Raw genomic sequence first — 72,089 nt, 5'->3', positions numbered from 1 at the left:
AATTTATTTCAGGGAGAATGTTATAACAATACTTGCTAGTCAGAGCAAACTTATTCTTGCTCTTGATATTTGTTCAGTGTGTCCACTAAATCTAAATGAAATGAAACACATTTGGCAGAAAGTCTACCTGTCTTTTAGAAGAGGTTTTCAGTAGTGAATGAAAATTGATGAGGTAGTAGTTATATTTTAGTTTAAAATTCTTGTGCTGTTTTGAATGTCAGTAGCAAGTTCAGGAAGAAACAAACTTGTTCAAATGTAATGTAGTATACTTGTATCACTCATTAGTGTATTCATTTTTGCTTACTCAAGGAAATACCTCAAAAATGCCCTCAGCATGGCCTCTTGCCTCTGGAGGAAAAAATGCTACACCTCATATTTGATAGGCACAGACTGAATTACCTCTATGCTCAACTATTCAGACAAACATAGAACACACCCAAAATAAGCTAAGGATCCCAGATCAGGCAACACTGAGTAACATGTTCAAAACCGAAAATGTCTAACATCTATAGGCTTTGGGGAGGAAAAAAAAAAAAGGAGAGAAGAGCTCAGATCTATCACACACAAAATTATTTGGAATCAAGCTGTGTAATGATACAATGTAGAAAGTGCCATCACACTAGAAAAATCATGTGTAATGGAATAGATCCATACCAAATCCTTTCCCAGGTTTGCAGAGCTATAAGGATTGTCCAGCAAACATCAGGCACAGCACACTGTAGTGAGCAGTGCCATCAGTCAGTGTGTGCAGCAGTGAAAATTCCATGCAGTAACATGTGCAAAACATTCGCTCTCCTCCCAGTGTTCCAATTCAATGAGACATGAAACTCACTGCTGTGGCCATTGTTAGACGTGCAGTGTTTATAATCCAGTCGATAGGCTAGTGAAATTATTTTTCAGATCAATGTTAGTTTCAAAGAGAAACCGTATGGGTTAATGATCTCTGAATACAAGTTCACAATGCACACACTGGGACACTCCCAAATATTATTCCCTATATCTCCCAGAATTATCCTTACATTCCTAAACATTTCTTCCAACAAGATGACAATCACATAGGGCAAAATACTGACAACAGTGATGCAACTCTATTAACTTTGGCTGAGTGAAGAAATTAGGTCACCTTTTGTATTACCAAACCACCCACACTCGTCAAACTCTCTTTGATGTCACAGTGGTCTGACAGAATGAATACAATTGATGGCCCAGGTCACTGAACATCACTGTCCAGTATGCTCATCACCACCATGTACATGCCTAACATATCCCTTGTGGTATTAGATTCCTATTCTATCATGTTTTGTAGTCATGGAATTTAGATCCTCTTTCAGCTCATTCATTGGCTCCAACAAATAAAAATGTTGAGCATCAATAAGTTGAAGAATCCTAGATAAGAGGACACGGAGGAAATATTTTTCAGACTAAAAATGTCTCAAATATCTATTAGTTCTGAAAGACTGATGGAAATATGCCCAGATATTTCAGCCAACAGCAATGACACTGGTTAATGAGCTCTGGGACAATTATATTGGTTAATGAGCTATCATCCAAAGAATTCCTAATGGAGAAGTTCAGCATGCGCACAACTCTAGATACCCAGTGTCTTCCCATCAATAATGGCCTTTAAGGTATTTGAAGCATTATCTCCTCCAGAGAAGAGACCATGAACTGAGCACATTCATAGAAGCAGGTGCTCTTCATAGTGCTTTGCACTATAGAATACTGTCAGAAGAATGGATTGTGATTAATACTTAAGCAACTAACAGAATGATACCCCACTGTGCTCACCAATCACTCAGCTATTCCCACTGCCACAACCCTGGTCTGAGCTGCTGGTGTTCCTTTCAATGAATCTGCAAAACACACCTTTTTCTCTTTAATTTATTTTTTCTTACACTATAATATATATGAAAAATAGAAAAACATGGAGGTTTAGCTGTTCTTCATGATTAAATGCAATAGGTACACAGGACCTAAATGTTACATTAACTTTTCTAGAAACATATTGCTCCATGCTATCTTAATCCTCTCTAGTGAATCCTGCTGTTTCCTGCTTTGGGAAGGCATTTCTGTAACCAACTTTTGTGCCTCAAGTAATTTTCATTTTTCTCACATACCGCTAATATTTCTCCTGCGCCAGGTATCACTAAATACTATAATTAATAGAGCCCAACTGTAGTGATTCTGGCAAACTGTAACTTAACTATGTTGTTGCAATGGGATTTGGGTCTATAAAGAACCTGCTGAAGGTCTTAGTAGAATAGGCCAAATTGCTCAAAATAATAATGCTGTAGATTTAGAACAAAATCCTACCACAGTAAAACCAAGCCATTGGGGAAAAAAATCTGTAGTAAACGTAAGTAAAATTATATCATGATCATTACTCTAACTTGTTTATGAATATTGATTTACATTGCTTAGCAGAGAAAAAAGATGGACCACTGGAAAAAAGAGATTGCAGATAATTGGCCTAAATTCAACAACAGAGTTAGCAATTTCTGGACTTGATTAGACCTTCAACAATAAGCCACTAACTATTGCAGTAAAAAGATACTACATTTTATCATATGGGGTAATATTGGTTGGAAAAGTCATACTAAACATGCTTCAAAGAAGAAACAATATATATAAAAATAGCTGGGTAACAAATTCTCTTTTTCAGAAAGGCATTTTTGTTTAGATGATATTTTTAGCAGACTTTAGACTGTTTCATTAAACAAATGCATGTGGCATTATTTCCCAAAGCTCTTGCACGTGTAATAAGAGGATGAGTATGGCACTGTAGATCAAGTTCAGAAATATATAGTACTATCTTACCTGGATACATGTTGGCCTGTACATATAAATTTGACATAGGGAAAATGAAGCCTTTTGCCCCACATATATAAATGTTGCTCACTTATTCATAGTCAGAATATAGTTGCTTGTTTACTCAGGAAAGCAGAAGTAAGTGCTTTACAGTGGCATTGGAACAAAATTTATAGTGGGGGTGCTGAAAGCCATTGAACAAAATTGTAAACCCTGCATACGATAGAAACCACTTCAAACCAGTGGGTGCTACTGAACCCCCAGCACCCCTGCTTCTTTATGCTTTATTCCCACAGCAGTAAAAATCTTGAGGCTGCAGTATACTTGGAAAGATAGCTGCTGTTTTACTACGACTAATGCATCAGTTAAAAATTAAGGGATGAAAATTGCAGGGATTTTTTTTAAGAAAGTTGCAAGGATCTGTAATATATTTTACAACATGCTGAAATGGGCACTCACCTGCTGTGGAATTAACAATTTAATGCAAAATCATGACCCCCTTTTTTCCCCACTTAGTGTATGAGTTGTTAATAAAAATGAAATAAAAAATAAAGCACCTCTGATAACTCAAACACTTAAAGGAATGCAATGTTTTTCACATTAGCTCATGCCCAAAGTAGTAACTCAATTGATCTAACCAAGCTGATTGAAAGAGTGTTTCTTTTTATTTGTTCTAAGTTACTTTTAGACTAAGTTCTATTGGCAAGGACTGTTATTTGTACAGTCCTTAGCACAAAGGGTGTCCAATCTGAACTCTATAGGTATTACTGCAATTTAGTAATAAATAATAATAAGCCACTAACTCTTTTTCTTGTACTGTGTAACAAGGGGGGAGGTGTGTGTTATTTGCTCAGGTAGGTTTATTTAACTTTCTAGCAAATTTCTGTACTGCAGCATAAGCATACCATTCACTTGGAGATTTTGAAAGACCAGAAGGGTAATTATATTACTCTTGAATATTCAACAAAAATCTGAAGTGTCTTGGAAGTGATGTTGGTCCAAATGGCTACACTATGAAAACAAAAGATCTAGAGGTCTGTCATGGAATATGGTCTTCATATGTATAAAAATCTGCCTACTACACATATTATACCATTGTTTCACCAGTGCTATAGTTAAGCCTGTGATGGTCATTTCAATTTAAATCCCTCCTTTCAATCACTTGGAACTTTCTCAGACATTTTTCATTTGCCCTGAAATTGTACCTGATCGGTTTCAGGTAAATAGTCCAAAACTGCTGGAGGCAATTAAGATATACAGTTCATTTACCTGATTCCCCTTATGCTCTGAGTTTAAGTGGGTTCAGATAAATATTTCTGGTTTTGGCCTAAGTCTAATACAAATAATTTCTGCGGTGAATTATACATGATCAGTCTCTGGCCATTTAATCTGCAACAGATGGATCTGTCCCTGTGCAATACTCATTTGCCATAAATATACTGCAGACAACTCATGTCCACTCTCCTTGATTGGAATGGAAGATGCCCATGTCATTTTTTCAGTTATATTGAAAGTTCCCCTCACTCCCATCCAGAAGGTGAAGGTGAAAAACAGGGAGACCAAAGTTATCTTTCTCCTTCTCCCCATATGCTCCTGAAAATATTTATTTTTAATGGAGAAGTATAGCTGGAGAGGAGGCTTTTGGTGTGGAAGTGTCCTTCTTTATCAGGAAGTTCTTTGTACTCTCCAAGGTGTAGCCTCATGCATTGAAGATAAAAGATAACCCTTATTTGTGATGGACAGAAAAATGCGTTTACCGATCTGCTGAATTCAGCGGAGACTACTCGCCCAGAATGCAACACTCCATCTGAATTTACACAGGCTGCTACACAAAGATGAGGATGACTGCAGGCCACAGTGTAGAACATTGTAGGAAATATTTTCCTCTGAGTTGCAGTTCAACCACCCTTTGTATAAAGGGAGGCAGGATAATTGTGTGGGAGTGGCACAGAGGTGGGGCTCAGGAGATCTGGGGTCTCTTCTTATCTCTGCTACAGAATTCCTGTGAGGCCACAGGCAAGTCACTTAATCTCTCTGTGCCTGGCTATGTGCCACTTTCCTTAGCTGTAAAATCATAGACTTATAGAAATGTAGGGCTGGAAGGGACTTCAAGAGGTCATCAAGACCAGCCCCTTCTGGTGGGGCAGGACCAAGTAAACCTACCCGCCCCGGCAAGTGTTTTTCCAACCTGTTCTTAACCTCCAAGGATGAGAATTCCAACCACTTACCCTGGAAGCCTATTCCAGAGCTTAACTATCCTTATAGTTAGAAAGTCTTTCATAACATCTAACCTAAACCTCCCTTGCTGCATATTAAGCCCATTACTTTTTAATCCTACATCCAGTGAACATGGAGAACAATTGATCACAGTCCTCTCTATAATGGCCCTTAACATATTTGAAGTATGTTATCAGATCCCTCCTCAGTTTTCTTTTCTCAAAAGTAAACACATTCACTTCTTTCAACCTTTCCTAATAGGTCAGGTTTTCTAAATCTTTCATCATTTTTGTTGCTCATCTCTGGGATCTCTTCAATTTGTTCACATCTTTTCTGAAGTGTGAAGCCCAAAAATGGACACAGTACACTAGCTGAGGCCTCACCAGTGCCAAGCACTGTGGGACAATTACCTCCTACATCTTATATATATATTATATATATATATATCACCCATGTTAATACACCCCAAAATGATGTTAGCCTTTTTCAGAACTGCATCACATTGTTGACTCATATTCTATTTGTGATACACTATAACTCCCAGATCTTTTTCAGCAGTACTACCGCCTAGCCAGTTATTCCCCATTTTCCACTTGTGCATTTTATTTTTCCTTTCTCTAAGTGAAGTACTTTGCACTTGTCTTTCTTGAATTTCATCTTGTTGATTTCAGGTCACTTTGAATTTTAATCCTTCCCTCTAGGATGCTTGCACCGCTCCCAGTTTGGTGTCAACTGCAAATTTTATAAGCATACTCTCCACTTCATTATCCAAGTCATGAATGAAAATATTGACTAGTTCCAGACCCAGGACAGATCCCTGTGTGACCCCACTAAATACACCCTCCCAGTTTGACCAAAAAACATTGATAACTAGGCTTTCAACCAACTGTGCACTCACCGTATAGTAATTTCATCTAGACCACATTTCCCTAGTTTGCTTATGAGAATGTCATGTGGGAATGTGTCAACAGCCTTACTTAAATCAAGATATATCATGTTAACTGTTTCCACCCTATCCAGTTGGCCAGTAACCCTGTCAAAGAAGGAAATTAGGTTGGTTTGAGATGATTTGTTCTTGACAACTCCATGCTGGCTATTCCTTATAACCCTATCATCCTTTCTGTGCTTACAAATTGATTGTTTAATAATTAGTTCCAATATCTTTCCACATATTGAAGTTAGACTGACAGGTCTTTAGTTTCCCAGGTCCTCTTTGTTTCCCTTTTTAAAGATAGTTACTATATTTGCCCTTATCCAGTCTTCTGGGACCTCCTCCATCCTCCTGGAGATCTCAAAGATCATTGTGAACAGTTATGAGATTGCTTCAGCTATTTCCTTAAGTACCCTCTGATGAAATTCATCAGGCCCTGCCAACTTGAATACATATAACTTACCTAACTATTCTTTAAAATGTTTGTCCTTACTCTTGCTTGTGTTCCTTCCCCCTGGTTGTTAATATTAATTGTGTTAAGTATCTGGTCACCATTAACCTTTTTAGTGAAGTCTGAAGCAAAATAGGAATTAAACACCTTATGGGTTTCATGGGGATAATAATAATTTTTCCCTACCTCACAGGAGTGTTGTAAGGATTAATTCATTCATGTTTGTTAGGCATTCAGAAACCACTGTAAAGAGTACCATAAAAATACCCATGAATTTAAAATAAATGATATGAGTGTTCATTTCCAACACTGCCCAGGAGTAACATATCTGTTTCATTTAATTAAATTATGTTATTGCATCTTTAGCAATTGTCTTATGCCTTCAAAACAAATCAGAATACATATTGCACCAAGTCTTTACTTTGTTTATTTAGTAATAAATACAGTATATTGGTATTAATTGCAATTCTGTGACTACTCTAATTCCCAGTCATTTGTATTTTGTCCAACATATCAGCACAGTGTGGAAAGTTTCTTGACCCAAGTGACTAACTAATTCAGCAAAAAAACCACGAGATCTTGCATGATCTAAAAAATAAAAAGGAGTCATATAAAAAATGGAAACTAGGACAAATTACAAAGGATGAATATAGGCAAACAACACAGGAATGCAGGGGCAAGATTAGAAAGGCAAAGGCACAAAATGAGCTCAAACTAGCTAAAGAAATAAAGGGAAACATGAAGACTTTTTATCAATACATTAGAAGCAAGAGGAAGACCAAGGACAGAAGTAGGCCCACTGCTCAGTGAGGAAGGAGAAACAGTAACAGGAAACTTGGAAATGGCAGAGATGCTTAATGACTTCTTTGTTTCGGTCTTCACCAAGAAGTCTCAAGGAATGCCTAACATAGTGAATGCTAATGGGAAGGGGATAGGTTTAGAAGATAAAATAAAGAAAGAACAAGTTAAAAATTACTTAGAAAAGTTAGATGCCTGCAAGTCACCAGGGCCTGATGAAATGCATCCTAGAATACTCAAGGAGCTAATAGAGGAGGTATCTGAGCCTCTAGCTATTATCTTTGGAAAATCATGGGAGACAGGAGAGATTCAAAAGACTGGAAAAGGGCAAATATAGTGCTCAGCTATAAAAAGGGAAATAAAAACAACCCAGGAAACTACAGACCAGTTAGTTTAACTTCTGTGCCAGGGATGATAATGGAGCAAGTAATGAAGGAAATCATTTGCAAACACTTGGAAGGTGGTAAGGTGATAGGGAATTTGTAAAGAACAAATCATGTCAAACCAATCTGATAGCTTTCTTTGATAGGATAACGAGTCTTGTGGCTAAGGGAGAAGCGGTGGATGTGGTATACCTAGACTTTAGTAAGGCATTTGATACAGTCTCGCATGATATTCTTATCAATAAACTAGGCAAATACAATTTAGATGGGGCTACTATAAGGTGGGTGCATAACTGGCTTGATAACCATACTCAGAGAGTAGTTATTAATGGTTCCCAATCCTGCTGGAAAGGTATAACAAGTGGGGTTCCACAGGGGTCTGTTTTGGGACCGGCTCTGTTCAATATCTCCAACAACTTAGATATTGGCATAGAAAGTACGCTTATTAAGTTTGCAGATGATACCAAACTGGGAGGGATTGCAACTGCTTTGGAAGATAGGGTCATAATTCAAAATGATCTGGACAAATTGGAGAAATGGTCTGAGGTAAACAGGATGAAGTTTAATAAAGACAAATGCAAAGTGCTCCGCTTAAGAAGGAACAATCAGTTTCACACATACTGAATGGGAAGAGACTGTCTAGGAAGGAGTACGGCAGAAAGGGATCTAGGGGTTATCGTGGACCACAAGCTAAATATGAATCAACAGTGTGATGCTGTTGCAAAAAAAGCAAACATGATTCTGGGATGCAGTAACAGGTGTGTTGTGAGCAAGACACAAAAAGCCATTCTTCCGCTCTACTCTGTGCTGGTTAGGCCTCAACTGGAGTATTGTGTCCAGTTCTGGGCACCGCATTTCAAGAAAGATGTGGAGAAATTGGAGAGGGTCCAGAGAAGAGCAACAAGAATGATTAAAGGTCTAGAGAACATGACCTATGAAGGAAGGCTGAAAGAATTGGGTTTGTTTAGTTTGGAAAAGAGAAGACTGAGAGGGGATATGATAGCAGTTTTCAGGTATCTAAAAGGGTGTCATAAGGAGGAGGGAGAAAAGTTCTTCATCTTAGCCTCTAAGGATAGAACAAGAAGCAATGGGCTTAAACTGCAGCAAGGGAGGTTTAGGTTGGACATTAGGAAAAAGTTCCTAACTGTCAGGGTGGTTAAACACTGGAATAAATTGCCTAGGGAGGTTGTGGAATCTCTATCTCTGGAAATATTTAAGAGTAGGTTAGATAAATATCTATCAGGGATGGTCTAGACAGTATTTGGTCCTGCAATGAGGGCAGGGGACTGGACTTGATGACCTCTCAAGGTCCCTTCCAGTCCTAGAATCTATGAATCTATGAAATGTAAAAGTGACATCAATACAGTTTTAAGCCAAATTAAAAGGTAGTGATGGATGAGCTACAGAAACTTTGGAAGCTGATTTCAAATGAACTTGGATGAACAAATCTCAATACACATAACACATAGTAATTGGATGCTTACCTGGAAATATCACTAAATAAAAATGGAGAGTTCTTCCCTCCAGACCTACATGAACCTCCCCATTTTTCAGCTGCTAAAGCTACAAACCAGCAGGCCAAACAGATTTTCCCTCGCCTTTCACACCCAGACCTGTACTGAATCTTCTCTTCCCTTCCAAGTCCCCTTGACACCAACAGACCAATCTTATCACCTTTCCCTTTCAGGAACAGTGTATCATCTTCCTAGAGCTGGCTGAAACTCAGGGATTTCAGGTTGCCCGAAGTTTCAATATTTTCTAATATGCTTTCATTCTCAGTGAGATGGTAATCCCTGAAAATTTTGTTTCAGAAACACTGAAATAAGGTTATCCTGAAAAAAGGTGAAATTGACATTCATTGAACAGGAGCCTGAAACTGAGAATGTCAGTTTCACTTAGTTTCTTTCCAGCTCTCAGGCTGCTAGGTTCCCTGCTTCAGCAAGGGCTCCAGGGATTGGCAAGAGCCCTTCTCAGAAGCAGGGAGTCTACCAGGCTCTAGAGATCTGGCGCCAGCCATTGCTCTTCCTGTGGAGCAGAACCCTGCTGTGACATCGTGGTCAGGACACCCAGAATTCATTCTTTGCCTCAGCAACTGAGCTCCCTGACACACCAGCCTGTCTGCCTTGCCAGCAAACTCTTCTGAACTCTAAAGCTTGCCTTACAGGTTGTTATACTGCCTGGTGTGAATCACACAGAGAGCCAATTTCAAGTCAGACTGACAAAAACTGGGCAGACACTCCCACACCTGTGGTTTGTTCTATAATCAGATTTAACCAAACCAGTCACTAACTAGACTAGCTTAACACAGAGCCACAGGCAGTCTCCTTAGACCCTCCAGCCCATATTACCATCCAGACTAACTGAACTTTATGATGAAAGGTTATTAAAACCAAACACATTAGGTTCTTCCAGTCCCAAAAGACCAGTCACTTACCCCAGGTCAAAATATACTTCATATCTCACCAAAGACAACGCTGTAGTCAGTCCTTTATAAACTAACTAAAGGTTTATTAACTAAGAAAAAGAAATTAGTGTTATTAAATCGTTAAAGCAGATAAAATACATTACAGTTAGATCAGAGCATATAGTCCAAAATAATAACAGGGATGTTAAATCTGCTAGTTTTCTATAAGTTTCTCTGGGTTGTTCAAATAGTTTGGGGACCTCAGTCATTTTGTTCATAATCTCCCCTTGTTAGAATTCACCAGTCCAGAGATGCGTAGGAAAGAGGTGGCCAGGAGCCTTTGCTCTTCCCTTTTATATTGTGACCCTCCCCCACTCCCCACCCCCGCCCTTCCTGGCATGCTCAGAGTTGGCCCCTGTCCCCAGAAGCTGAGCCTGGGCAAGGAACGGTGGCAGTGGCAGCCCGCTCCTTGCCCAGGCTCAGCTGTGGGGGACCAGAGCCGACTCTGAGCATGCCAGAGGGGCGGGCAGGGGGAGGGCTCCAGCTTGTTTGGCCACTGTTCCCAGAAGCTGAGCAAGGGCGGGGGACAACCTGCTGCTCTCTCAGTCAGCCACTGCGCTCACCGAGCTGCATCCCAGGCAGCGTGGCTGAAAGAGGAGAGGTTCTGGCCCCACCTCTTCCCTTCTGGCTCTGGCTCCGCCCCTTCGTCTCCCTGCCCAGGCCAGCTGCTAGGGGCACTTGACCCTGCTGGAGCTGCATTTGGCCCTTCGTGCAGCTCCCATGAGTCGCCCCTTGCAAATCTTTACTTGCACCCATCTGCGACTTGCCATCTGAAGTGTCTTCACCCTTGTTTACCATTTGTGATCTCTAAAGAGTTAACCTGTGGGCATTCCTCAACCTCACAACATTTTTGAGATACGAAACACATAGCGAAGTTTCATAACTTCATATAAAATGATGATCCACACATTCAAACAGCATACTACTACTTAGCAGATTACAACCTTTCCAGTGATACTTCACAAGGTATACTTTGTACAAGGTTTCACAATTTTGTAACAATGGTGACAATATTAGTGAAGACAGTCACCTTCCCCTTTAGTCTGCATCACACAGGTAAAAATTGGTGAACACCAATTCCCTAGTTCCCCAGAGATGTCTCTCTGCAGTGTCCAGTCTCTCTCACTGACACACAGAAACAATCAAGATCGGTGCCTCCAAAGAGAGAGAACACACACAAGCCTGTTGGTTTAGCGGAGGACTCTCACTCCACTTAAATACATAGCACCGAGATGGTTTGTAAATAAAACCAGAATAAGTTTACTAACAAAGAACAGAGATTTGAGTGATACTAAGCAAGAATAAGAACGACAGGTATGCTTACAAACAAAACAAAACAAAACATGCTTTTAGGTGACTAAAACTTAATTTTTAAGCTAGTTACAATCTTTATTTAAGCAGGTTTCTCACTTCCATCAAGTTCCCGACAGCTCTTGCCTTTCTGGCCAATAGACTCCAGGTTTCATAGGTTCAAAGGATGCTGTACTCTCTTGTGACCACAGTGATGGATAACTACAAAGTCTTTTTGCTCCCCTTTTATCACTCAAAGTTCATTGTCTCTGCCTCAAGAGCCAGGGAGGCTTCTTGGGGTGCAGATTCTGTTCCCTGTTAAACAGTTATCTCCACCGCTCGTTTAGCTTTGTGGCTTAGTTTACCTTAAATGTAAGGATACAATTTAGTCACAGAGGTCACTGATTCTGTGACTTTAACAAACCTCTGTGACTTCTTCAACTTCAGCCCCCACCGCAGCAGCAGAGTCAGGCACTGGAGATGGAGCTGTCAGCCCCCATGGTGGCAGGGTCTAGAGCCCCCCACTGCAGTGCTCAGGCTTCGGTTTCCCCTCCCCCAGCAATCAGCAGCCCTCACCCCATTATTTTCAGTAAAAGTTAGGGACAGATCATGGGCTTCTATGAATTTTTGTTTATTGCCCGCGACCTGTCCGTGACTTTTACTAAAAATAACCATGACAAAATCTTAACCTTACTTATACGTAAATGTACTTCCATTGTATTCTGCCAGTGACCAAAGTGCTCAAACAGGTACATGGACATTCCTTTGTCTTGGGCAGATTGGGTTTTATGCTCTGCCTTCCAAACACATTTTAAGAACATATTTCCCGCATACATCTGTATCTCTCTGTACATAACTCGGACATACATCATGCAATGATTTTTGATACCAGTGTGTCACCAGTTTACATATGATACTTTACATGATATCTCTGAGATATATATTATAACAACAGTGCGTTGGGGCAATGAGTGGGTCAGGCCTGATGTGAGTTACAGTATGGGGGGCCCCTCTGCCAGTTGGCCTGAAGAGGCTTTTGGGGTCACAACTGCCTGTTCCAGCCAGGGATCCAGGAGCTGGCAGGCTGCCACGGAGGCTAGCAGCCCCTATAGTCCCAGCTCCAACCAGGGATCTCAGTGCTCGTGTCACAGAATGGGGAGTCTGCCAGCCATCAGTCCTGGCTCAGCTGTGGGTCCGGAGGCTGGAAAGCTTCCTGCCTGAGCCATGGACCACCTGTGTTTTGGGGAAAGTTTTATTAAATCTGCAATAGTTCAGCTAGACAAGGTGGGTGAGGTAATATCTTTTATTGGACCAACTACTGTTGGTGAGAGAGACAAGCTTTCGAGCTTATACAGAACTCTTCTGAGAAACATACTCAGAAGGTATGTCTACACTTGAGTAAAAGACTTGCAGCACAGCCACAGCTGGCCCAGCTCCGCTGATTTGGGTTTGGGCTGCGGGGCTAAAAATTGCTCCCTAGATGCTCAGGCTTAGGCTGGTGTCTGGGTTCTGTGATCCTCCCCTTCGCGTGGTCCCAGAACCCAGGCTTCAGCTCCAACCCCAGCCCAAATGTCTACACTGCAATTGAACAGCCCCGTAGCCTGAGCCTTGCAAGCCTGAGTCAGCTAACACAGGCCAGCCACAGGTGTTTAATTGCAGTGTAGACATACCCAGAGAGTCACAGCTAAATACAAGGTGGAGCTGGTTGTTTAGCATAAGTAGTTAACACATATTTCAAGGGACCATTCAAGGTGAAATGGACCTTTTACACTTCTCCAGTCCTAGGGGAGAAAGGAAAGTAGAGGGGAAGGCAGCTGGGAGATGGGGTTGTTAGTTGGTTATGGATTGTTGGAATAAGCTATACATCTCTATTCAGTCCACGATTTTTGGTGTCTAGCAAAGTTGTCCAATAAAAGATATTACCTCACCCACCTTTTTTCTCTAGTACCCTGAGAACCAACAAGGCTACATAACAACACTGTATACATAGATTCAACTAAACATTTAGTTGGTAACACACCATTACAAAGGGTACGACTATAGCCATGTGAGATTTTTTTAAGGAGAAGCCGGTCTACCTAACTATCAGCTTTTATACTGCTCTTATCCCCAAGGCACCAGAGTACCTCAAGATCCATGCTAAACAACCAGTTTCCATTAGTTCTGATGGACTTACTCTGGATTTTCACTGGGGTAACAGAGCCAAATCTAGACCATAGTCCCTGCCCAGAAGAGCTTACAAATAAACACAGCTGACTTAAAGGTCAAATTTGGAAATGAAACTGATTGATAATGTCTCTTTAAACACTAGGCCATATTTTCAAAGTGATCTCAATTTGGCCTCTCTTTATACATGGCAATTTTACTTATGCAAATCATTGTGAGTTCAAATTTTCCCACACGATTATTGCACATAAATGACCAAATGTGCATGTGCAATCCCACTCTGTGAAAAAACTATGCTGTTTGTGCAAAAAGATTGGTCTTTATATTTGTATGGCCTATCATTTGTGTGCACAAGTGACAGTGTACAGACAATGTAGGTGTAATTTTGGAGAGCCATCAAAATTTAGTAAATTATCTGGCTAGGTACTCCTTTACATGTTTATAAATCAGTTTAAAATCAGTGTTACTGTACTTCGTAAAGTCTGAGTGCCAGAACTTTAAATTCAAGGAAAGGCTAATGCATTTAGAACTGTAAAGTTAAATTAAAGTGCTTTATGATACATTTTAAATAAAATACTATATAATCATATCACTTTTTGTACTATTAAAACTGTAATTTAGTTTCTAATACAGCCAAAGTCAGTATTATAAGGAACACATTTTAAATGTTAAAAAATAGGCTGAGAAAAATGGTTCAAGAACAGATTAAGCATATATTATACACCACAGAAGCCTAAAAAAAAGGTGTTTTGCAGCCTATTTTTAATTGAATAATACTGTGATATCTAATTAGCATGAGTAAGCATGTGTTCCTAATTTAATAGCCATTACTAGCAAAAATTGTCACCAAATATGTTTTATATGTGCTTTACCTATTTTGTTTTCAGTTCTGCAGTACCCACTTCCAATGCTAACATTAGTAAATATTTTTGTAAGTTTGTAGGAAAAACAGAGTGTGAATGGTATTGCATTAAATAAGCTTCAATAACATCATGATATTATTTCATAAATATTAAAAGTAGGTCCTGTGCTCCCTTGCTATGTATTGTAGCAAATTTCCTTCTTGTGCTGTCTAACCAGTTTCTGGGTTCAATCCATCTGACACTGAATCCAACAGAAGCTGGATCAGACCAAAATTAGCATTTTTATCAACCTGTAAATTAACAGTTGCATAAAAGCCAGTCTTCTTGCATTCAATCTAAAACTACAGTACAAATTATATAATGATTGCACACTTAGTATGTTGTATCCCATAAATTTATTCAAGGGAGAACAATGTGGTAAATTAAATTGTGTTTACGCTTATTAAGCCTCCCAGTCTCCATCCTTATTTATGCACATCAATTCTTAACCAACACTGTAGATTTTGAAATAACATAAATATTAAGAGTTGACAAACACAATATTGAGTTTAAGGATCAGCCTAATTAGCGTGATGTTACTTTGTGCTTTAAACTGAAAGACAACAAAAGATATAATATTTCTCCCTGACTGGCATTGCAGATATTATTGATGAACCAGTAGGACAACTTTGTTGCTACTTTTATCAGGCCCACTTTTTTATTAGACAAGAAAAAAAACTGTATTAAATGGATAACTTTTGCAGGCACAGAGTAGATATTTATCTCCTTTAATGTTTAACAGAGACATTATTCTGTATCCTGAGCATGTTATGTTACTCATAGTCTACCAAACAATGGGATTCATTTGCCCTCTTTGAATATTTCAGATATGCCTATGGTTGAGAAAATCAACAAACTAGGGCTGTCGATTAATCACAGTTTTAATCGCACTGTTAAACAACAGAATACCAATTGAAATGTATTAAATATTTTGAATGTTTTTCTACATTTTCATATTATTATATTCTGTGTGGTAATTGAAATCAAAGTGTATATTATTTTTGTTTATCATTTTACAGTGCAAATATTTGTAAACAAAATAAATAGTATTTTTCAATTCACCTTCTACAAGTACTGTAGTACAATCTCTTTGTGTGAAAGTGCAACTTACAAATATAGATTTTTTTGTTACATAACTGCACACAAAAACAAAACAATGTAAAACTTCAGAGCCTACAAGTCCACTCAGTCCTACTTCTTGTTAAGCCAATCTCTAAGACAAACAAGTTTGTTTACATTTACAGGAGATAATGCTGCCCTCTTCTTATTTACAATGTCACCAGAAAGTGAGAACAGGCATTTGCATGGCACTTTTGTAGCCGGCTGTCAAGGCTGAATCCCCACTCTGTCACTACCCACAAGGATTTTAAAAATTAATACTTGCCACTCCAGGCTTGTATTAAACTCCCAAGGTTACAGCTTTTCTCTGACCTTGACCTGGTAAACACTGCCACCACCCAAACGCAAAAAAAACCCTTTGGACCGAGGAAGGAGCACTTGGGAATTATTCCCTGTGAGGTACCCTCAAGCCCTTTCACCCTCCCTCCAGGGATGAGCTGAGAAAGAAAACAAAGGAAATTAGCTGCGACTATCAGCTAATCAAACAACAAGCACAAACCTCTTAGGACACCAAAAACCCAATCCTGTTTTTAAAAAGGTAAATTTTATTAAAAACAAAAAGGAAGAAAATACATCTCAAACTTAGGTTTTTTGCTAGATTTTAAAAGAGCAATTCCAAAAATTAAGCACCCAAAATAGCTTTCTTGGGGTTTCAGTTTAAGGGTTATAAGCAAGCAAAACCATCTGGGGTTAGCACTGAGGAGATTCACAAGCCAAAATAAGAAATAAACCTGATTGTATCTAATTAAACATTCCCTATCCAAATAATTTTTTCTAGGTATGGAAGATACTTTTTCATACCTGGTTCAAATCTTACACTGCATTCCTACTTATAGCATTGCTGCTCCGTGTCCCTGCAGCCCAGAGAACAACAGACAAAGGGAAAGTTTCTTTCCCCATTTTAAAAAGTTCTACCTTCCCATTGGCTCTTTTGGTCAGATGTCCACTCCTTTTCTTTTACCTGTGGGCTTGTTAACCCTTTACAGGTAAAGCAAGCAAAGCACAGACACCAAGAGGGATTTTACAGCTAACTGGCTGGCTGGGTGTCCATAAGGTATTTATGTGCTAGATATGCTAAACATTTGTATATCGCTTCATGCTTCAGCCACCATGCCAGAGGACATGCTTCCATGCTGATGACATTCGTTAAAAAAATAATACATTAAGGGTGGGGGGGGGAATTGCATGTTCCCTTCTCTGTATTATCCACGTTCTGCCATATATTTCATGTTATAGCAGTCTCAGATGATGACCCAGCACACGTTGTTCATTTTAAGAACACTTTCACTACAGATTTCACAAAAGGCAAAGATGGTATCAATGTGAGATTTCTAAAGATAGCTACAGCACTCGACCCAAGGTTTAAGAATCTGAAGTGCTTTCCAAAATCTGAGGGATGAGGTTTGAAGCATGCTTTCAGAAGTCTTAAAAGAGCAACATTCTGATGCGGAAATTACAGAACCCAAACCACCAAAACAGAATATCAACCTTCTGCTGGTAGCATCTAACTCAGATAATGAAAAGGAACATACATCGCTCCGCACTGCTTCGGATTGTTATCGAACAGAACCCATCATCAGCATGGAACCATGTCCCCTGGAATGGTGGTTGAAGCATGAAGGAACATATGAATCTTTAGTGCATCTGGCAGGTAAATATCTTGCGACGCCAACTACAACAGTGCCATGAGAATGCCTGTTCTCACTTTCATGTGACATTAGAAACAAGAAATGGGTAGCATTATCTCCTGCAAATGCAAACAAACTTGTTTGCCTGAGCGATTGGCTTAACAAGAAGTAGGACTGAGTGGTCTTTGTTTTATTTTTGAATGCAGTATTTTTTGTACATGATTGTACATTTGTAAGTTCAATTCATGATATAGAGATTGCACTACAGTACTTGTCTTAGGTGAATTGAAAAATACTTTTTGGTTTTTTACAGTGCATATACTTGTAATCAAAAATAAATATAAAGTGAGCACTGTACACTGTATTCTGTGTTGTAATTGAAATCAATATATTTGAAAATGTAGAAAACATCCAAAATATTTAAATAAATGGTATTCTATTATTGTTTAACGGTGCAATTAATCGCATGATTAATCGCAATTAATTTTTTTAATCGCTTGACAACCCTACAATAAACCAATAATAGCTTTGCTTTGGTTAATTTGTTACCAGTTGAATATGGTGTGTGCAGTTGATGAGTTTATACCATTTTATAACTGAGGAATTAGAAACACACAAGCAATGAGAAGTATGACTGAATGGTTTTGAATCTCAGTACTCTGTCATTTAGTCCATTGTAAATTACATTTTAGGTATCAATTTCTCTCCTTAAATGCAAGTAATTTATAAACATATTTCATTCAGAAACATTCACTCACACTTTTCATTCCTTGTCTGTTTCTAATTCCTTGGTTGTAACGTGGTATGAACCCATCAACTGCACACACCATATTCAATGGGTGGCAAATTAACTAAAGCAAAGCTATTATTGGTTCATTGGTTTTCTCAACCATAGGCATATACGGAATGTTCATATCAAGACTATGATATATGCACAAGTTAAGATCTGGCCCAGGCCATGTGAATTTGGTGCACTCTATCCTAATCCTAGTGGACCAAAATTCATATCACTAATGCCACCTTCTCTGTTGGCACCCTTGCTAGCAATTTTAGCAGGGAGACCAAGAAACGAACGTGTGCAGAGACTGAGCTACCCGCTTATCTCTTGAGTTGGCATTTCCAAGCCAAGAATGAGGCACACTGGTTGACAGTGTGGGAACTTGCAGAGCTTTAATACTTCCACTGCTGCTGCTTGTGCTGTACAATATCCATTTTATGGATAAAAAGAGAACTTTGCTCTCCAGAGGTGTGAATACAGTGACTTTCATAAACCCTAACTTCATTTTAAAAAAACTATAAGAGAAAATGTAATTTGCTTTCTGGCTTTATCAGTACTCTATATCTGTGTTCATACTGCAGATAGCAAAAACATCTGTGAGATCAATAACAAACATCCTACTTGTGGTTCATATTTAGACTCCATTTAAAGAGAACGTCCTCCAGCATATGCCTATTTTACCTTACAATTTCCAGTTTGGGTGAAATGTTAGAGTGAAAAAATAGCATGTTCCTAAAAGATAGACAGGGCACCGAAGGTTTGTTCTTATATGACAATGAACAAGCAGCCTCATTTGTACATTTTGGTCTAAAATCTACATTAAAAGAATGTTAAGATGGCAAAATCAAACACTCAAAAGTTAGGAAATACCAGAATTTAGTTTACTTGTGCATCCCTCCTCATCCCAATCTCCCCCTTCTGCACCAGGCTCCTAGTTCCAATCCGAGCCTCCTGGCCTAACCAGTCCCAGTCTCCAGCCCCATCAAGGCTTCTCAGCCCAGCCCAGCCACTCCCAGTTTTTCCCCCACAACCTGCTCCACCAGCTCCCAGGCTGCCCCCCAAAGCTTTCTTCTCCCAATCTGTCACTCATCCTAGGTCTGGCTCTTGTCCCCTCTGCGAGTGAGTGAGAGGTTCCTCTCCCATGCTGCATGAGTGGCAAAGGCGGGAGAATTGAGAGCATAGATCAGTCTCATTGCTCAGCACCCGCACCCCCTGGATAAAGCATGATCAATAAAGATTAAATCTTTGGAGTCTTATAGCACAAAGTGTGAGGCAACCGTAACTAAGGGGGGCACTACCAATTCCACATCAAATACGCATTGATTTATTAGACTTGTTTGATTCAAAGAAAAAAAAAAGCCTTTAAAATAACATTTTAAATATAAAAAATTAGAAAACTATTTCCAAGCAGTTACAGCAGTTAGCTACATAATTTCTAAAAACAAATTAATTTCACACATTTGAAAATGTATACCTCACCTCTTCTCAAATCAGTTTGCTATTGTAGATTGACAGCTCAGAGACATATTCCATGCAACACTGCAGCAACTAGTAAACTAGCAAACAAAAGCCTCTATACTACTACTATATCACTTTAATAACAGTTAAGGTTGAGTCAGGTCACACAGCATCCACCCAATATCTGAAAAGCAGAGAAATAAGTAAAGGGGAAAGACTTGTGCGCTCTCTTCCATTTTCATATCACCTACAACGCTTTTAATAATGTTCTTCAATCCTCCATAAGGCTTTTGCTTCCATTTCCAGCAATACATACCCCAATTTCATCAATCGTGCACTTTGTTGCAAATCCTTAACAGTTCTCATGTGCTTAAATTAATTATATCAGATCAGCACATTTGTTAGACATTCCATGCATTTGGGAAGTTCTTCTGTTTTAACACTGCTGAAGTCACTTAACCTTCCCCCAGGCTACAAGGGTATTTGGCTAGAGTCCACCTCTCTCTCTTATTGTGAGTTCATCTTGGTGCCCAACCTTGCAATTATAGCTAAAAGGTCATAAAATACTCTATAGACAAAGAATCCCTACATATACCTGATATTTGAGCAATCAGCACACAAGAAGTAACAATGTGGACAAAGCACAGATCCTAGAGTGTTTTAGGTTTCTTCCAAAGGGGTTACAAAAAAATAAAATAAATAAAATAAAATAAAATAAAAATAAAAGAGACAATCCCATTAAAAATTGCAAAATGGGGGGATTTTGTAACTCTTATTAGTATCTCTCTATCTTTTCATTTTTCATTAAATTTGTTTTTAAAAAACTGATTATTCTGGTTGTAGTAAGGCTAGCCAGCAAGGGTTTGTGCAGCTTTGAATCCCAAATTGGATAAACAACTAAGGTGAAAGAGAAATGAAGATGTTAAGTCAGATGCCTGATCCTTGTTTCTTGAATGTTGCATAGCTTTCTATGGCAAATGAGAAGACTGTGATCCTCTGTAAAACAATTACTAATAAACACTGTTTAAACACAGATTCAGTAATAACTTTATATGGATATTTGCTATTCACGTATTTTGTAATTCCCTGCTCTTTACCATGTTACCAACTCTCTTAAGGTTATCACAAGTCTTGTGATTTTGGGAGTTTGCTGGAATTAGCTTAACTGGGAATCTCACCTTTCATTAAAATAAATAAGCCCTCTTGCTTGCAGAGAAAAGATTGAAAAAGTAAACCCTAAATGCTCCAACACTAGATAAAATAGCACATTGTCACAGACCTCCTGCAGAATCCCATCTTGATATGGATTATTAATATTTACTTTGTGTATTAATTTTAAAGTAATACTGTCTATCCATATTTCCCTGTGACAGTGTTTCTAGCTATCTTGTTTTGCTTTTTTGTGACTAAGGTCATTCTTCTAAGCAGGTATTTATTTGTTGTTTTGTTTGTTTTAGGATGCTGTATCCTCAAATGTATGTGCTCATTTGTTTGCCTTTTGGTACCTTCATTAAACTGCTTTTCAAAGTTTTTGTTGCTTTATTGTTTTGTTTCATGTAATAGCAGAGAAGTCTGATGCTCTCTGAACAGCTAATTACATCTTGTGACTTTTGTAAAAACAGCCTCATGTTGGTGATCTATTATCTGTAATAGAATCCTCTGCCCCTCTTCAATGTATTCAGATCTCAACGGGGGGACAAAATCTTGTTAATAATAACAAAATACTGCTTTAACTTTCCTGAAAAACAGCTGTCCTGTAGCACCTTTGAGACTAACAGAAGTATTGGGAGCATAAGCTTTCGTGGGTAAGAACCTCACTTCTTCAGATGCAAGTAATGGAAATCTCCAGAGGAAGGTATAAATCAGTATGGAGATAACGAGGTTAGTTCAATCAGGGAGGGTGAGGTTCTCTGCTAGCAGTTGAGGTCAACTGCTTTTTACAGATTCAGACTAACACAGCTACCCCTCTGATAGCTGAGCCTGTGACAGTTTGGTAGTAAGTAACTTAACATTTTTCCTCATCCTCACCTTCAAAGCTCTGTAGGAGTCTCAGAGCTATTATTTATTTCTGGTGGCATCCACAGCATATTTACACACAGTAAGACAAGACCCAGTCTCACCATCAGGAGCTCACTGTTTAAAGCCAGGCAAATAGAGGAAAAGAGGCACAAGATGAAATCACAAGATGACTAGCTATTTTAGTGATAAATGATGTTATGTTAACACAACTTTTCAATCAGGAGATATAATCTATTCCCCATTAGCTTAAAAAGCCACCACTGAGGCTTCTTTCCTCCTCCAACACCTCTCAGCTAATGAGCCTGGCTGTCTTGACTTTTTTTTTTCTATGTTGTTGTAGCCATGTTGATCTCGGGATATGAGAGAGACAAGGTGGATGAGATAATATCTTTATTGGGTTAACGTCTGTTGGTGACCTGAAGAGCTCCGGGGAGCTTGAAAGCTTGTCTTTGACTAGTAAGAAGATGGTCCAATAAAGCTTGAAAGCTTGTCTTTGACTAGTAAGAAGATGGTCCAATAAAAGATATTAAGTATCAGAGGGGTAGCCGTGTTGGTCTGAATCTGTAAAAAGCAACAGAGGGTCCTGTGGCACCTTTGAGGGTCCTGTGGCACTCACTTCAAGATGAAGAAGTGAGGTTCTTACCCACGAAAGCTTATGCTCCCAATACTTCTGTTAGTCTCAAAGGTGCCACAGGACCCTCTGTTGCTTTTTAAAAGATATTACTTCACCCACCTTTTCTTTCTAGGAAAAGTAGCTAAATTTAGGTAGGTCTTAGCTAAAGTGCTAGCGAAATCTGAGCTTAAACTAGACATTTTTTCTACCATAGTTGCAGGGTTAACACCTGCTTATCTTGTATGCTAGAACTGATCTGAAGATGTTACTCTGCACCTATGCTAGGGGTATGTCTTTGCCAGAAAAGGGAGGTTTTACACTAGCTATAGTCAAATCCTAGTCTAGAGAAGGAAACATGGATGTAATGGTAGTTTTACAGCAGACCCTCTATTTCAAGGGCTCTCAAACTGGGGTCGGGACCCCTCAGGGGATCGTGAGGTTATTGCATAGGGGGTCACAAGCTATCAGTCTCCACTCCAAACCCCGCTTTGCCTCCAGCATGTATAATGGTGTTAAATATATAAACAAGTATTTTTAATTTATAAGGGGGGGGTCACACTCAGAGGCTTGCTATGTGAAAGGGGTCACCAGTACCAAACTTTGAGAACCACTGCTCTATATTATGAACTAATTGGGGATCGAGAAATTCATAAAAGTGAAAATTACAGTAGGTACAGTGCAGAACTTGCAGTACGGTACCCAGCATTGCATAATTTTCATCCTGCACACCACTGCGAAGCAATTTCTGATGCACTGAAGGAATCAGAAAGTAAAGGGCTGTCAACGTGTTCCTCATTGAGATATTCCCCCTCCTGCAGTTTGGAAAAATGGTTCATCTAGTTGGTGGTTTGTAAGACTGGTGTTTGTAAACTCAATACCTAACTGGGTGCGGTAAACCCTAGGCCTCCCCATCATATATATTCACCTCGACTCGCTACACTAAACTGAACCTACGTTGGGATTATACAAGGAGGTGGATCTCAGTTGAAAAACAAAAACAAGTGAAACACCCCTTGCCTCCCTAGTCGAAAACTGGGGGGAGCCTTGCCTGCATGTGGAGCAAGGGTCTGAGGGTCCTGCACAGATAGGGTGACCAGATGTCCCGATTTGATAGGGACAATCCTGATATTTGGGACCATAGGTGCCTATTACCCCCCACCCCATCCCAATTTTTCACACTTGCTGTCTGGTCACTCTATGCACAGTTAACACTGTGGAGAGCAGCCAGCCACCAGGCTGTGTCCAAGTACAGTGCAAGGGCACCCCCCACCCCCGGGTGTGTGGGAGGGGGTCTCCTCAACTGGATAGTGTTCCTATATGGGGTTCCCCCATTTGTGGGGTCACCTCTCCAGGGGGTTCCTATCTGGGGTTCCCCCCAGGTGTAAGGGTCTCCTCTTCTAGGGGGTGTTCTTATACAGGGTGCCCCGGGTGGGGCCTCCTCTCTTGGGTGGGGTGTCCCTATATGGGGTGAGGGGTCTCCTCTCCTGGAGGGGTTCCTAGATGGGGTCCCCTGTATGTGTGCGGTGGGCTCCTGTTCCGGGGGGTTTCCTACACGGGGATCTCCGCTCATGGAGCGGGTTTCCTCTATGGGAGCGCCCCTGTGCGTGGGTCTCCTCTGCTGGAGGGTCCCCCGACTCCCCCGCGTGCGGGCGGGGGCTCCCCTCCTACGCTCGCTGGAGGCTCTTGGCTGCGCCGGCTGGGGCGGGGACAAGGACACGGGGCCCATTGGCTCGATGCGCTCGGCGCTCGCACACAGATACCAGCCCCCGCCATTTTCGGCGCCGAGGGGAGAGCGGCGGCAGGCGGAGGAAGAGGCGAGCAGTCGCCGCGCCCCCCCCCCCCCCCCCCCCCCCCGCACGGGGCGCGAGCAGGTATTGGTCCGCTCCCCCCGGGGCGTGGGCGGGGCCGGGCCGCTTCCCGGAAGGCGGCGTGGGCCGGAGCCGGGGCCATGAGCGGAGCGGTGAGACGCGGCGGGGGAAGGGACGCGGACGCGGGCGCGGGCGCGGGCGCGGCCCCGCTGGGGGCGGGGGGTCCGTTGGGCCGTTGCCCCCCGGAGCGCCGGGGGCTGGGCTGAGCGGGACGAGCCCGAGCGCAGTGAGACGCGGCCGGTCCGGTGGCCTTGGGCCTCCCCGCGCCGGGCCCCCGCAGCAGCGTTCCCAGGTGACACCTCCCACCCCACCGAGGTGGCGCTGCTGGTGTCCGGCGAATTGCGGAGCTTCCTGCCGGGGCGGGGGCCTCTCGGTCCAGGCATTGCACCGCTTCTGTAAAGGCTTCATCTAGTCGTGTGCCACAAGTGCCGCCTTCCTTTCTTGTCTCCCCCCCAGTACTGGCACTAAAAGAAATTGGAGGCAATACGTGTTTTTGTTTCCTCGGGTACTTTCTGGATTTGACTCCACTTTGCATATGAGTTTCAGTGTTTCCCCTATAAAGTCAGGCAGTTTCTTCTGCTCTGTGTACATCTGTCACATAACAGCAAGGGAGAGAAAAAACATTTTGAAGAATGAGGAAGCTGTGACTTAAAACATACACAGACAGGAGGGGAAGGGGGGGGGCAGGTATATTACCTGAATCTGCTTCCCAGTGTTTTTCTGTAATTCACTTCGGCTGTGTCTACACTAGAGACCTTACAGCTGGACCTATGCAGCTGGACCACTGTAAGATCTCTCCTGTAGCTGCTCTATGCCAGTGGAAGAGTGCTCTCCCATTGACATCATTAATCCACCCCCAATGAGCAGCAGTAGCTATGTCGGTGGGTATGGCTCACCTGCCGACAGAGCGCTGTGCACACTAGCACTTGTGCTGGTGTAATTTATGTTGCTCAAGGGGATGTTGTATTCACGCACATGAGTGGCATAAGTGGTGGTGTAGACATAGCCTAAAGCTGATCGTGTCCTTTTAATGCAGCGGTGTTGTAGCCATGTCGGTCACAGGATTTTAGAGAGACAAGGTGGGTGAGGTATGTCTTTTGTTGGACCAACTTCTGTTGGCGAGAGAGACAAGCTTTTGAGCCACAGAGCTAAAGAAGAGCTCTTAAGTGTCTTAAAAGCTTCTCTCTCTCACCAACAGAATCATAGGGTCAGAAGGGACCACAAGAGTAAACAGAAGATGGTCCAATAAGAGAGATTACCTCACCCAACTTGTGTCTCTACTGTCCCTTTAAGATAGACACTTTCAAAAATGGGATGCTGCCCCCCCCCCCTCCAGTCCACCAAGACACAGAGAAGATAAAAAATATCTTCTGCCCTCCTGCCTGCATAGATAGAGGGGAAAAAACATCATTTCTGGTTTGATTTTTATTTTCAATAGGTGCTCCAGACATGTGATTAACAGTTGCTAATATTAATTATGCACTGGAGATTAGTTTAAAGTCTCTCTTATTTTTAGGTTTAGCTCAGCTTTGCTCCTGGCAAAAACTTGCTTGAGGATATTTTATTTTAGCAAACCATTTTTGCAAGAGGAAGCATTTCAGTCATTTTAAATAAAATGAAGAGTCAAACAATGGAATGTTGAACATGTGGTTTGGGAAAGCTTTTACTCTTGAGAGAATTCTGTGCCAAAAAAATTAAAATTCTGCACACAATATTTTAAAATTCTGCGTATTTTATTTTACAATAAATGTGGAGACTCCAGCATGGCAATGGCACAGGCCCCCACAGAGGTAGGAGACCACCTTACAGACCCCCGCCTTCCACCCTGAGGACACGGACTCAACGGTGAGGCTGCACCAGACCCTGACACAGCCCAAGGGCCAGTCCTGCCCCTCTGTGCTGGGTGCACCAAGATAGTGAGCGAGAGGGACAGAGTCTCGCAGGCATGCCTAGCCCTGGTCCCTGATCCAGGTGTGGGGCAAGTAGGCTCAGCCTGGTAGGATCTAAGTGTGGAGGGGCTGGGGTGTGGAAATCCAGGTATGGATGAGAGGGTTCTGTGTGGACTGTCTGGGGGGGGGTGGCTGGGGGGGGGGGGGGGGGTCTGGATGGTCAGGGGCTTGTTGGGGGTTCCAGGTGCAGGGGGAATGGGACTCTGTGAGGGGGTCCAAGTGAAGGTGGTTTGGGCTCAGTAAGGAGGGTCTGGGTGTGAGGATCTGCATGCAGCTTGTTGAGGCTCAGTGGGGTAAAGGGGTGGGCTGGGGTGAGGGTTGGGATGCAGGGGGAAGGGCTTGGCAGGGGGTGAGACTTGATAGGGTGGGAGTCCGGATGCCCAGGGATTGGGCAGATGGGGGAGCAGCTCCCTGTACAGTGATCCTTCCCTCCACAGCTGAGGAGCAATGGGGGTGGGGAACAGAGCTTCCTGCAGCAGGGAGAGGTTTCTCCTGGCCCCAACCACTCTTTGCAGGGGAAGAGGAAGTCCCATCCTTCCCTGCCCAGTTGGGGCTAGCAGCTGAGCCTAGCACAGGGTAAAAACCATTGGCCGTGGCATCCACAGCCTGGCGCCTGCCCTCCCCCTCCCACTCCCATGGAATGATTTACCTCTCCGTTGGCTGTGCTGGGCACCCAAAACAACATGCCCGTGCTGCTGAGGAGGGGTGCATGACCGTTCTTGCGGCTTTCCTTTGCTTCCCCATCAGAAGTCATTTTTCTGTAAAGAAGCAAAGAATTCTGCAGGGGACATGAATCCTGTGTGCACGCAGGGGTGCAGATTTCCCCCAGGAGTAAGCACCTCTTAAGCTTGTAAGTGGCATTTGTAAAATTGCAGTTCATAAGGTCGATCAATTACTTTGAGTATTTTGAGTAGAAGATGAAGAATGACACCTCTGTTAATTTGCTTTGAAAAACAGTTGCTATGCATGCTTTCAGAGAAATATATTTCAGAAGAGTCCCGTTGTCTATAATAATAGTATTTGGTGGAGAATGTTTCAAATATTTACTGCATTTACTGTTTCTCTGCTTAATGTTAGGCACTGTAGAATATTCCTTTATGAAAACATGTTCTCAAACAAACAACACAGAAAAGGGAGTTTTACACAGTCTTCTTTTAACTAATACTGTATGTGAGCAGAACAAACACTTTCTCACTGTAACTCTGGTATCCTTCATGAAAGTGTGTTCTATCCAGGTACTAACATTATGGTTGATTAATACTATTTTAAAATAGTATTAATCTTTAAATCCAAACTCAGTAACAGAATACTGCCTTAAATTATTAGAAAATAAAATATTTTAAAATCAGCTCCTCTTCTATTTACTTTTTGTGACCTAATTTCAGGGTTCTGTTTCTCTGCTAGTGTAATTGCTGTTAATATCTAAAGCAGTGGTAAAGGATGTAGTTTCTGTATTGTTATAAACTTTAAAGCTAGCAAGAGATTTGCAGAAAATCATCTTTCTTATGGTTCCTCCGGCACTTCTGAAATTCTCCTAAGGCAAAACCATGCTTGTTCTGGTCCTCTTTAACATATTGCGGCACATGCCTGAATAGTAGCAGTAAGTGTGATTAGTCGTGGCTCTGTTTGGATTGGGCCAGAAAGGAATCTTTCTGTACAAAACTAGACATATATGCAGTCCTCCACTGCTTGCTGAGAGACTTAGGGAAAAGAGACATAAATTGGATTCCTTGAACTAGTCTAGTATCCTGGCTCTGTCTGGACATATCACATCTTCTGTGGTCCAGTTTGTGGCGGGGAGTGAAACCAGGTGGGATTAGTTTGTCAGCTCTTGCTGGGAAAGGGCTATGTACACATATTGAATCCATAGAAATGTAGGACTGGAAGAGATCTGAATAGGTCATCTAGTCCAGTTCCTACACTGAGGCAGAACTAATTATTATCTAAACCATCCCTAACAGGTGGTTATCTAACCTGTTCTTAAAAACCTCAAGTGACAGAGATTCCACAACCTCTAGGTCAGCAGTTCTCAAACTTCATTGCATTGCAACTCCCTTCTGACAACAAAAATTACTACACAACCCCAGGAGGCGGGACTAAAGCCTCAGCCCGCCTGAGCATTGCCACCCTGGGTGGAGGGGGCCGAAGCCCAAGCCTCACCACCCCATGCAGGGGCTGGGGGGATAAAGCCGAAGCCCAGGGCTTCAGCCCTAGACACGGGGCCTGCAATCTGAGCCCCACCGCCCAGGGCTGAAGCTGAAACCAAAGCCTGAGCCCCGCAGCCCAGGGCCGAAGCCCTTGGCTTGGCTTCGGCCCCAGGTGGTAGGGCTCAGGCTTTGGCCCCGGGCTCCAGCAAGTCTAACACCAGCCCTGGCGACCCCATTAAAACAGGGTCGTGACCCACTTTGGGGTCCCAACCCACAGTTTGAGAACCCCTGCTCTAGGTAATTTGTTCCAGTGCTTAACTACCCTTATAGTTATCAAGTTTTTCCTAATATCTAACCTAAATCTTCCTTTTTTCAATTTAAGCCCATTACTTCTTTTCCTGTCTTCTGTGGATAAGAACAATTGTTACCCTCCTCTTTATAATAACTTTGTACATACTTGAAGACTGTTTCCTCCCACCTCAGTATTCTCATCCCCAGACTAAGCAAACCCAATTTTTCAATATTTTCTTGTAGATCATGTTTTCTTGACTTTGAATAATTTTTGTTGCTCTCCTCTTGACTTCCTCCAATTCATCCACATCTTTCCTAAAGTGTGGTGCCCAGAACTGGACCCAGTACTCCAGTTGAGGCCTTATCAATGCTGAGTAGAGTAGAAGAATTACTTCTTGTGTCTTGCTTACAAAACTCCTACTAATGCATCCCCGAATAATGTTTGCGCTTTATTTTGTGTGTGTGTGTGCGTGCGCGCGCGCGCGCAATGGTATTACATTGGTGACTCATTTAGTTTGTGATCCACTTTAACCTCCAAGACCCTTTTCCTAGGCAATCATTTCCCATTTTGTAAATGAGTATTTCTTCTTAAGTGTAGTATTTTGCATTTGTCCTTATTGAATTTCATCCTATATATTTCAGACCATTTCTCAAGTTTGTCAAGATCATTTTGGATTCTAATCCTGTCCTCCACAGTGCTTGCATCCCCTCCCCACTTGGTATCATCTGCAAATTTTATACGTGTGCACTCTGCCATTATCCAAATCATTTGTGAAGATATTGCAGAGAACCAGAGGACTGATCCCACTCAATATGCCCTTCCAGCTTGACTGAACCATTGATAACTACTCTGAGTACAATTTTCCAAGCGTTTGTGTACCCACATTATAGTAGGTTCATCTAGGCTATATTTCCCTAGTTTGTTTATAAGATCTTATGAGACAGTATCATAAACCAGACTAAAGTTGAGATATCTCACATTGTTACCCGCACATTCTAGGGCATCCACCCCTACCCTTCTGTGGGCTCAGTGTAACCCTCTTCAGGTTGGCCGGACCTTTTCCCAACAACAGAGCCTTTACACAGTAAATCCTTAACTTGAATTTATTAGCAGTTGATGAACAGAACACACACGCCAAGTATACAGTGCTCACCACTCCTGATAAAGCTAGTGATCTCTTCCCGATGGTCAGTCAGAATTGGATAGTCTGTGGCTCCAACTTCTGCACAGAATGATCATGCAGGGTATTGAGTTTTGGCAGCTTTGATCTTGGGCTGTGTCCCAGAATTAGGTTCCAAAGAATTTCTTCTTGGAGCCCAGTTTATATAGTCAAACTTAAGTTCTGCTTATGTATACCTTAACCAATCCTTTAAACTAAAGTATTACGAAATAATTTTCTTCGCCAGTCTTAGCACACTACCTTTTACATACTAGAGTCAATTTAAATTTTGCTAAATCAGTTACGCAACTAACAAAGGACAGAACCAATTAAAGGTCAAACAAAAGGGAAGTATAGATTTCCCAACTGCAACTGCTAAGTGGTTCTGCCAGACAGTATGTTATCTTGAAAAGTTTTCCTTTAAACATCTTAATGTCTGTCTGTTTATCTGGTCACTGTTTGTGCTATATGCTTCCTTAGGGCTAGAATGCTTTCTTAACAACCTATTATATTATATTGTTTTGGCGTCGTTTAGATGGAACATGACTCCCTACTTTTAGCTAATGGCTGCTGCTCCTTACTGCAGAAAGGCTTCCCCCTGATCCACAAGGCATCTTATACTGTACTGGTGTTGAAGGGGGGAAAAGCAAGAGAGATCTGCAATAGGAGGAAAAGAGATTGACAAAAAGACACCAACTAAGACAGTGGCAGTGCATATTAGTTTATAAATGCCTTCACACTAAATTGCTGTCTGGGCCTGAAGTTTAGACTGAGTACTACAATCTAGCATGCTATTTCTCTTCTGGTGAAGATAGTAGCTCTCATAACGCTTTAATTATTGGTCTATGTTGTTAAATGAGCAGCACTGACTGACTCCTGGAGGGAGTCTCATTCAGTTTCCTTTAGCAGGATAAATGATTGCCATAAAGGAGCATTGGGATGATGGCTTTTGGTAGATACTCCGGTGAGAAAAAATACCGTTGGGCTGGAATAACCAAAACACCAGTCTAGATAAATAAAAATTTAATTACTGACTGCGGGCTGAACTAGCTGTGACCTGCCCTTAAAAAGTGCAGCAATTGACTGGGAGCAGCAGTTGACCAATGGAGTTTGCCTGAGGCTGAAAAATGCAAAATTAGCCTCAAACATCAGTTATCACATACTTCACTGAAGTGAAAAAATGGATGATTTGCCTGCCCACTCCCATACTCTGCTAAATTCCTTCTCTTTAGCTGTATTCATCCAGTTATGCCTCATCCTACAATTGGAGATGAATGCTTGTGACTGATAGTGGTTATAAAACTTTGGGACCATCATATTCTTGTCATGTGATCAGATTTGAGACCTTGGTGTTCCTGGACAGTCACTAAGATTTTTTTCCTAGTCTGCACACCCTTTTTCCTGAGCATCCAACAGGTAATCTCAAGCAAAAGTGAGAGTTGGAAACAAAGGGTAGAGGGGAAGATTCGTTCCAGTTTCCCAGTTAGGCTCTGCATATAGGAATAGATGTATTGACTGTGGTGCACCTTGCCATGCAAATAAAGTAGTTTGGCCATAATCATAGTACCTCTGCACCAGTACTTTCAGTGTCATAGCAGTAATGGGATCATCCCATGACAACATATTCTGTTTTCATGCCTGTGAACATTGGTATAAGAGGGCTGGGTTTGGCCCTGTGCTGAATGCTTAACCATAGCAATGTGACACTGATGTGACAGGTTTGTGCACCATTGCTTTTTGTAGGCAATAGAAGGATCAATCCCCACTTTAAGCAAACTATTTTTGAAGGATTTTAAAGGGTCTTAAACTTTTTTATGTATCAGGGGGTAGCCGTGTTAGTCTGTATCTACAAAAACAACAAGGAGTCTGGTGGCACCTTAAAGACTAACAGATTTATTTGGGCATAAGCTTTCGTGAGTTAAAACCTCACTTCTTCGGATGCATAGAGTGAGAAACTTTTTTATGTTTCAGAAAAGAAGTAAGATATACTAATAAAAAGTCAGACTTAATATTTGTCCAGATCAGGTTTTCCATATCTGTGTATGTCTGAACTACGGAGGCTATACTAACATAGCCCCATAGTGTACACACAACCTACACTGACAGAAGGTTTTTTTTTGTCAGTGCAGAAACACCACCTCCCCAAATGACAGTAGCTAGGTCAAGAGAAGCATTCTTCCGTCAACATAATCCCGAGGGTAGACACAGCTATATCAGCATAGCTACATTGGTCAGGGGTATGCCAACAGCATTTGCCTCCTTATAAAGTACTCATGCACTAATTCTTAGCACTAGTGCCATAATGTTATCACTGATTTGACCTCTTGCATTACATCTGTTATGCAGGAAGTAGTATCGTAGGGAAGATACATGTACTGCACTGTTGTGATTTTTAGGAATTCCCAATAAGTATTGAAGTTGAGTTGGAAAATATTTCCATGTGCAATTTTTTGTGTGAAGCAATTTTATTAAGTTTCCTATTTGTACACTGTTTTAAGTTTGGAATTCCATACTCATGTGGCCTCTCTCACTTTTACGGTTTCTTTCAGCTTCCAAACAAAGGACACAAAAAGAGAGAGGAAGAAAAAGGAGAAGATTCCATTGACACCGAATGCAGCGAACTAGGAAACATGGATCTGAAATTCAACTCCTCAAGGAAATATATTTCGATCAGCGTACCTTCCAAATCGCAAGCCATGTCACCTCATATCAAATCAGTAGATGACATAATCGTTCTCGGCATGAATCTCAGCAAATTTAACAAACCCACTCAGTTTTTTATTTGTGTTTCTGGAGTTTTTATGTTTTATCTAATCTATGGATATTTACAGGTAAATTCTGTATTTGCATTTTATGCTAGTACCTCTGTTTATTTTGTTGAACAGTATTGGACAATGTGTAGCTTGATTGGTCTAAAAATCGTCCTAATCTATAAATTTTAAAAAAACTACATTAAAAGAACATTAAGATCACACAATGTCAAACACTGAAGTTAGGGAAAAAATAGTACATGACCATATAATTAAAAACTATATCATAATGCAGCTACAGAAGAGGACCTAATTAAGGATGCTTGTACTACCTTAATTCTTTTCTTTCCTTATCTTTTGAGTGCATGACTTTGCATCTTTAATGTTAACATTTTTATGCGATTTTTTTTTTTTTAAGTTTTTACAAAAACAAATTGAAAAAACAAAAGTTACATTGTATGGGACCATAATGACCTCCACATGGGTCATCATCAGGGTTGAAACCTTTAGGTCTACAGTATGGACTTCTGCCACTTCAGCTAACTATTAGTAGACTGTTATCCTTTCTGCACATTCACTAGAGGGGGATGAGATGCATGCTGTGGCAGTGGGTTCACAGCTGTTTTCTAGACAGCAGAGAAATTTTATGACTCCTGTATCCTGGGTTTTCTTCCAGCTTCTGTAGATGAATGTTCTCTAGTGGTTACATACTTTTCTGCTCCTGTCCTCCATCTGCCAACCTGACACCAGGGAGGAGGGTTATTTTTTGTTTGTTAAATCTCCTTCCTCTGAAGCATCAGGAATGGCCACAGCTGGAGATAGGACATTGGGCAAGCTGAAACTGGGCTCTGAGGTGACATCAACCATTCTCTCTTAGGGTAGGTCTACACTTACCCGGTAGTTCGGCGGCGAGTGATCGAACTTCTGGGTTCGACTTATCACGTCTTGTCTGGACGCGATAAGTCGAACCCGGAAGTGCCTGCCGTCGACTGCGGTACTCCAGCTAGACGAGAGGAGTACCGCGGAGTCGATGGGGGAGCCTGCCTGCCACGTGTGGACCGAGGTAAGTTCGAACTAAGGTACTTCGAACTTCAGCTACGTTATTCACGTAGCTGAAGTTGCGTACCTTAGTTCGAATTAAGGGGTTAGTGTAGACCTGGCCTTAGGTGCTTGCCTGGCTGGTTCTTGTTCATATGCTCAGGGTCTAAATCAGTGGTCCCCAACCTTTTTCGTTTGGCAGGCGCCAGACGAGCCACGGAGGACCATGGCGGCAGACGAGCATCCCCCAAAATGCCGCCGACAAGCGGCAACATCAATAGGCGTCGTCGCCAAAACGCTGCCAACAAGCAGCGTCATCCAGAGGCGGCATCTCGGCGGATGCTCGTCCACCAGCCAGTACGCGGGCGCACTTAGATGCCCCTGCAGACGCCATGGCGGGGACCCCTGGTCTAACTGGTTGCCATATGTGGGGTTGGGAAGGAATTTTTCCCCAGGTCAGATTGGCAGTGACCTTAGGGGTCTCTTGCCGTCCCCTGCAGTGTGGGGGTTTGGGTTACTTGCCAGGATTCTCTCTTATATCTATCTTCATTTCCCTGCCATTATGGGGGGCTCAGGTATTTGTGCTCCCTTGTCCCTCCTGTTTTCTGCCTGTGGCACATAATAGTCTAGTGTTCTATAGGCTGTAATACTTTGGTCTCATTTCAGTTGTTGTATTTAGTATGCGGGTGCTGGGGATGGTGTAGGTGGCCTGTGATATACTCTAGGTCAGACTGATGATCTGGTGGTCCCTCCTGGCCTTAAACTCTGACTACATATTTTTAATTCCTGCTCCAAAGTGTGGAGGTGCTAGAGCTTCTCACCAAAATAGTAGTTTTGGGTTTTTTTAAACATTGGCAAAACATTTTTCCCAACCTTGTTCTCAGACATGATAGGAAAACTTTTGCTGAAACTTAAAAACAGTCTGAGGCAACACCTGACATGGAAAGTTGCAGCCCAAATAGTTAAATTTGGCAAAGTTATTAGTAATTGAAAACAGGGTCTTATAATGGAAGGTATCAGTCTTAACTATCAGTCTTGCTGCTAGCTCTGGCTAAAATGGATACATCTGCATAATTCTTTAGACAGTGTGTCTGTTTTTCCATAACATATTACTCTCTTGTTTTAAATGTCTGTAGATTCCTAAGAAATTAGAATTACCATTTAAAAGAGAAATTTACTAAGTTAATGTTAACAATTTGTACTTAATCTTTTATGAGTCATTTGAGAGTGCTGTCTAGAAACCGTCAAATACTGAGTAAAATGAATTGAAAACCAAGTTAAAAGCAGCCATGAAGCCCTCTCTAATTTAAGATGAATGTTTATGGGCCAAATGCCAATCACTGATGAATCACTTTAATTCAGTGGAATTACGACAGCAATAAATGTGGCCCTCTTTTTTCAGTCTTTAAATGCTGCCTCTCCAATAGTTGGAAGCTATGTATACTGCATGTCCTCTCTACTTATTGCTTTGTAACTTAAAAGCATGATAATTGCATATTCACATTGAGAAAATAGGTATCCTAATTAAGTTTTATTTAACAGTTGGTATGTGTCTGTTTTTTGTTTTTATAGGAACTGATATTTTCAGTGGAGGGTTTTAAGCCCTTTGGTTGGTACCTTACTTTAGTGCAATTTGGGTTTTATTCCATTTTTGGACTAATAGAACTGCAGCTTATTCAGGATAAAAGGAGACGGTATGTATTTTTAAATGATGTATCCTTTAACACATTTAAGTTATGCTAAGTTAAAAAGTTTTGATGAGGCAATCAGTTTGATAAATCTGGGAGCATAAGCTTTCGTGGGTAAGAACCTCACTTCTTCAGATGCAAGATGTGTCTTATGCTCCCAATACTTCTGTTAGTCTTAAAGGTACCACAGGACCCTCTGTTGGTTTTTTTTACAGATTCAGACTAACACGGCTACCCCTCGGATATTTGATAAATCTGACTTCCATAATTTGTGTATGAATATTTGCTGTTATTTCACAGATAATTGAGTAGATTTGTATGGATAGTGATAAGATAAAATGTAGTATGATTTGATGAGTGGATTTGCAATTGAAGATATACATCACTGTTTGTTTTCAACCATATACTCGTGTCCTTTGTTCCTATTTATTATGCCTGACTTCTGTTGCAATAGTGAAATGGAACACTGGCACCAATGGTTGACTTAAAAAAAAAAATACACACACACAAGTTGAAAAGTTTTAAGTATCATTAATTCTTGATGCTTTGTTAGGAACCTTTTAAATTGACACTCCCATGTTAATGAATATCAGGATATGATGCTACATATTTGAGTGTACAGGTTAATATACTTTGTTATTGTGCTTATACATTTATTTCAGAGGTTGCAGAACAAGTACATTAGTATTATATTGTATGTACTGTACTATGTAAGCAAAAGGCTAGTGTTTCAGATTTAGGTCTTGATGCTGCAAAAAAGTATGGACATGCACATGCTTAATTTTAAGAACTATAAGTAGTCCTATTGAAGTTAGTGGGAGAACACACAATGCTTAAAGCTAAGCAGATGCGTAAGTCTCTATGGGATCAGGACCTTAGGAACTTTGAGGTTGGTTGGAGATGCAGCTGTTTAGGCCAGACCCTTTCATTTACTTTAATTTTTTTCATTGTATTTTTCAGTTTTATTTCATTGTTTTCAGATTCACATTACACAAATTATTTCCAATAATTTATGAAACATGATTTATGGAAGCATTGACAGTGACTCCATAGTTAGTTATGTTGAAATTTGCACTTACAGCAGGACTGAAATCTGTTTCACAATTTTCTGATTCAACTGAGTCTCCAAATTTGGCGCGCGCGCGCACACACACACGCTAACATCTCAGAACAGTCTGCTTTTTGACTTTTAAAATTAAACATGAGTTATTTTCCTCCCCAGTTCTTCCCACCAATAGTGATCCTCAGCTGAGATCCTATAAAATTTTTGTTCACGGTACACTTTTCAGTTAAACATGCATTATATTTTCAACGCTGACATTCTAAATTAAAGGTATTTCTAAAATGAAGTCAGATTTATCAGGTTACACAGAACTGTTAATTTGTTAAGCTTATTTTTAAAGAGAATAATATCTTTGACAAAAAAAGTAACCACCGGTAAAAACTGGTGGAATGTCCGTATAACTGTGGTACAGAATGTATTGTGAATAAGGCACGGGTTCCAGCAAGACTATTCCTTATTCACTGATCCCCTTTACTGAATTTTTTGTATGCAGCTAAGTTAGCTGCATGTGTATGTGCACAATGGCCTTTAGGTGCTCACTTCAAACTTAGTGCTATAATGGTTTCAAATGTACATGTGCAAAGTGTAATTGTCAGCAGGTGATAACACGCCACATCAAAAGCAGCATTCACCCCAATACTCAAAGTTCTCAATATTTCTCAGTTAGGGTATTTCAAGACCAAATCTCAACTTTCTGTCTTCATCCATTTCTCCAAAGTTATAAAAACGCACCAGCATTACTTTAGAAACGGGCTATGTATTTTTTCCCCATTTTCTGCACACACACAGAAATGGGAAAGCTTTTTGTTTAAACTTCACAAAGAAATTCATAGTCAAACAGAGAGATTTCAAAAAGTTACAAGCAACTAAAAATGGAGGTGGTTGCTAGAATTGTTACACAGTTATGAGAGAAAGGTAGTTAAAGAACAAACAGATTCAGGAGACATAATATTGTTCCCAGCTTCCGGTGTGTTCTTTTATAAGTCACTTAACCCCTTTGTGACTTTCTTTTCTGTGAAATAGGGATAATTCCTGACGGGCTGTGTTAAGTCCTTTAACAGTTGTGATATGCTTTGTAATCCTTAAATAGAAGGCACTAATGCTTTAGTCTTCTATATTCATTAGACCCAGTTGAAAATATGAAAAACTTCAACTGTTTTTATAGTAATTGTTAATTTCATTGAAGAGATGAAATTTTTAGTGAGTTTGACCCATTTTTCAACTAGTTCTAGTGTATCCTTTCTTCTAGCTTCTCCCATTATGAAAGTCTCACCTATTAAAAATACAATATGCTCATAATACCAAGATTCATACATTTATATTTTGCAGAATCCCAGGCAAAACCTACATGATAATAGCCTTTCTAACTGTAGGGACTATGGGTTTATCAAATACCTCCTTAGGATATCTGAATTATCCTACTCAAGTCATCTTTAAGTGCTGTAAACTGATTCCTGTTATGATAGGAGGAGTCTTTATACAAGGTATGCACTGTTCTTACTATTAAATGTTTTTCTTATTAGAAGATAACCACATAAGGGCCAAATCCTGTATTCCATTGACTTTAATGGAAGTTTTGGGTAGAGCTGGGCAGGAAACAGTTTTCCTGTCCGGGGGGGGCTGGGGGGGGAAGGGAATGCCCATAAAACATGGCTTGGATCAAAATGGTTTATTTCAATATTGACCTTTTTAAACAAAACAGTTTACTATAAATTAACTTAAGTTTCTAAACAATGTAATTTTGAACTCAAAAACCAGAACTTCTCATGTTGAAAATGTCTAAATAGGATATTTTGACAAATTTCAAAAATGTTTTGAAATGGGAAATTTGTCAAGAGAGACCTTTTCCTGCAGAAAGTTTTGGTTTCAACAAATCAACAATTTTGACAAAAAAAAAAAAAATATCCCAACCAGCTCTGGTTTGGGTTCCTCAGAGAATACAGGATTTACTCTAAAATTGTATTTCATGCTATGATATACCAGAAGAGGTTCTGGATGATGAATCTGACTGAAGCTCATAACTCTGAGCATGTAAATAAAATACATAACATATTTCAATATTTTGATAATCCTCATAATATATATCATGAAAAATTCTCACTTGTATCTGTAGATTTGTTGCTACTCAAAGTTAGTAAGGGTACATCTGTATAGCAAGTGCCAGCAAGCCTGAGTCAACAGATTCAGGCCCACACTATGGTACTAAAACAGCTGTGTAGATGTTGTGGCTCAGGCTCTGTTGGCTTGGGAGAATGGGGGAGGGTTTCTGCACAGCTATTTTTAGTGCTGTTATGCGAACCCGAATCTGTCGACTCAGGCCCTGACACTTGCTGGCACTCACAGTGTAGATGTACCCTAAGATTCTCCACATGGCAAAGGACTACAGAACTGAGCCCAGAATGTAGTATTCCTATTACTGTAGTTCTGTCTTGTAGTTACAGTGGAACATTTACACTTTTCAGTATTGAGACTGAAGCAATAATAATAAAAAAACAGTTTTTAAAGAAGAAAATCAAATATGCAAATTTATACTAAAAAGTAAATATTGTATGTGCAATTAACAGCTCAGGTCTGTCGCACAATTAAATCTTCTTGTCATTTAAATTTGGAGCATTCGGGTCTCTGTAGGTAATGTTTTTATAATGCCTTTGGATTATATAGTGCTAGGTTCTTGAAAGCTGAGAACATAGTTTAAAAATGTAGGTGTTAAACAATTTTTTCTGGCAGCTTACATGGTATACACAGTCCCCTGGGAAGGAATGGAATCTGTTATTCAAATGATATTCTCAGGACCCCCAAAAATACAGCTGGCTGCATTGCTAAGTTCTAGAACAACAATTCCCAAATCATAGAAGATTAGGGTTGGAAGAGACCTCAGGAGGTCATCTAGTCCAACCGCCTGCTCAAAGCAGAACCAACCCCAACTAAATCATCCCAGCCAAGGCTTTGTCAAGCCAGGCCTTAGAAACCTCTAAGGGTGGAGATTCCTCTACCTCCCTAGGTAACCCATTCCAGTGCTTCACCACCCTCCTAGTGAAATAGTGTCTGTTGAGCCTTTTCTGGTGCTTTACAGATAACTGGCTGACCAAACGGTACTGGCTCTCCTTGTTTCCCTCTGATGTTACATTTACAGATTATTTTAGTTATCTTTAATCTATTTTTCCATGGAAGTAATTGCTGTACAGTAACTCCTCACTTAATGTTGTAGTTATATTTCTGAAAAATGTGACTTTAAGCGAAATGATGTTAAGTGAATCCAATTTCCCCATAAGAATTAATGTAAATTGGGGGAGGGATTAGGTTCCAGGGAATTTTTTTTTTTTTTTTTTTTTGCCAGACAAAAGGCATTATATATATTTTAAACAAGCAATTTAATACAGGTATTAGGCTGGCAGCCCCCTCCCCCCAGTGCCTCCTGCTTGCCAGCGTACCCTGCAGATCAGCACCTTCCCCCTGCTCCTCCCGCCTCCTGCGGCATTCGGGAGGGAGGGGGAGCTTACGTGCCACATCCTCGCTTTCCTCCCCTCCCCCAGCCTCCTAAATGCCGCAAACCAGCTGATTGCCACTGGCGGGAGGCGCTGGCGGTAGGGGAGTAGGGAAGCTATTGGGGGGGGCTGCCAGCTGTGGACAAAGCAGGCGGCCAAACGACATTATAGCGGAGCATTGCACACCTTTAAACGAGCATGTTCTGTAATGGAGCAGGGACGCAAGATTGAAATAACGTTAAGCGAGACGACGTTAAGTGGGGAGTTACTGTAGTTGCCAGAGAGATGTGTAATCACTCTATGGGAGGAGATGTGGCCTGTGCCATTGTAAATGGTAACAGCTATTGCCCACAAGATTTCTCAGTGGAGATGTGGTATGTACTATGAAAAAGTTTTTGAGAACTGCTGTCGTAGAGAGTTGCAGTCAGGCCTTCTACTCAGATATTGGGAGGGAGAACATTGGGTCCATTTGTTTTGGTGGCGTACTGAATGGGAGTTTTTCTCCTTTGTCTGCCATTCCCCCCTAAATAAAGGGGAGTTAAAATTAAGACTATTACATAGCCTTATTTTTTGTTGTTGTTTGTATTTTTGTATAGGAAAACGTTATAATATTGCAGATGTGTCTGCTGCAATGTGTATGAGTCTTGGCCTAATATGGTTTACTTTAGCTGACAGCACAATCGCACCAAATTTCAACTTGACAGGTAAAGAAGCATTTTACTTTATGGTTTAATAATTCTTATTTTGCCTAGAATGAGCATTGCATAAAAGTGGGAGCCTTTGGTGGTAGACTTTGTTATATCATTTTACCAGCAGCACTACAGCTATAATAGAAGAGACACTATCATTCTAAGCCTTAGTTCTCAAGCACTTAAAACTTCCCCAGATATTACCCTTGGATCTGAAATATCTCTGGTGGATCTCAGTACAGAAGTAAATATATCTTGAGAAGTTTGATAAAATTCCATTTGACCAGTTTTGAAATATTTTAAATAGAATAAAAAGTGGGTTTTGTTAACTTTCAGACTTATTTCTTGCAGCTGGTAACTGAAACTTTTTTCTTTACCTCATCTTTGCTATAGATTTAGTCCTCAGTGAGAACTAGTGTTCTTGACATTTCTTCATGTAAGTTAGAAATAGTAGAAGATATTTTAACTGATGTGATACTTCATAAATTCCTATCTAAAATTAAAAGGAAAAAAACACTTATGCATTCATTTTTGTATAAATTAGCGAAATCAAAAGGAACTTTCGCTGGACCACCAAAAAGCACAGCAGGTCTAACCTTGGGATTAATTTCAAGCTTCTGCCTCTTTCCCTTGAGGTACTAGAACTGTCCAAAAAAATTCAGTTTTTTAAAATAAAGACAAATTGCTTATTTTCATTAAGTTCTTACTCAAAAAGGGCTTAACCATTTTTGCACTGACACTCAAACTGGAAAATTTCACCCTGAAAGTTGGAAGTTTGACCAAGTTATAAGTGACTGAAAAAGGCTCTTTAAATGGAAACAGTCAACTTTAATTCAGTGCTTCATCTACAATATCTCAAATATATGTATTTGAATAAGCAGTCATTTCAGTTTGCACCTGGTGTATTACAGGGCTTCAAACTTTGAAATCAGGATTACCAATCTCCAACAGAAAGGTAGGGCCTCTTCAGATTCCATCTTAAAGCGGATGGGACTATAGACTTTGATATCCATCACCATTAAAATCCCTTGAGTCCAGCAAGTCTGTCAGCCTTTCTGTTACGCTCCATGCTGCTACCTTAGAACTGCACATGCTTTCTAGAGAGTACAGCTCTGAAAAGCCTACCTCACAGTGGAACTGCACATATGTTCTCAGGATTATGTAAACACAGTGCTTTCATATTTTACTAATTTAACAATTACATTAAAACAATTCTAGTGCAAGATTGTTTGGTGTTACACATACTTAATGCCTACATCATGAAATTTCAAGTTGTTTCATGTAGTAACCATGAATTATGTGCTATATAATAAGGCATTGGAGTTAATGTAAGAGTAACATGTATGTACAATGTAGAAATTTAGGGCTGTCCATTTTGAAGCTGTTTTTATTTCAGGAGATTCAGATGAGACATAGTAATTGTTTGACAATTCATTGTGGAACCTTCATTCATACCAGCATTGGTTGATCCTAAAACAAAATGATCCCTTTTTTAGGGAAGAAACCTTACCTTTTCAGAAATGTTATCCATCTAGTGTTGAGCGGTGCTCAAAAAGTAATGATTTATGATGATGTCTGAACTCAGATGGTTATTTAGTCTTGTCCTAGTTTTGCTATGTTGGCTTTATAATGTGTGTCACTTTAGTGGTATTACAACTGGAAAAAATGCTACCTATCTAAATTATAGGCTCTACCTGTATACATCTACATAGTGGAACAAGAGACAAGATGTGTAGTTGAACAGAGACACATGTATTTTGGGTACAACATGTGGGTATGTTCTTTTTTGCACCCACCAAATAAGTATATCCCAGGAAAAACACATGTAGGCACATGTTCTTACTGAGGTTTTAATAGTTAAAAGCTATTTTTAAGTGGCATTCTTTAAAATCAGATTTTAAAATGTCAGATTTTTATTTTTGAATTTGTGTGAAAATATCTCTCTACAAACTGAAGGACTGAAGACCATGTTGGTCCTAACACCTTCAGTAATTTGATGTAAATATGTCTTCCGTATGTAGTCTTTGAGTATTGTCAATATAAGACGACAAACAGCACTACTTTTTTCCTTTTTAAGGCATTTAGGACCCGTTTCAACCAAAGATCTATCTTGACACACACAATACAAAAGGATAAAGAAAGACAGAGTTGAAGGGCTAGGGCACAGGACTGGAGCTCAAAAGAGAGTCTTCTTTCAGAAGACTGGAGCTCAAAAGAGAGTCTTCTTTCAGAAGACTGGAGCTCAAAAGAGAGTCTTCTTTCAGAAGACTGGGTCTGAGTTTTTTCCTGCTTTGCTGTTTACCTGCTGTGTAAGTTGAGCAAGTTACCTCTCTGCACCTTCCTCCCACCCTGTATCTGTCCAGGTCATAAAATCTAGTGTGAATTGGGGTTTCTGCAGTTTAGAAGCTGGATATTTTATTTTATTAGCTGAATGATGGAGGTAGGAGGCAGCTTAGTATAGTTCCTAAAAAGTGGGCTTACTTTTGACATTACATCAGTATAAATCAAGAGTAACTCCACGGAAGCCAGTGGAATTAACCTAAGAATTTTCTCACTGTGTAATTTGATGTACCTTGTCCTTGAATAATTTTATTTTATTTTTTTCCTCTGCAAAGGGACAGCAAACTCAAGAAAAGCACCGTCAAGGTGCCTCTATGAAACAGACTATATATTGACATTTGAAATGTATGTAATCAGAGTAAAAAGAAAAGTGAACTATAGACTTAAGTCTCTTGAGGCTTTCAAAATAATGTTAACTTTTTACTCTGCAGTGTAACTTTAAAATGACAAATTCCTAAGAATTCATTTGTCTTATGACATCACCTAGTTGCTAGTCACTAAATAATAATGTCACATTTCCTCCTGGTGGTTTATAATAATGCATTTGTTAGAAGCATTTACACACAAACTAGTATGATTCTGGCTGGAGCTTTTTTTTTTTTTTTTTTAACATATTCATGATTTAATCAAAATTCTTTAAACGTGCACATTGTCAAGGGCAAATCTATTTACACGTCACAGTTTTGCCTAAGGAAGCAAAACTATGCTGAGAGGTTAAATGGAACAAATAATCTTTGCTGTCTGATATGAATGTTACAAACACAAACCTGAGTGGATTTAAAGCATCAGCTGGATGAACAGTTTTGCCCGTATTGTGCCATCAGAATTTTGTAAATCAGATTTAAGGCTCTTTAATAGCAGTGGAGTCCAAGAGAAGCATTGCTGTGCAAAAGCAGCAAATAGACTTAATGAAACATACCCCACTCAGTGTTCCATTCGTGCAGTAAAGATGTTAGCAAAGGAAACAGACGTTGACTTTTGCCGATGCAGTCTTGTACCAAGGAAGGAATACATTTTAAAAGTAGAATTGATATTTAGTGCTCAGTATTGGCTCTTGGCATTGTCTGACTGAGTAGCGCTTGGAAGTATAATGCCTTTTAAAGGCCTAATCCAGGGGTCGGCAATGTTCGGCACGTGGCTCGCCAGGGTAAGCACCCTGGCGGGCCGGGCCAGTTTTATTTACCTGCTGACGCGGCAGGTTCGGCCGATTGCGGCCCCCACTGGCCGTGGTTCGCCATCTCGGGCCAATGGGGGCGGCGAGAAGCCATGGCCAGCACATCACTCGCCCGCGCCGCTTCTCGCCACCCCCATTGGCCCGGGACGGCGAACCGCGGCCAGTGGGGGCCGCGATCGGCCGAACCTGCCACGTCAACAGGTAAATAAAACTGGCCCGGCCCGCCAAGGTGCTTACCCTGGCGAGCCGTGTGCTGAACGTTGCCGACCCCTGACCTAATCTCTAGAGTGACTGGCTGGGAGGATGCATGGAAGAGGCACATCATGATACATCTATGAAACAGAAACTCTTCCTCCTCTGGCCACTCTACTGGCAGTACTATCTATCCACTCTCCAGTGATGGGAATCTTATCATGGTTGGTCCATGCATGGAAGGAATATAGGATAAAAATTTCCTACACACACACATTCCCTCAAGCCTACATCTGCAGCAGGAGACACAGTTTAGCCCATAGCTTAATTAATGTTACAGTAATTGTGTTTGGCTGAGTAACTTTAGTGTGTTCTGCTAATCACCTGCAGTGTAGACTTTTAAAATACATTATAAAGCATTTGAATTGGGAGATAATTTTGTTAGTTATTCAATAACTTTAAATAATCTATTTTGGAAGAGAGTGTTTTTTCTTAAATGCAAGGTGTGTGGTTTAGAAACTTTACATGGACTAAAACTTTGCATTATCTTAACATAGCAAAGAAATGTTTTTTATTTGTGTGTGTGCGCAAAATTTTCCCTCCCCCAAAAAACCTGTGAGGTACAAAGGAAGTGGTCCATTTGATTCAAATTGTGTGTGCCCTGCTGTGTCTTAAGTTTTTGGACGAGGTTCAGATCTTACTGTTTACCATCATTGATTTCCGTTACTGCTGATTTATATTGATGTAAAGTGAGATCAAAATCAGGCCCTTTGTGGTGTTTTGGGTTTTTTTAAGAAAACTTTTTTCAGATTCTGCCAGTAGTATGGATTGGACTTTTGTGCCTTTAAATAAAACTCTTGAACTATGAGATTAAACTGGCTAATGTGCACTATCATCTTATTTTATAGTGGTACACCCATATTGGCATTGTAATGGATTCAAGCTACAGACTGATACAGTATGTGAATAAGTATAGTTTAAAAGTCATATAATGGATAGTGATGTAAAAATGTAGGAAATATGACTGACTCAAAACTTCCTTGACCAGATACTATGTGCTCCTCTCGCTAAGGGAGAAAGAAGTGGTTTTTATTAAAATAAATAAATAAATAAATAAGTTATAAACACACTAATGAAGTCCCATAGGGCCTGTTTTTCCATCAATGCATTTCACTCAGGCATCAGATGTTTCTTCAGGCTTATTACTCCTGTTCTGGCTTCTGCTGCTAATTATAAAGAATTTTTTTGGCATATACAATGCCATTGTTGTAATAGTGCCCCTAGATACCTGATTGAATAGATTATAGATTCATCTCCCTCTGCTTGCTTCCTAGTGGTTAGAAAATGGCAAAGGCCCAAAATGGTAGCATGGAGGCAACTTTATAACTAAATTTTTAAGGAAATTATTAACTTAAAGTTTTCCAATTCAAACAGTCCCAAGGATCAATTTTTCTGATAGGAAAAGTTTATTCCTTCCTTAAAGTATTTGTACTGGTCCTACAAAATATCTACCAATGAAATATGAAATCTTAAGTAATGTCATGCTGATTAACCTATTTGTTTCCTGTTTTTGCCCTCACCATTTAATTATGATGGTCATGGTATAAGAAACAATACAAAATAGACATTACTAACTGTTGACATCTTGTGTGCTGCTAGTTAATTTAATGTTATATTTTTATGAAAGCTGGGATTCCAACATGTTTTCATACAATATCCAGCATTAATCCTAACTCTTGAAATGTCAGAGATATTGGTTGGTAAAATAGTGAAAGAATCAAAGTTTGGAAATTAGTTGACTTGTGATGGATAAAGAATCATTATTTTTTGTTATTGTTAAGCTGATAACATTACCTGCCATGCAGTGAGTTTGTTGTGGCCAAGTAGTGCAGCATATACATAAACGCACACATTCATCTTGTACCTGAACAGCACGTAGGCAAATAAAGTAAGTTCAGAAACCTGAAAACCTTTCACTGTGAATCCTCTTGCTTTTGTTGTTTGGTCAGTATTGCCATGTTTTTCCTTTTTTGTGTGTTTGTTAAATATACTGGAATTGCTTTTTCTTTTCTTTCCAACTGGACATACTATATTTTATATGAATAATATTCAGAATTAATTTGATCTGAAAGCTTAATCATTATTACTTATTTGTAATGCATGAGAGCCCGGATGCCTATATCAGGGTTTGGTGCCCCATGGTGCTGGTCTGTGTAAAATAAGACAATTCCTGCCTTCCAAAACTTATGGTCTAAACCAGTATAAGCAAAGTGAAAATTGTTTGAGTTAGCATCTTGCAGTACACGATGAGTACAGAATGGCATTTGTCTTATTAATTAATACTGTTTGTTCTTCCCTTTTTCTTTTCTTTGAAGGTGTGGTCCTTATATCCCTTGCTCTCTGTGCAGATGCAGTTATAGGAAATGTGCAGGAAAAAGCTATGAAGTTACACAATGGTTCCAATTCAGAAATGGTAAATACCTGACTCTTTAATCTAGTGTTCTGTCACGCAGACCAGTGGCTCTCAACTTTCCCAGACTACTGTACTCCTTTCAGGAGTCTGATTTGTCTTGTTTATCTCCCAAGTTTCACTTCACTTAAAAACTACTTGCTTACAAAATGTGAGATAAAAATACAAAGGTTTCTCAGCACACTATTACTGAAATATTGTGTACTTTCCCATTTTTACCATATAATTATAATATATATCAATTGGAATATAAATATTGCACTTATACACTGAAATGTATCATATAGATCAGTATAAACAAGTTGTATGAAATTTTAGTTTGTACTGACTTTGCTAGTGCTTTTTATGTAACCTGTTGTAAAACTAGGCAGCTATCTAGATGAGTTGATATACCCTCTGGAAGACCTCTGCATACCCCCAGGAGTACACTTACCCCTGGTTGAGAACCACTGACATAGACTATACCAATACATATGGAATTGGAATTTTCTCCTATTTTTAAGAGATATTCTACATAAGTCAAGATATACTGATCATGTAATGGCAAACCAAAACTTAATCTGTTTATCATGCATATAAAAAGAAAGTGCTTGTGCTGCTGTACTCACTTTTTACCTTCAAAGGTACACATTTGTGTACATTATTAAATGAAACAAGTTTTGAAGTTACAATAATTCTATCCTATTTTTGTCTAATATTTGTATAGACAGGAAGTATATCCTTTGTTTATGCATCCTTCCAGTATAACTGAAATCAATGGAGGGTTTTCCATATAATTAATGTACTCCAGGTTTAATAAAAATATAATATGTTCCCTTAGTTTGAATTATTTTGTATTTTGTCTATTGATTTAAATGTTTTTAAAAATCCCATTCAGCACCTAAGTACCTTTAAAAATCTGGCCATCCATATTATAGTGCTGTAGATATAACTAAGAAAAACACAACTGTGGGACTAGTAGCATAACAGTGAAATCTGAAATTGTATTGGCAAATTACATTTATAGGGGAGAGCAAGTAGACAGGGGAGATCAAACCCAAAAAACCAGTAGGCAGTGAGTTGACACTACCGCATAATTGCCCTAGATAATATGGGAAAGTAATCCAACATTTGATGTTTGTATCGCATATATACACATGCAATTTCTAACACCTATTGTAGTCAATTTGGTCCAGAGCTGCTGAAAAAACTGACAGAATTCTAATGGACTTAACATTGTAATTGATTTTAAAAAAAATCCAGAACTTTGAGTTAAACTACCTTTTCCATAAGCAGTGTAAAAAACCAGACTAAACATCAAAAGTGACTGATTGCTGTTAAAGTGAAACCACAAAGGTACTGCAAAAAGAACAGGAGTACTTGTGGCACCTTAGAGACTAACAAATTTATTTGAGCATAATCTTTCGTGGGCAACAGCCCACTTCATGCTCAAATAAATTTGTTAGTCTCTAAGGTGCCACAAGTACTCCTGTTCTTTTTTGGATACAGACTAACACGACTGCTACTCTGAAACCTGTCACAAAGGTACTGACACCCTTTTTATTTAAAAAAAATCTGAAAGAGTTAATTTTCTAAAGAGCAGTGACAAAATATTCAGCTTGACTTGACAAATGTTATTCAGTCCCAAAAGATACAAAATGTGATGCACAAAGCTTAGAATAAAAGAACCAGCAGATGCGGCTGAAAAGTTTAAAATGATTGGAGAACTCCTCTAAACTTTGGTAAAACTTACATTATATACAGATATCAATAGAAGCACATCCATTAAAACTTTACCTCATCGGAGTTTAGTAGTCTATCCTCAGTACAGAACAGAGGCACTGTGACTAACCCCATTAGAAATTACTTTACAAAATAATCAGAGCTTGAAAATTAAGTGCCTTTATAATAATGAGCAGTATGGGATTTTGAAATTCATATGAAGCCCAGAAGCTCTTCATCGCTTTTTGAAGCAGTAATCAGCTCTTTTTAAAATCCTTGTTCTCCTAAGTGCCAACAAGATTTGAGGAAAGAATGATTCTCAATACAAAACATTGGTAAAGATTAAATAATGTTGGTAATTTTACACACTTAATTTCTTATTGCTAAATAGGAAGACCATAGCAGAAAGGGGGAAATAAAATCACCAAGGATATGGATGAGTCTAGCAAGTGAAAGAATCTGCAGCTAATCAAAACAACAAATGTCTAGCACTAGTCAAGTGAAAGTGTGAAGTGACTTCAATGCCCGTGAGCTCAAAAAAAGAGTTGATGTTCATTGGCAATAACTACACATTAATAGCCAACCCATTAATCTGTAAATCAAATTGAAAGTGTTAATTAAATATGGTTATGAGAACTCTTGTAGGCTTTCTTCCCTTAGTGGAATTAATGAAATTTTCATAGTAGACAACAAGGCCAGAGTAAGTGGAAACTTTTTTTGGAGTTAACCTAATAAAAAAAATATTGCTATTGCTGGATTTTATTCAAACTGATAATTAAAATTTTGTGACTTTGGCATTAGTATACTTATCGGTTTCCTTCAATAGCATATTGCCGTACGTATTTTATAAAGCAAAACCTTTTTTCTTCAATTACATTTGTTTTTTCAAATTGTATTCAGTGAAGGTAATGATGCCTATAGTTAAGATTCCCTACTACTTTGTCGTAGGAACAGTGGCAGAAAGATCTAATTACTAGAGCACACTCCCCTACAAAGTCTGGACTAGAACCTATTATTCCATAGTCTTCACATTGCTTTGCTGTCTAACAAATAGCTGTGAAACCCACTGGCAAAATATGTCTATAGATGCTTGTAGTGGCAGGTCTACATACAAAATAACAGCCTTCTACTGCCACCAGTTACTCAATTAGCTACAGTGGTAGAGGATTGTGCTGATGTCTTACTGTGGGGAAGGGGTCAATATGGTTGTACATGATGATGAAATTTGTTTTTCTAATGTTTTAAGTTTTTAAAGAATTTCGGAAGAGGCATCCAAAAAAGATGTTAAAAGAACATTAAGGTTGCAAAGTCAAGCACTCAAATATTAGGAAATGCAAGAATTAAGTTTACCTGACCCCTTTGTACATGTGCATTATAATAAAATCTTTTTGATTGCATATTGTTTTTTCCACAGGACATCTGCCTTGTTCTATGCACACACTGGACGATGCTTTGGGAATTGTTCGAGATTGTGTAATGTATGAATTTGTTGTCTGTAGGACCTTTGCCTCATTCGTTGAGGAAGTTGGAAAGTGTTTAGTGAGTGAAGCAGGGGATTATTGTGGGAAGAGAAAGGATTGTCTCATGGTCAAGACAGATTAATGCTGCCCTGGAGAATTGGATTCTGTCCCTGCATCTGTCACCTGGTGGGCGGGGGCGTGGTAGAACAGGGAACGAGCAGGCTCCAGGTTGAGAATATGGATGCTGACAGTTCCTACCTGCTCCTTGGTGCCTATCCTGGGCACCACAGCCCCTCCAGTTCCTGCTGTTGCCTCTGCCCTCCCACACATACATGAGTTTATTGAAATATTTCCATTGTGGAGATGGTAACGCTCCCACTGCCCACCACCAGTTCCACCACATAGTTCCTATATGACGCTGGGCAAGTTGCTTAAACCAAACTATTCACAAGTGGCCACTAATTGTGTGTTACATGTTTTCTCGATGCCCAGCAGGAGACATGTAGGGCCAGATCTGAAGGAGTGTATAAGGGCTCACAACTGTAACAGAAGTAGAAGCTGTGCTATAAATGCATAAAATATTAAGTACTCTGAAAAAATCAGGACCTTGGTGTCTGAAATCCACCTCCCAAAATTAGTGGACACTTCTGATAATTTTGGTCTTTAGACTCCATCTCTCATTTCCTGATCTGGACAATGAGGGGGGGAAAGGGAGGGAAATGCCATCTCACCTCACAGGGTTGTAGTGAAGATAACTCAATGTCAGTAAATAACCGAGATACTATGAGATTATAGTAGAAAAGCCCATGAGGAAATTAATTCTGTATTCAGTGCAGTGTTCGGATGATGTGCAGTGAATACAAAGGGCTACACGCCAAATGATGAAGATAAAAAGAAACGTTAAATAGCTAACCATTTAGTGATCACTGTCTGTCCTTCTCACTGAATGAGGCATGGGTTCTGTGGAAAAAATAATATGTGATCATGTAAATTAAAGACTGTCATGATGAACATGCTCAAACGGACTGAATTAAGGTTGCACAGGCAACCTTAATTCTGGGATTTCCAAATTTATGAATGCTTGGCTTTGCTAACAATGTAGTTTTGTTTATGTAATTTATAAGTGTATTTACTTGGAGTTTTGTAACTTAAAAATAGTTGAACAACTGCATGTATTTATAATTGTTCAAAGTTTTACTTAAGCAACAAAATCCTGAATTTGAAGTATCCACTTTCTCTTTTAGGTCTGGCCTGAGGATATTAGTAACTGACTTCCTGCATATGAAAGATTTTATTTTGTGTGGGGTAGTGGTAAAATGGAAGATCATGATCCTATTACCCACTCTCACTTTCCATATAGTTACTTAAATACTGATGTTTGAGGATGTTATGTGCTACATTTAAAATTAATTGAGTATATTAACACAGCCACATATTGGAAAGCATTTAATTTCCTACTTTAATTGTTTAGTAGAACTAGCTAATATTTTTATTTTAACTGTTCCAGGTTCTGTATTCCTATTCAATAGGTTTTGTGTACATTTTATTGGGATTGACATGCACTAGCGGATTAAGCCCTGCAGTAACATTTTGTTCAAAGGTAAACACTGATTAATCTCGTTTTAAAATTAAAATGTTTAAATCGTTTTCTGTGTACGGAGGCCTCCTCACTGTAAAGATTATTGTTAATATAGTGTGTCAAGTCTTGCTGTTCTCTTAACATTACCTGTACTCCAGATCAGAAAGTTAACTTGTCCAATTTACAAATTAATCCTTTTTTAGTCCTTGATCAATAAAGTAGCTGAATTTTAAAAAGTGCCATAGCAGAGTTCATAATTTTATTTTTCCATTATTTAATGAAAATTAAATAAGAACCTTTGCATGAATGCATTGTTGAACAGTTTATTATTGCTCACACAGTTGATTAAAGTCTATAGTTTTATTTCATTTTGCAACACCTCAGGGTTTGTTTTGCATTTTCCTAACAGGGTTTTTGTTGTTGTTTCAGCATCCAGTTCAGACTTATGGTTATGCATTCTTTTTTTCCCTGACTGGATATTTTGGAATATCTTTTGTTCTAGCATTGATTAAAATCTTCGGTGCCCTTCTAGCTGTAACAGGTATGAACAAATTACATATTTAGTATATTAATATAAAAACAATCTACTCCTATTTTCCCATTTAGGACAAAGCTTGTGAGAATTGTTCTTGCTCTCTCTTGCTTCTACTCTCTGAGCTGATTTACCTGAGTTCATATAGCATGACTTCTCTATTGCAGTATATTTGGAAACCAAGGTTCTTTCTAACCCAGTGCCTTCACCTAGAAGGGCTTTGTGCACAAATATATGAATACCAGGAACCCTGCTAGATACATAAACAATACACTTGACAGATCTGTGGAATCAGAAATACACACCAAAATATAAGCAAAAAGGTAAGACTTATTTGGGACAGGGAGGAAAAAGTGTTAAAATAAAATGGGGCATAGATGTGCAAAAGGCAGTATCATGCTTCCCAGACATAAAATCACAGCCTCTGAGAAATTCCAGGAAGCCTTTCTACATTTATTCTCAATAGACTTATGTAGTGCACTCTGTTTAAGGCCTTGAACCTGCAGACATTTATAATTAGATGCTGTTAAGGCAATAGTAAATGTACATTGCAGGCTTGGTGCAAAAAAAAAAAAAAAAAAAAAAAAAAAAATCAAGAAGAGCAAATTGTCTTTTTAACCCCTGAACTCTTGCTTGGTCATCTGACTAGGATAACAAGATATGTTGAATTGTACATGTCAGGACTTAGATCAGAGATACAGGACATCTTATCCTATCTAACTTTTATTATATTAGTTTTGATTTGTAGCTTTTTTTTTTATAAATACAAAATAAGTGCTGGTCCTGTGCTCTAGGCACCCTTGACAGCCATTAAAAATACCATCTATAAATATAATTCCAACAGTCCATCTCCTTCATTCAGAAGTTTAAACAACAAGCAGTCAGGTAGAAGCAAAAGTCAGAACAATGCTCTTCCCTCCCCACAACACCAACTCAACTTTCAACCTTCACCAGTTCCATCTTACTACATCCACCACAAAAGCCTGTGTAAACAGATGGGCTTTGTAGCATGCCCTGCTGCTCAACAGATAAAAGCTATTTTAAACCAAGGGAGTGTGTGAATTCCAAAGCTGAATACCCTGCCACCAGTTCACTCTCTTCCAAACCAAGGAAGTAGCTATTTGACTTCTTAATAGCAGATGGAAATCTTACTGTATATTTAGAATACAACCTGTTTTGGGAGGTATCAGACAAAACCTTCTATCAAAGATGCAAATAAACTCTTCGTCTAATCTTCCAGATGCTTTGCCCAACCTTGTAGTGTTACTCCCATCTTGTTCCAGATAGTCCTTATATATGCTCCATTTTCTACCAGATGCTTAGTATGGCACATGACTACCAGGTACATCAGAAGACATAGTTATACTGTGCTATGTCATCAATATACTGAAAGTACTTAAGTAATTACTAATGCTTCTAAGATCAACATATATGCAAAGAACAAGAGAGGTGACAAGATAGAATCCTGTGGGACTCAAGAAGGGAGTGTTCTAAGGAAAGAAGATACCCAATACCATTCTCTGTGAATGCTCCACAAGAAAGGAAAAAAGCCACCCTAAGGCCCCCTTGTCCTGTTTGGGTACAAAGGCACAACATCTTATGATCTGTAGCATCAACAGTATTAATCAGTAGTATTAACAGTATCGTCTATAGCTGGCATGGACACTTGACTTCCACTCATTGGCAGGAGAAGATATACTAGCACCACCCAGGCAGTCTGTATCCATACACAGGTCAGTACCCAGATTGACAAGTATCAAGGGGATCTGTGGCAATGAGACATCCATGACCTAGATAGAAATTCCAGTCTCCCAACCACTGATTTCATCCCAGTAATATATCAAGAATATGCCCAGCTACATATGCTGAGTAGTCAACCATCTGGGATAGTTGTATGGTGAGCATGAAAAGCTTGAGCCAGCTCAGAAGATTTGCCATCTACATAAATGTTGAAGTTACTAAGCCCTTAGTGCCACAGCAGCAAGGAACCTTACCTGCTTATGCATGAACTTTGCAGAGGAACAGGGTGATGTGCACACTAAAAATAGTTCAGTCTTAACTCAGTTTTGGAACCGACATATGGAATGTGCTAGCAATGAATTTTTTTCCTCTCCTTGCTCGGAGAAGAGGAACTGCAGTTTAAAGTAACGAAAAATGATCAGTGCTAAACAGATCCTATATGAAACACTGGACACAAGTACTTTTTTCAACAGGGCAATATTAATTTAGTCCAGTGATTTTCAACCTGTGGTCCACAAAGTATGTTTAAGATTTCCAAAGGGGTCCTCACCTCCATTTGAAATTTTTTTAGGGGTCTGCAAATGAAAAAAAGATTGAAAACCACTGATTTAGTCTATTAATGTTTTGTCTGTCTAACATACTTAATGAAGGATGATTCCACTGTCAGGAGTAGTATATTTACTTATCAATAATTTGTTTAAGCTTTAAATTGTTTCTAAAATCAAATGTATTACCAGAATGGCAAGTATGACAAACCATGATTTAGGGATTATCTGTACTAATTTACTGTGGTTTACATCTGTGTTCACTCAGCCATCATCATGGAGCTGGTCATAATATTTTAGCACATAGTGTTACTTTAATGTGGTAAAACTAGCTACAGCAAAATTACATCTCTAAGTGAACATTATTAATCTGTACGATCGTGACCTTGCAAGTCAGCAATCATAGAAGCTGCTTGCATATCAAGGTTATCTCTGGTTTTGAATGGGAAGGGTGTCTCGAAATGACTTTATCAAGTTGTCTCCAACACAAACAAGAAGTCAGGAGAGATTCAGGGTTTTTTCTTTCTATATCCCTATTTCCAAAATCCTTTTTAAATTAATGCTCCTTGTCATAGTCGACTGACACAGTCATACGCAGAGCTGTTTAAAACAAGGGAATTGTTAGACATCGAGAAGGTAAAATTTCATTTGGATATATTTCACAAGACTAAATTGTGTCCCTGATCCTCCTCCATTTTATATAGATGTAATAGCTGTGTGTCGAAAATGGTTACGTCAGGCTCATTTCTTCCTTAGGTTACCCCTTTTGATAAATACAAACATCAGTCACAGGGATTGGGGGTTGGGGTGGGGGGAAGCAGGAAGATGCCAGGGAACTTCTTACTTCCCTTCCCTCTGCCCCAAAAGCTGGTTTCTGTAAGGTAATGTTCTTCTTCATTTACCATAGTGGAAGGGAGAATATGGACAGTTTTGACCCAAAATATTAATGGTCTAATTTATTATAAAGCATTTTAATCAAGTTTGCCACTGTCATAGTTTGAGTTTTGCTTTTTTAACCAAGTTCACTATATGCATTGATTTCAAATGAGAACAGATGAGAAGAGTTGTTTCATGCCTTAAAACAGTTTTTAAAAAGTGTATTTTACTGTGTTAAAGAATGCTGTGGAATAGTAAAACCTTCCCAGGAATTCCTGTGCCTTGACCTTGACAGTCTTAGCACTCTAGCCCTTTCTACTTTGCCTGTAGCAATGGGGAAATGTTTACCATGCCTTGGAAGAGCATCACATTCATTACTGCCCCCCTGACTACCCCCATATTGAGCAAGAGGGGGAAAAGAATTTAATGAAAATTGTATTTCTATTAGCAGAATGAGAAATTATCAGACTTAATTGGAAAAAAGAGAAAGCACTTAATTTAGAAGGAAATGGTTACATAAATATTTTAATTAATAACTAATTTGGTGAAAGAACAGAAATAATAGTACTTAGAAAAACTCATGTAATTTAACCATTTTTAAATTATTCATCTAAACTCTTTTCTAATTAAAACTCAATTTTCTTTTTTATTCCCTTCATTTTTCATTAATTGAAAATGATTTTATTTGATATGCATAAACTTCTTAAAATGTAAAGATAATTACTAAAAAAGTTGAGATCAGGTGAAGATAAAGCAAAGGTACAAGAGAATACTTCTGCCCATGTTAATCCTAGTTTTAAGAGAACACTTGTGGAAAAATGTAAGATTCACCTGACCATCTATGAGTGTTATTGTTGAGTAGTTTCCTATTTGACTACTATATAAACAGTTATGCAGTCAGAACATGACCATGTAGACTAGATAATTCATATGATATTTCAATGCGATTTATGGAAGTTGTGGTTAATTTTGGCATAATCCAGCAGGTTATAGCTTTACCTAAATCTGTCCTCATAAACAACAATTCAGATTTTCTTTAGTGACAAGATCGCAGGTAGGCAGAGATTAGTGAAATAGTACATGTGGCCTTCTGAAATCCATTGTCCCATTCAGTGTCCTGACCAGAGTTATTTCTCTGTACTGAGGCCTGCTGTTATGTAAATAAAACTTTAAATACCTTCAAAAAAGTTAAGATGCAAATACCTATCCCCTTCAAAATAAAACCAAAAGCAAGAATCTATGCTGGTAGATTCTGACCAAAATAAAGTAAGATTGTAATAGTAAGTATTACAGTATATCTAAATCTTATTAACATTTTTAAACTCTTCATTTTGTTTTTAAAATGTACATAATCTAGTTCACAATTTCTACCGGCAACGGTTTCAAAGATGGTTTATCACATTCCAATGATACCTGTGATCTGGTGAGAGTAAAGTGAGCATTGGGATAACTGAATCTGGTTACTTTGGGAGTGTCTGTACTAGGATTATCTTTATTGGTTTTGCTACATCGATGCAAACCTCACTGTGGATGTGGTGCACCAGTTTCAAACCAGGAGAAGCCACACCCCCAGTGCAAACCTTATTTGACACTGGTCGAGTCATCTACCAGTTTGCACTGGTGAAGCTCACCAATACAAATATCCCTGCTATAGATAGGCCCTTAATTACCTACCCTGTTTCCCCGAAAATAAGACATCCTCCGAAAATAAGGCCTACTTACAGTTTTGCCTCTCGTTGTAATATAAGGCATCCCCCCGATAATAAGGCATCCACCGATAATAAGGCATTTTTCATCTCTGAAAAATAAGACATCCCCTGAAAATAAGACCTAGCGCATCTTTGGGAGCAAAAATTAATATAAGACACTGTCTTATTTTCGGGGAAACAGGGTAGTTTATTAATATCTCCTAATAACAGCTTTAGTTGGATTATAACGAGATCTAAATTAGAGTTAACCATTGTTTTTCTTCTGCAGTAACAACAGGAAGAAAAGCAATGACCATTGTGCTTTCTTTTTTGTTCTTTGCAAAGCCATTCACATTCCAGTAAGTATCTACTTGTCCTTTTATGGCTTGTGTATTTCATAAAATCAGGTTCTTGATTACTGAAATTAAATAATATTACCAGTTAACCATCAAAATGTTTGAGTAAGATTTTCTTCTCATTTCTACTACAAATGTTTGAAAGTTGTTCTAAATATTGACTGGTTTGTTGATTGTTATGCCAGAGAGAATAATTTCATTTTTTCCCAAAAACATTAGAAGACAAATCCATTGTACATATTGGGAGTGGGCGGAAGGTGATGGTTTTTTGTTGTTGTTTTTGGGCGGGGGGGCGGGGGGAGACAATTTCGTAGTCTACGAAAATCTTATGTAACATCTAGCATTTACTTGTTAATTAGCTGCTTGGGGGCTTACTCTGTAGAGAAAACTTTGGCTAAAGAACTGTACTCTTTCCAATAAAATGATGTAGTTTTCTCCTTGTATAGGGCTCAACTTTGAGGTCTTACTCAATATACTTTTTTATAACTAACCTTCTATTATCTTGACCATTAACTTGTAAGTTTATGGGCAATATTGACATAGCTTTTTTTAAGGGTTTTAGAACACTTTCCAAAGGGTTTACATTAATAAGGCTAAATGATTTACATCAAGTCTAATTATTTCTGGATTGAAATAAAATAGCATTTAACTTTATTGCCATTGTACTTTGTAACAAGTTGTATTGGAGGAATGTAAGCAAAGAATGCCCAAAATATTTACATGTAATTTAGTCCTTCTGAAAAAGGTGAAGTATTTCTTTTATATACACACCTCTACCCCTGTATAACGCTGTCCTCGGGAGCCAAAAAATCTTACCGCATTATAGGTGAAACCGCGTTATATCGAACTTGCTTTGATCCGCCGGAGTGTGCAGCCCCACCCCCCCGGAGCGCTGCTTTACCGCGTTATATCCGAATTCGTGTTATATCGGGTCACGTTTATATTGGGGTAGAGCTGTGTATAAACATATAAACACAAAGCCTAATGGTAAACAAACAATTTTGATGAGTGGAACAAAAAAAAAAAAGGTGCTGAAATCAGGCAATCCAAAGTAATGATGGAGAAAAGAGCCCTATCCTGTTTCCCCGAAAATAAGACATCCTCCGAAAATAAGGCCTACTTACAGTTTTGCCTCTCGTTGTAATATAAGGCATCCCCCCGATAATAAGACCTCCCCGATAATAAGGCATCCACTGATGTGTACCGTATTCTTCTTCATTGAAAAATAAGACATCCCCTGAAAATAAGACCTAGCGCATCTTTGGGAGCAAAAATTAATATAAGACACTGTCTTATTTTCGGGGAAACAGGGTATGTAGGAGCAGTAGTCATAAAATATAGCTCCTATAAACATGGGAATGTACTGCAGATTGAGGGTATTTTATTCATACAGCTAAGAACCATTACACTTAATTATAGCTTAGTATATAAGTTATCGTTCCCCTTTATTCGACATTGGTGAGGCCTCATCTGGAATACTGTGTCCAGTTTTGAGCCCCACACTACAAGAAGGATGTGGAAAAATTGGAAAGAGTCCAGCAGAGGGCAACAAAAATGATTAGGGGTCTGGAGCACATGACTTATGAGGAGAGGCTGAGGGAACTGGGATTGTTTAGTCTCCAGAAGAGAAGAATGAGGGGGGATTTGATAGTAGCCTTCAACTACCTGAAGGGGGGGTTCCAAAGAGGATGGAGCTCGGCTGTTCTCAGTGGTGGCAGATGACAGAACAAGGAGCAATGGTCTCAAGTTGCAGTGGGGGAGGTCCAGGTTGGATATCAGGAAAAACTGTTTCACTAGGACGGTGGTGAAACACTGGAATGCGTTACCTAGGGAGGTGGTGGAGTCTCCTTCCTTGGAGGTTTTTAAGGCCCGGCTTGACAAAGCCCTGGCTGGGATGATTTAGCTGGGAATTGGTCCTGCTTTGAGCAGGGGGTTGGACTAGATGACCTCTTGAGGTCCCTTCCAACTCTGATATTCTATGATTCTATGATATGTGGACAGGCTATGTCAAATAAATTTCCTTCTCCAGCCTACTTACCTAAGAGGAAGGAGAGAGGATAATAAAAATTAAAGATCTAAGCTAATACCTTGGCTGGGTCCTACCACTTGCTTCTCTCTCACTGGAGACCATCTTTTAGATTGTCAACTTCTTGAGGCAGAGACTTTATTTTTGTCTTGTAGAATATGAGGCACATCATTGGCACATTACAAATAAACTGTTAATGCTATGATTATTTTCCTCTTTTTCCCCCTTCAGGTACGTGTGGTCAGGTTTATTAGTTGTCCTGGGTATATTTCTGAATGTTTACAGTAAGAATATGGATAAAATCAAGCTGCCTTCGCTACGAGGTCTTTGGAACAAAACTGCGGAAGAAAGAAAGACACGGACGTTGTCACAAACTGTGTAGACAGTGGTTTTATGCCATGTCTTGAATCTGACTTATTTTATTGGAACAGTCTTCAACTGGTTCACTTTCCACAGGGAACATTATTAAAACCAAAGGAGCTGAAGGCATATTGTCTGCTTGCAGATGATTTGACATGAACAGTTTTATGTGAGCCTTCTCTTCAGAGCACTTGAATTCGTCATAGGTGTTATATACCATTGTCAGAAGGCATTATCAAGCCAATGAAGGAAAGCAACTCCTGGCAGACTGCTGAAAAACTATGCTCCAAATGGGGGACAGTAGAATATTATTTTGAGCATTTTTATCATATCAGATGTGGCTGATTTGAGATGAGTGGTTGTTTGTTTTTATTGTTGGGTTGGGATTATTTAAAAGTAATATTGTATTAACACTTAATGGAAGCTAATCAGCTACTGATTGACCAAATTGAAATTTTAAAGTTGGAAGAGGTAGAATACGGTATGTCATGATTTTTCATTTTAAATAAAAATTCAGTTTAAGTTCTTGATGAGCTTCTCAACATTGTACATTTGTTAATATAATTGGGCATTTCTGTTGAAATCAGAATCTGATTATTGATTTAAATTTGAGATTGAAAGAATCATGATTTTTTTTCCATTTCTCCCCCCCCCATCCAGCTTTTAAAAAAATATTAAAAAGTGCACATAGACATTGCTGTTAAACCTAATGTGGGGGGAAAAAGTACCAAGATCTGTATCTGCTTGCAATACTATTTCACCATCAGAGGAGTTGTCTGCTGCTTACTGTACTGGTGTAAAACAGTGAAAGTTCTCAGCACACAGGTTAATATATTAAACATTATTTCTCTTCACTGTCCTCAAATTAAAGCTTTAACTCCAAACATGAGTGGATGACAGTGAGATTTTTCTTCCAGTGGACAGAGTGCACACACAGGATCTTACTGATCAGGAGGTGTGGGTAAATGAGACACAGGGATTGATTCCAGGGCTGCCCAGAGGATTCAGGGGGCCCGGGGCAAAACAATTTCGGGGGCCCCTTCCATTAAAAAAAAGTTGCAATACTATAGAATACTATATTTTCATGGGGGCCCCTGTGGGGCCTGGGGCAAATTGCCCCACTTGTTCCCCCTCTCCCCCCCCGCCCGTGGGCGGCCCTGATGGATTCAAGGGGCAAGCTACAAACTTAACTAACAACACCCCTCCCCGTTGCTATCTGCCCATCCTCTCTCTCATAGCAGGTATTTAATTGGGTCCAGTGTGGAGTTAAAAGGATCCCACCATAAAACCAATAATTCAGCTCACTTCTGAATCCTCTCACCCCTCTTCCTCCCTCCCACACACCCCCTCCTCCAGTAAAGACTTCAAGTCTCTCTTTCTCCTTACAGCAAAAGGTTCTTACCAGTCATATGTTGCAATAAGTTAAAAATTCCTATTCTTATTCCTTTATGCTGCACTGCGCCTCCACAAAGCTATGAGAGGCAAAAAAAAAAAAAAAAAAACCCTCTGTACCCCTCCAGTTCGGCCCAATAGGAAAAATTCCTTCCTGATCTCCAAAATAGGTGGTGTGTTAGACCAGGGGTCTCAAACACATGGCCCGGAGTTATTTCCTGCAGCCTGCCATAGGCACCAACTCCACCTGCAGCCAAACTCCTCCTCCTCCCCCCCCACCCAAGCACGCCACGTCCCCGCTCCTCCGCCTACCTCCCAGCGCTTCCCGCCATCACTCTTTGGTGGCACTTAGGACTTTCCAGGAGGGAGTGGGGAGGAGCGGGGAGGTGGCGCACTCAGGGGAGGAGGCAGAGAAGAGGCAGGGGTGGGGATTTGGGGAAGGAGTTGGAATAGGGGTGGGAAGAGGCGGGGCCTCATGGACAAGCAGTCTGAGGTGTGAAGGTATGAAGGTCAGCATGTATGATTCTTTGCAGTGAGTAGTTGGGAAGCATGTTTGTTAAAAGTGGCAACATATTTTGTATGAATAGTTAAAAAGTTCCTGCCATTACAGCTATGTTGATAGACTGTTAGTGTAGATCATCATCAGTGTTATTGACCACATAAGGAATAGTTACAGGTGTTTATATTTTATTAAAACCCCTCTTCGCATTACAGTTTTTAAAAAGTTAATACATTGACTTTTAATAGCATACTATTACTCTTCACTTTTTTCATTTTTGACTATACTTTTATATGGTTATATGAAAAGGTTTCAGTTATGTGGCCCTCGGGCCAATGTACTAGTCCTCATGTGGCCCTTGTGGTGATTTGAGTTTGAGATCCCTGTGTTAAACCCAACAAAGAGTCTGGTGGCACCTTAAAGACTAACAGATTTATTTGGGCATAAGCTTTCGTGAGTAAAAACCTCACTTCTTCGGATGCATAGAGTGAAAGCTACAGATGCAGGCATTATATACTGACACATGGAGAGCAGGGAGTTACTTCACAAGTGGAGAACCAGTGTTGACAAGGCCAATTCAATCAGGGTGGATGTAGTCCACTCCCAATAATAGATGAGGAGGTGTCAATTCCAGGAGAGGAAAAGCTGCTTCTGTAGTGAGCCAGCCACTCCCAATCCCTATTCAAGCCCAGATTAATGGTGTTGAATTTGCAAATGAATTTTAGTTCTGCTGTTTCTCTTTGAAGTCTGTTTCTGAAGTTTTTTTGTTCAATGACAGTGACTTTTAAATCTGTGATAGAATGACCAGGGAGATTGAAGTGTTCACTTACTGGCTTGTGTATGTTACCATTCCTGATGTCCGATTTGTGTCCATTTATTCTTTTGCGGAGGGACTGTCCGGTTTGGCCAATGTACATGGCAGAGGGGCATTGCTGGCACATGATGGCATATATGACAACCGGGGTCTCATTTTTTCAGGAAATAATAGCAAATGCCATCTTTTTCTGGGGCCGTTTTTGATCTTTGTAAGTCTGGTCATTACTTCCCGTGATGTAAAGTCTTGTTCCAGGTCCCCTGTATAGCCAACTCAGGGTAGAGGATGAAGGCATCCTGGACACTGCACTTTGTTCTGAGCTACATGGTCAAACACACCCTTGAAAATGAGAATAGTCTCTCGGATGGGATTCCGCAGCAAGATGAGGACTCATCTCGAGGATCTCTCTCATAACCTTAGGGCAGTTTGACCGGTAGAGCTTCTGGATCCTGGATGCTGCTGCTTGATCGTAGCAGCAACTGATGTTCCTTCTCCTGGCTTCTCTGATGATGATGTTATGGCCCAACGCAGGAGTCAGTCAGTGTGTGAGCAGTCAGTGTGTTCTCCCGAGTTCCCTTCCTCGTAGATACAATTTCTGCAGACAGGTCTTTAGTGAGTTGGTCTACAAGGAGGTCTAAGTCAAAGGAGGCTGTCTTCGCCAACTCCTCCATCCAAGGGCTTTAGCCCTTGCTAAAGACTGTTGCTCCTCTGGCTGCTCAATCTCCGCAGGCTCATGCTGAAAAATTGCTGTGGAATTAGCCTGTTGCCTCATTTCCTCCCGGTGTTGAGAACTCCTTTCAGCCAAATCTTGAGGCATGATCTCCGGTATGACGACAGTGTCTTCCCTTACAAATTTTAGGGTAGCACTGGTCTTTTTAGGAAGAACAGTTTTGGAGGTACCAGTGCTGGCCTTTTTAGGGATGTGGTCTTGCGTGGGAGTTTCTGGGACTACGCTGGTCTTTCTGTGGATGAGTTCTGTCTGGTTTTTTTGTTTGTTTTTGTTTTGTTTTTGATACAGTGAGAGACCACCTAGGGAGAAGGTCCCGTTGGGTGGTCTTGGAGGCTGTGCTGGTCCACCTAGGGTTGAAGTCCCATTGTAACTCTTCACAGTCAGCTTTGGACTAATTTTATATCATCTGCAACCTTTGCCACTTCCCAGTTCATCCCCTTTCTCACATATTTTATGAATATATTGAAGAGCATAGGTCCCAGTACAGATCCTTGAGGGACTCTGCTATTTACCTCTTTCCATTATGAAAACTGACCATTTATTCCTACACTTATCTTTTAACCAGTTATTGATCCATGAGAGGACCTTCCCTCTTATCCCATGACTGCTTACTTTTAATAAGAGCCTTTGATGTGCGACCTTGTCAAAGGCTTTCTGAAAGTCTAAGTACACCATATCAACTGGATCAACCTTGTCCACGTGCTTGTTAACACTCTCAAAGAATTCAAGTATGTCACATTGTTGCTAATTCTCAATTTTATTGAGAGTCTCACAATACTTGATGTTTCTCTTAAACTCCCAGCTACTGGACTCACAACATTGACTGGTTATGCCATACATAGGGGACTGGATGAAAGAAGGTATGGAGGTGACCGTATGTGGGCTTGTCTACATGAACACTTAGTTTTTGGCAAGCTGGGATGTAAATCTGCCGGGCACTAAGTGTCCATGTGGACCCTGCTGCTGCACACTAATGGTTCCTTAGTGTGCTTTGATTTACATCACAGTTTGTCACAAACTAAGTGATTATGTAGACAAGTCCTGAGGAGCTGACAAACAAGTGGATGAGACTGAAACAGTGGCAGAGAGGAGAGAGTGGAGGGCAACATGAAAATTGACAAGGGATAAGCAGGGTGGGACAGAGGAGGAGCCTGGAGATGGTGACAATCTTAAATTTGATGGAATAGTGATTAAGAGCCAATCAGAGGATTTGAAATAAGTTCAGATGCATTTTTCCCCCCCAGTCACAGCTCTTGTTCCTTCCTCTCCACATCAGCCTTAAGCAGCTATTTCCCAATGAGGGCAATTCACATGCCAGGTTTGCAAAGGAGGGGGGAAGTTTCCAGGTATTTAATTTTTTACCGATTCTGAAAAAAAAGTTTTCAGTCTTCCTTAACTCAAGAACAGATTAATGGATTCCCCTCAGATTTGATGAAAATGTTTAGGTGGAGACCAAGAATGGAAGAGGTGAGTCCCAAAGGAATTTCTCAGGCAATTTTTGAGCAAGTGAAACCAGGGTAATAAAATCTTAACTGTAGTATTCTCTGCCTCACTATAATCTGGTGGTTAGTGTTACTGATTTACTGGGTTCTGTATCTGTGCCTCAATTTTTCCATCTGTAAAATGGGAATAATAAAGAAATTTTTAACAAAGGTCAGAAGAGTCCTCAAATGAAAATTACTATAAAAGTATTAATTGTATCCTTAAAAACAACAAGGAGTCTGGTGGTACCTTAAAGACTAACAGATTTATTTGGGCATAAGCTTTCGTGGTATGTGCATCTGAAGAAGTGAGGTTTTTACCCACGAAAGCTTCTGTCCAAATAAATCTGTTAGTCTTTAAGGTGCCACCAGACTCCTTGTTGTTTTTGTAGATACAGACTAACATGGCTACCCCCTGATAATTGTATCCTTGATACATTCATACATCTTAAATCAGTCCAATCACAATTTCTAACTGAAATTAAAAGATACAGATTGCAGTGACTGATGTTCTTATAATCAGCATTTTGTCTGAAATTTCACCATTTGGTAACGGTTTGTAGTGTTAATGGAATTAATCAAACTGAACAATTTTCTTCTCTATTTCATACAAGATTGAGTTAGTGGACCGCACATTAGAAAATGTCAATTTTTTTTAAAGAATTGCTTTATATTATAGGTGTTCTGGAATTTGCAATACTTAGACTAATCTTGTTATGGGTTTAGAGTTGCTAGAGCAAGTTAAAGAGTTGGGTTTTTTTAGGGAGGGGGGTTGGTATTTTCATAGGTGTGAGTTTTAATACTCACTAATCCCCTGTATATAACGGAGTTATGTAAGGGCAAACTTCACAAAAGTGAGAGAAACCCATAATTTGCCACCAGTCATGGTCTGTTTCAATTTCTTGGCTTGTAGTCAGAATGCTACTTATACTATGGTGTAGTGACATTAAGAGAATATTCACTTCAGTGAATTACTATTTTATAATGAGCTTTATAATGCAAGTGGATAAAATTTACACACCTTCAAGTGTTCTTTATTTAAGGCTTATTTTTGGACCATTCCCCCATATGTGCATGCTACTCATAAAATGGCATTTTATATCAGGTCAGTAAAGCTGATGATTATTTGTATTGCATTAGCACCTACCACCTTAGCCATGGTCCAGAACCTCATTGGGCTCAGCACTGTATAAACAGAACAAAGATGACCCCTATCTGAAAGAGCTTACAATCTAAGCATAAAATGAGTGACACTATTTCCCACCTTCTCACCACAGAACTTCCCTGTAGAGGAGGTCTAAGACATGTGGACAGATCCCAAAAAACTACATCTAGATACAATGGGATTAAAGTGAATTCTAAACCTCAGGTGGCCTGGATTCCGCAATCAGATCTGATATGATTGCGCACAGTCCAGGCACACAGGTCCACTCAGACACCACTGCAGGACTGGGGCCCAATTCTCTCCAAAGAGATTACATCTGCTATGGCTTTCCCATGTGAGGTTGCATTATTGCATTTCCTGGACACCTTTGTATGCCAAAAGTATTAAAGTAACAGATAACCATTAACTTGTTTCTTCTGTCATCTTCCTATGTCAGTTCTGCCAAGAGAGGAGGGGGGAAGCCGGTACAAATTACTGGGGCCCAGCTTCCCCCCCCCAGCTCTCGTTGGCCCTGTTTAGCTGATCCGCCCTTGCTGGGGGGCCCGAAACATTTTTTTCACCGGGGCCTGAACCTACTCTCCGCAGCCCTGCTGCCAAGGTATTAATAATTCTAACATTTGTGTGTGTATATAAACTTATAAAAGTTAACGTTCAAAATATCACACATTCAGCATTTTGTGACACCATCATAGATTTAGTCTGTCATCACCTACTGTGTTATCTACTTAGTCAGTGGCTAGATTTAATGTAAAATTTAGAGATACACCCTCATCTCTCCGATTGTTGCATCATCTCCCATCACTTCAGTGATGCCATGTCCTCCTCTTAAATCACTCTGCCATTGGGCTGCAAATTTTAACTCCTACTTGCCTTTTAGACCCTACCTCTAACTTTGACTTCGTGTCCTTTCACATTTCTAGTCCATAGTGACAGCAGCTTTGATGTCCCTTTCTTTCACTTTTCCCACAAGTGTTTCCATGCTCTCTTTCATAGAATCATAGGACTGGAAGGGACCTTGAGACTATTACTTATCACCTTATTATCTTCTAGATGTTTGCAAATTGATTGCTTAAGTATTTGCTCCATTATCTTTCCCGGTACAGAAGTAAAGCTGACTGTTCTGTAATTCCCTGGGTTGGCCTTATTTCCCTTTTTATAGAGTGGCACTATATTTGCCCTTTTCCAAACTTCTGGAGTCTCTCCCGTCTTCCATGACTTTTCAAAGATAATTGCTAATGGCTCAGATATCTCCTTAGTCAGCTCCTTGAGTATTCTAGGATGCATTTCATCAGGCCCTGGTGACTTGAAGGCACGTAATTTGTCTAAGTAAAGTAATTTCATGTTTTCCTTCATGCTTGGAATGCCCTCCCCAAACCTGTTCACCAATTCACATCCTTTGTCTCATTCAGTCTTTCCATAAAATCTCACTTCTGCGATTTTGCCTGAGACCTAAGGCAGAAAGCAATATTATTTTTAAAAGGTAGTAATACCCATAGAGATGAGTGCCTGCCTCACTGATCTGTGTTGTTTGTTTCCTTCTTTCTTTGCTCCCATGTACAAACCACCCTTTGTGTTTGACCATTGCTTGTTAAGTCGTGGCATTTTTAGGGTGTATGCTTTTCTTGGCCATGACCATGTTTATATTTGTACAGCCTGGGGAGCTAGAAAAATAAAGCCAAACTTTACTAGTCGGGTCAGTAATTAAATGGAGTGCTTATGCTTTCTTAAAGTGGTTCTTATAGTGTAGGTAGTTGCTCATAGTTCGTTAGATGAAAGACTTCTCTTGACTCATATTTTCCTAATACTATACAGTATCTTAATTTTAATATTTATATAGTTCCTTCTACTTGACTACCCCAGTGGTTTACCATCATTTTTAGTCTCACGGTGAGGCAGAAATATCTTTATTTTACTGCTGAGGAGAAAGATGTTGTGACTTGCCTAAAGTTGCCTGTTCTAGGGTGAATTGGGACTAGAACTAATAGATGACTCCCTATTCCTATGACTTAACTCAAAGATTGGTCTTGGAGAGATTCAGACCCACAACCAAACATCACCATCATCAGCTCAATCCTATTGTACCTAGATATTAAAAGGATTTCTAAATTACATGTAACTTTTGAGTTCAAAGTGGAACAACAGCCTTAAGTTTTAGTTTCTATGCTTCTTGTCACAAGCTTGGTTTTAGTATGGTTGCATTTATTTTAACACTATGGAAACAAAAAGAAGCGGGGGGAGGAGGGGAAGATACTGGCTGTCACAGGAGAAAGTACAGAACCTTTTGGCCCCTAAATAACCTAGCAAATCTGGCCCTTAGTGCCTCACAGGAAGTGTTCAGGACTGAGCCCTATTTTTTTGTACAGCAAATGGATAGTGCACAAATAAGTTATATTAAAGCTAAAGATGCAGATAGGGACTAGCAGGATTTTCAAAAACATGTAAGCACGTTAGGCTCTTCTGAAAAAAATCCTCACTATGCACCTTTAGGTGCTAATTACCTTTGAAAATCTAGCCTTAACACTCCTGATCGGGTCCACATAGAGGATGCCAGTTCTTGCTGCAAGAAATATACAATCCAAAGTATATCAAAAGATCAGAGGGGTAGCCGTGTTAGTCTGAATCTGTAAAAAGCAACAGAGGGTCCTGTGGCACCTTTGAGACTAACAGAAGTACTGGGGGCATAAGCTTTCGTGGGTGAGAACCTCACTTCTTCAGATGCAAGAGATTGTTTATATCAAAAGACACTGTTTTCCTCCTTCCTCCTCCTAGAAAGGCACCAAATCTGGATCATTTATTTTTACATGGAAATTTTTTCATATTTTGAAAATGGAAAGTTTAGTTGAGGAAGTCTCTGGATGCCTTAATACACAATTCAAAATTAGCTCTCTGATAGAGTCAAATTCTGCCCTCAATCACACCTGTATAACCCCATTGTGCAGGTGTAATCCAGGGCAAAATCTGGATGTAAGGTGTTTGTGCTTGTTCGGGGGAGGAAGTGTAAATTCACTGTTATGCTGCATCACCATTCATGATAAAAACTCTCACCTTTGGGAGCTCAATACATAGGGAACAGGCAATTTCAAAGACAGCTAATCCCAGTTATGAATCATACCCAGTCCTCCTCCTGTCCATACCCTTAATAAGAGTGAGTCCTAGCTATACCAGCTCAATAATCAAACTCCATTTTTCCTGGGATTAAAACAACCTCAGATTAACAAATCAGACATGCCTGCTTGGGGTGAGAACAGCTATTACTTAGTACTTTGGGCTCCCTAGGCAGATGGGTAAAGCAGAGCCGGATTAACAAAGTCTGAGATGGTTCCTACAGTGCAAGATTAACTATCCTTACATCACCTATTTCTTTGCATATTTTTTAATAACTTGGAAAATGTACTCTGCACAAGTGTTGTTTCTAAATAGCAGTGCTATTAGTAAATAGAGAAAACATTAGCTCTTTATACCTATGGGTTAAAATTATACAAAAGTGAGTAGCATATGTGTATCAGAAAGATACAGCAGAACATCTTGTACCAGTCTTTTTTTGCTGCACACGATGGAAAGAATGTTGTTTCTCCATAAGTAATATGACAGCTAAATTACAGTTATAAAGGCACTTCTCCAAATCCCTTTTTTTTTTTTTTTTAAATCCATCAGGCTTGTACTCTTGATTGGAAAATGTATTTAACATTCATCTATAGGGGTACCTAGAGCTTTGGTGGGAGGATGAAGAGTCCAGGCCAATGGGGGTCAAGTTCCCAGCTTGGGGCTGGATCCAGCCCACTTGTTGTCAGTAGTAGAACCACAAAAATACATCAGTGGGAGCTCTGCTATGGACAGTGGCTCATATATAGTCCTAAATATATACCCTGGCCCACAGTTAAATGGAATTTGGCCCTGAATGAGTTGGACCCTTCTGTTCTAGGCACACAGACTTCCCTGGGGAAAGCTGTGATGGTGCATACAAACAATCCTTGACTATATTTAGAGGAGGGAGGGAGAGGAAGAAACAGAACCACCATGAAGTATTACAAAAATAAGAGGATTATTTATGTATGTCACATTTAGTACAGCTAAATGTTCAGTACAATCCCCTTTCCAAGCTAAGGGCAGCAAGTGGTGGCATCTTGGCTTCTTTCAGCTTATCCTCACTGCAAGAGGATACAACGTTATGCCTTTGGCATGCAGACATTAGAATGATGGGTCAGCATTTCACCACTGACATTTCGAGTATGTGGGGCAATAAGGAAGAGTTTTTGCCCTTTTGCATGAAGCAGGTCAGTTTCTTCAGCCTTCCCACTCTGATTCAACTCAAATCTCACATCTTCCAGCGCTCGGTTTGTTTTGGCAATGCTTTAGATTTTTAAATTGTGGCTTTATTTACTGTCACTTTCATTCACAATTTTTTAAAAACTAATTGGGATTTGTGCAGACCAGGATTCTTAGTAAATCTTTGTAGTTATTAGCCTTTTATCCTCTCTTCTTGGTGTATTGTTGAGATGCACTTACAAAGTGTTCTCTGCCTATCTTCCTCCATTTGCTCCCTTCTATTAATCTCTCGCTTCAGCTGGATTGGTGACCTGTTATTTCCTCAGCCTTCTGTAATAAATAATGGCAGATGTCTAAAGCCTCACAGCAAATAGGGTGGTATATAACACATCCTCTCAAAATTGCCACAGCAGGGAGGGCTGGCAGTCCATCCATTACCTAAGTTATTTCAGGCAAAAAGCTTTATTTTTGTCCTCTGATATGATGAGGCTGCAACTAAAAAGATTTTGGATCCTAAATCAGTTACACTTTGCAGTGCTGACCACAGCATCATCTAAATACAATCTGGACCAGAGAGACTACTTGTCAGTAGGCAGGCCATTCATCTGATTTTAAGCCAGAGACTCCTGCTTGTCTAAGATTTGTCCCCCTTCAGTACCCAGACAAAACCAGATGGAGAAATCCCATTTTGAAGCTCACCCCATACCCTGCCACTGGCATGACCTCACACGCTGATTCTAGTATTCTGGGGATGCATGAGTGGCTCCCCCACTTGTCAGGTAAAGAACTAATTAGGGGGGGTAACTAGCTAGACACCTCCTAGACTATTTATAGAATTATTCCCAGAACACTCACGTGAAATAGGGAAGTAATAGACCATTATACAGATGGAAAACTAAAGCATTGAGATTAAGTGACTTGGCCAAGATGCTTCAGGAAATCTAAGGCAAAGCAAGGAATTGAATCTCTGAGTTCTGGTCCACTCTAAAAACTGCAAAACCATCCTTCCATGAGGGGTAAGGAGCTATTTGTGTAAGGGTGGCAGAATCTAGCTCCTCCTGTGTTAACATAGACAAGTTCTCACCAGTTCTTTACAAGCTATTAATATTGAACTATCAAAAGACCAATACCCTGACAAGTTGCACATTGCTCTGACTAAGCAAGGGCATATCTTATCTCTAGAATACTATTTAATATAAGATGCAACTTTTTATATACATTAGCCTAATGATGGATCAATACAATTCATCTCTCTGACCAGTTCTATTAAGTGTGATTCCATGAGGTCTCATATGTGAACCACATCCAATTTTTTCCATCTCTAGATGAATATGAATCAATTGTGTGTAGACGTAATGCACTTGCTGATGGTTTTTTTTGGAATATGTGGAATGACTAGAGCTGAGCAAGTAATTGATAAATTATTTTAACTAAATTTTGCCTATTTGCCCATGGGGTACTGGTATCCAAACGCAAATTGTGGTTTACTAGAATTTCTTATTCAGAAGTATTTTAATTACACCTCTTACAGATTGTTTTTAAAACTATGAATTGATTACTAGTAGTTCTGAATAGTTGATGCTGTTGTGATTGGTTCAGCTAAGTCAACCGGTATTTGTTTCCCAATTCAATGTAATTTTTTAAATTCTGTTTCAGAGAACACTTGTGTCTACAGCTTTGATACCTTGTAGTGAGAGTGGTACATAGGTGCTGGAACCTTGGGGTGCTTTGAAATGGTGTCCGTCACATCCAGGGTTTACAGTTTTGGTTCAATGGCTCTCAGCACCCCCACTATACAAATTGTTCCAGTGCCCCTTAGGTGCTAGGAATACAGTACTTAAATAAAAGATTTGATAATATTAGAGCTGGTTGGAAAATGGGTTCTCCCCCCCCCAGGGAAAATTTCAACTTCTCTTCAAAACACTGAAACCTGAAAAGCAAAAAAAAAAAAAAACACACCAAAAAAAAAAAAAAAAAAAAAAAAATAAAAAAAAAAAAAAAAAAAAAAAAAAAAAAAAAAAAAAAAAAAAAAAAGAGGCATTTATGGGAAATTTTCAAACAGCCCTATATAATATGTAATCATGTCTTTCTGCAGAGGACAGGCATCAGTCCGCTTTGGTTTGTCTTGGTATATGCTATTCTGATTAGCAATGGGGAGGGACCACAGCATGGGAACCAGTCTTAGCCATTTTAAGGGAGGGAGCTGAAGTTAGTGTGGGGAGTGGAACTTCTCCCTCATCCTACTCAGATTTCACCCATGACCATTAAATTCCATTCAATCAGGTGTTTCCATACATTTCTAGCATTGTACATACAAATGTAGTTTGCAGATTTGCAAGGAGCTCCGTGATGTCAAATCTTTGCAGATTTAATCAGAAATAGCCTGCTTCACAAACTAACAAAATCCATTGACACAAGTAAACAGCATGTAATGCAAGTCTGTTCATTTCATTGCATTGAAGATTGAAAGGAAAATAGAAGTCTCAGAATACCAATGTGAGGAGGAATTACAATTAACTACACCACCCAACCCTCTCTCTTTGATTTCCT

The 72,089-nt window shown here is 39.7% G+C and overlaps 1 protein-coding gene across 4 annotated transcripts; it reads left to right on the top strand.

Annotated features, from left to right (window-relative positions):
• Positions 1–23,866: 23,866 nt before the first annotated feature.
• Positions 23,867–59,720, top strand: SLC35B3 (solute carrier family 35 member B3). Of its 4 annotated transcripts, none has more exons than XM_034762290.1 (10): positions 23,867–23,896; positions 31,990–32,271; positions 34,801–34,922; positions 37,309–37,463; positions 40,061–40,168; positions 46,235–46,332; positions 50,998–51,090; positions 51,499–51,610; positions 56,740–56,809; positions 59,064–59,720. In XM_034762290.1, the coding sequence occupies exons 2-10, from the start codon at positions 32,071–32,073 to the stop codon at positions 59,212–59,214; spliced, it is 1,110 nt and encodes a 369-aa protein (XP_034618181.1). In that variant the 5' UTR covers positions 23,867–23,896; positions 31,990–32,070; the 3' UTR covers positions 59,215–59,720. The 4 variants fall into 4 exon arrangements, 3 of the variants coding, with proteins under 3 accessions (XP_034618181.1, XP_034618182.1, XP_034618180.1); XR_004644657.1 differs by lacking the exon at positions 59,064–59,720 and adding an exon at positions 51,769–51,924 and having other exon boundaries at positions 23,881–23,985; positions 56,740–56,815; XM_034762291.1 differs by having other exon boundaries at positions 23,881–23,985; positions 31,990–32,157.
• Positions 59,721–72,089: the final 12,369 nt, after the last annotated feature.

Source organism: Trachemys scripta, chromosome 2 (genome assembly GCF_013100865.1).
Source record: "Trachemys scripta elegans isolate TJP31775 chromosome 2, CAS_Tse_1.0, whole genome shotgun sequence".
NCBI classification, from domain to species: Eukaryota; Metazoa; Chordata; order Testudines; family Emydidae; genus Trachemys; species Trachemys scripta.
The sequence above is the reverse complement of the archived record's forward strand: the minus strand, read 5'-3'. Positions and strand labels throughout refer to the sequence as shown.

Coding starts and splice junctions, on each gene's coding strand:
- SLC35B3 (XM_034762289.1), top strand. Junction 34,923..37,308: donor ATTCAGGATAAAAGGAGACG/GTATGTATTTTT, acceptor TATATTTTGCAG/AATCCCAGGCAAAACCTACA. Junction 40,169..46,234: donor ACCAAATTTCAACTTGACAG/GTAAAGAAGCAT, acceptor TTTTCTTTGAAG/GTGTGGTCCTTATATCCCTT.